This window comes from Chelonoidis abingdonii, chromosome 7 (genome assembly GCF_003597395.2).
Source record: "Chelonoidis abingdonii isolate Lonesome George chromosome 7, CheloAbing_2.0, whole genome shotgun sequence".
Lineage (NCBI taxonomy): Eukaryota > Metazoa > Chordata > Testudines > Testudinidae > Chelonoidis > Chelonoidis abingdonii.
The window spans coordinates 88582224-88647997 of record NC_133775.1 but is presented as its reverse complement, the minus strand read 5'-3'; the positions used below and the strand labels follow the sequence as shown (position 1 = coordinate 88647997).

The 65774-nt window shown below is 42.2% G+C and overlaps 2 protein-coding genes across 5 annotated transcripts in view; both read right to left on the bottom strand.

Annotated features, from left to right (window-relative positions):
* Nucleotides 1-9258: 9258 nt before the first annotated feature.
* Nucleotides 9259-44226, bottom strand: FBXO38 (F-box protein 38). 3 transcript variants are annotated; one of them, XM_032794381.2, is made up of 22 exons: nucleotides 44152-44226; nucleotides 39169-39357; nucleotides 37721-37854; nucleotides 36366-36529; nucleotides 35719-35884; nucleotides 33896-34033; nucleotides 33244-33381; nucleotides 32136-32229; nucleotides 31472-31602; nucleotides 30960-31130; nucleotides 29882-30024; nucleotides 28555-28777; nucleotides 27689-27808; nucleotides 26266-26445; nucleotides 23528-24244; nucleotides 18766-18866; nucleotides 16479-16581; nucleotides 15233-15399; nucleotides 13738-13883; nucleotides 12817-12920; nucleotides 12239-12352; nucleotides 9259-9916 (listed from the first exon to the last, which is right to left on the bottom strand). In XM_032794381.2, the coding sequence occupies exons 2-22, from the start codon at nucleotides 39294-39296 to the stop codon at nucleotides 9738-9740; spliced, it is 3561 nt and encodes a 1186-aa protein (XP_032650272.1). In that variant the 5' UTR covers nucleotides 39297-39357; nucleotides 44152-44226; the 3' UTR covers nucleotides 9259-9737. The 3 variants fall into 3 exon arrangements, with proteins under 3 accessions (XP_032650272.1, XP_032650273.1, XP_032650274.1); XM_032794382.2 differs by having other exon boundaries at nucleotides 23528-24241; XM_032794383.2 differs by lacking the exon at nucleotides 44152-44226 and having other exon boundaries at nucleotides 36366-36453; nucleotides 39169-39310.
* A 14898-nt stretch (nucleotides 44227-59124) lies between these two features.
* Nucleotides 59125-65774, bottom strand: part of LOC116833139 (ovomucoid-like) — a 9273-nt gene continuing 2623 nt past the window's right edge. The window contains exons 3-9 of one of the 2 annotated variants that reach the window (XM_032794439.2): nucleotides 64446-64573; nucleotides 63897-63945; nucleotides 63005-63132; nucleotides 61355-61403; nucleotides 60231-60358; nucleotides 59766-59817; nucleotides 59125-59246 (exon numbers count right to left, since the gene is read on the bottom strand). In XM_032794439.2, coding sequence (XP_032650330.1) covers nucleotides 59238-59246; nucleotides 59766-59817; nucleotides 60231-60358; nucleotides 61355-61403; nucleotides 63005-63132; nucleotides 63897-63945; nucleotides 64446-64573 — 543 coding nt within the window. In that variant the 3' untranslated portion in view covers nucleotides 59125-59237. Of the gene's footprint in view, nucleotides 59247-59765; nucleotides 59818-60230; nucleotides 60359-61354; nucleotides 61404-63004; nucleotides 63133-63896; nucleotides 63946-64445; nucleotides 64574-65402; nucleotides 65455-65774 lie in introns of both variants that reach the window. The other variant, XM_075068292.1, reaches the window with a different exon arrangement.

The following is a 65774-nucleotide window of genomic DNA, read 5'->3' as shown; positions in this document are numbered from 1 at the left end:
CTTGCTGGTGGATTCCCTGCAGCTTGAGGTCTTCAAATCTCAATTTTGAGGATTTCAATAACTCAGTCATGGGTTCGGGGTTGTTATAAATGTGTATGGGCAGGGTTTTGTGGCCTGCCTTGTGCAGGAGGTCAGACTAGATGATCATATTGGTCCCTTCTGACCTATGAGTCTATGAGTCTATGAGTGTTTGCTGAAGGACTTGAAGAATTGAGGGGTAAGATATATCTCACCCCACCTCCCCTGCAACACATCTGTACCCCTTATTTTTGGTCTGACAAGGCAAACAGAGTACAGATGATTAGAGGCCCAGGAGGAGCAAATGTCTGAAAGAACTCTCTCAAAGAGAAGGGAAAATGTCAGTCACAAGATACTGTCATAATTGACAACTGAAAAGAAACTTGTAACCCAAGGGGAAGTGCAAATAAAGTTAGGAATCACACCAGAATGCTCCCTCTTTAGTGAAGTCAGTGGGAGCCATAGGTGCTCAGGTCCTCTAAAAAAAAATTGGGCTGTTTATTTAGATACCTAACTTTAGGCACCCATGTTTTAAAATGTGAAGAGCCAGAGCAAAGAGCCCGATCATCCCCGTTTAAGGCCAGGCCCTCAACTGGTGTAAATCAGCATAGTGCCATCAACTTCAGTAGAGAGTTGGCAATATACATCTGGCCCAGAGATCTCAAAATGGCTCACCTGGCCCAGCCCTAGTGCAAATCGTTTTGAAGCACATGAAAAGTATTAACATTAAAAAACAAACCACCAACTGTCTACAGCAAGGCCTAAAAGGTGTTTAGATACCACTTTAATCTCTGTCTTGAAATTAGTACTGTTTACCTAGTCCTTGGCATGATGGAAATCTGAGACGTAACACATTGCAAGCGCAGATGTGTAAACACGCAACCTGGTCTGCTGTAGCTCTGTTGACCTCTCAGAATCAAATTGTTTAAACATCAGTACAGGGATGTGATCGATTTCCATGTCAGTTAACACAGGAGCTGTGCGGTGTGTTTTTCCTGGGAGGGTTTTTTTAATTTAAGTATGTATGTGTAATAGGTTGTTCTTTGCTGGTTGTCAGAGATCAGAAAGGGGCTAGGGACCCATCTGTACAAATGGAGTATGTTCCTGCTACTCCTTTCCACTTCCTTGAAAGGGCTTCTGTATGGAGAAAAAGCAACTGTTCTTTTTAGCATGAAACTCAGGCCATGTCTACACGGGCAAGTTTCTGTGCAAGTTTCTGTGGTACAAATCCCCAGGTGTGCACATCGTCAAGCCACTTAGTGCACAAAAACTGCGCAGTTGCAGCGCTGTAAAAAAAAAACAAAAAACACCTCGACGAGAGGGGTACAGCTTTCTGCAACAGTGCCGCAGTGCCAGTGTAGACGCTGGTCGATTACAGCACTGCAATTGGCCTCCGAGAGGTGTCCCACAATGCTTGTTTTTGCCTCTCTGGTCATCGGTTTGAACTCTATTGCCCTGCCCTCAGGTGAGCAACCACGAGCCCCACCCCATAAATTCCTTTGGAATTTTGAAAGTCCCCTTCCTGTTTGCTCGGTGATGCATGCAGTGGTCTCAGCACATCTTTCCAGGTGGCCAAGCCTGTTCCACGCACCAGGTGATCCTCCACTTGGAGCAGTGCCGACTGCTGGACCTTATCTGCATTTGGGGAGAGGAGGCTGTCCATTCCCAGCTGCACTCCAGCTGTAGGAATTATGATACCTATGGACAGATTTCACAATGTATGACAGAAAGGGACCATGACTGGAACACACACTGCAGTGCAGGGTCAAAGTGAAGGAGCTGCAAGACGCCTACCAGAAGGCGCCGGAGGCAAAGCGTCGCTCAGGTGCTGTGCCCACGAGCTGCTGGTTTCACAAAGAATTGGATGCAATACTCATTGGCGACCCCCACTTCCACTGTGAAGGCCACTGTGGATACTTTGGTAGCTACCGTGCCAGTCAAGAGTGGACCGAGCCAGGAGGAGGAAATCTTGAACGAGGATGTGGAGGGGGATTCAGAGGCAGAGAACAACTCAGAGGCCAGAGATACATGCAGCCAGGAGCTCTTCTCTACCCCAGAGGAGGCTAGCCAGTCACAGCTGTTGGAGTTTGGCAAAGTGCAAATAGGAGAGGAGGCCCCTGGTAAGTGGCTTTGATTTGGGGAATCGCTGAAACAAGTTGTTGGGGGCAGGAGGGTTGCAGAAATCAGGCTTGTGAGTGTCTGTATGATGCATGTACCAGCACATGCCTAGTCTGAGCAGTGGAACAAGCTGTTGATTGACTCCCTCACTTCACGGGAATCTGCCTCAGATCTCCAGGAAACACGCATGGAGATACTGGGCAATCCGCTGCTGCAGGTTCTTTGGCAAAGCTGCTTCGTTTCTTGCCCCACTAAGGGTAACTTTGCTGCACCACTCTGCCATCACTGGGCGGGGGGACACCAATGCTGCACACAGAAGAGCCGCATAAGGGCCAAGGCAGAAGCTACGGTCTTGGAGAAGACCCTCCCTTGATTCCCTGCTCACCCTTAGCAGAGAGATATCTTCCATAATGAACACAAGCAATCTTGTGTTGTAGCTACTACGCATGGCAAGATCAATGTTGAACTCCTCTTGCCTTTGTAGTTTAAGGAATAACTCCACTGCCACTCGTGACACGTTAGTGAGAGCAAGCAGCTTATTGGTCAACAGTGTGGGATCCGTTCTTGCAGACCGAAGAGGTAGGGCGCACAGTACACAAACCATTAAAAGATGCACCAAATGGGGACAGAACAGGGGCAGGCAAGATTTTTGGCCTGAGGGATGCATTGGGTTTCGTAAACTGTATGGAGGGTCTACTGGGGTGGAGGTTGTGGCCCAGCCCCCACCTCCTCTCTGCCCCCCTGGGACTCCTGCCCCATTCAACCCCCCTGTCCCCTGACCACTCCCGGACCCCCACCGCCCCATCCAACCCCTCCTCGTAGTCCTGATGGCCCCCCTGAGACTCCTGCCCCATCCAACCACCCCTTCTTCCTGTCCCCTGACTGCTCTGGAAACCCTGCCCCTGACTGCCCCCTGTGGCCCCATCCAACCCCCCTTCCTTTCTGACTGCCCCCCGGGGACACCTGCCCCCATTCAACCCCGTTCCCTGTCCTCTGACCACCCTGACCCCTAGCCACCCCCCCCCACTGCCCCAAACTCTCCTGCCCTCTATCCAACCCCCCCTACTCCCTGGTCCCTTACTGCGCTGCCTGGAGCACCAGTGACTGGCAGCGCTACAGCCACACTGCCCAGCTGGAGCCGGGCCATGCTGCCGTTGCCACCACACAGCACAGAGACTGGGTCAGGCCGGGCTCTGCAGTGGCACTGCCCCAGGAGCTCGACGCCCTGCCGTCCAGACCATTGTGCTGGCGGCATGTAAGCTGAGACTGTTGGAGAGGAGGAACAGCACGGGAGGGGCCAGGGATAGCATCCTGGGCCAGGAACTTGGGAGTTGAGCAGGATGGTCCTGTCGGCCAGATATAGTCCACTGGCTGTAGTTTGCCCACCTCTGGGACAGAAGCACAGGGATTGCTGGGATACGAAGCAATGCATCACTGGGCACTGGGACAGGACACAGGATGCCCCGCAACTCTCCACCTTCCCACAACTCTTAGCGGCAGAAGAGGAAGAGAGGCTGTGCGGGATAGCTGCCCAGAGTGCACCATTCTGAATATTGCCGCAAGTGTGAACACGCTATTGCGCTGGCAGCTGACAGCGTGAACACACAACAGCCGCTTCCCTTCAGCGCTCTCTGAGCACCGCTGTAACTGCCGGTGCTGTAACTCTTCCAGTGTAGACATACCCTAAGTTTTCACTGTGACTAGGTACCTTATGACGAGCTTCAGCTTGTCTGAGGGTGTCTTCACTACTGGATGGATTGGCCAGCAGTGATTGATCCCCGAGTGCTCTCCCATCAATTCCTGTACTCCAGTGCCGTGAGAGGCGCAGGTGGAGTCGATGGGGGAGCGGCAGCAGTTGACTCACCGCAGTGAAGACATCACGGTAAGTCAATACGAATATGTTGACTTCAGCTACATTATTCACATAGCTGAAGTTGCGTAACTTAGATCAATTCACCTCCCCCTCAGTGTAGACCAGGCCCAAGGCTGCCAACAAATTTGCCTCTGAATTCCAGGAAACTAAAGCATCTGAAATTTTGCAAGAAGTTTTGCTTTCTATATCAGGTGCTCCTGAAACAGCCTTTAGGAGGCTGAGTGAGCCAGTATTCCAAACCAATTGGCTGGAAGCTGGGGAAAGGTTCTGGGGATTGGGTGGGAAGACAAAGAAATTAGGATGAGGAGCCAAATTCTGCCCTTCATTAGATCCAGATGACTCCACTAAAGTCAACACTAAGTTTACACACCATTCAGATTTGGCCCAATTTAGTCATTTCACAGAAGCGGAAGGTACAAGTTGCACTAGCAGTAACTGTGCAACGGCCCGGCTAGGGCAGCTCTGTCCTGATCTCTCAGGAATGTGTGTCATGAACAGGCAGGAGAGGAGATGGTGGGATAAGAGAAAAGCAGCTTCTGTAGGAACTGCACTGCTTTTCTAGGACGTCATTGGGGTGATGTTAACAAAAGTATGTAAAAGAGTGAAGAGCTTAACAGGCAAGCTGGAATGTCTATGCAGAAAAGCGTTTTAAAGTTGTCTATAGATCACTTTATAGAGTAGCTACATCTAGTGTCTGAATTGGACATTGCACGAACCGGAGAGACAGGGTGGGTGAGGTCACAGAGGAGCTCTTCTTCAGCTCTGTGTGGCTCAAAAGCTTGTCTCTCTCACCAACAGAAGTTGGTACAATAAAAGATCACCTCACCCACCTTGTCTCTCTAATATCCTAGGACTGAGATGGCTAGAACTTACACTAACCATACAGTTGCTGATTAGTCAAGGTGATAAGGCCCAAGTGGTATGTTTGGTGGTTGTGTTTTGACAACTAACACCTGGAGGTGGGGTCCATTTTGCAACACAAGATCATATATTTTTATGTGAGGTACCTGAGACATAAGAGGCTGAACAAGGAGAGGCTTTGGGATGTTAAATTTCAGGCACCTCCTGGAAGTTTCATGTGCAATGCTTCTGTATCTGGAATGTAGAAGCATCCTCTCCTGATACAATTATGACGAGTTTTAATATAACTATCAGATTATTTTTTTAAAGCTGATTAAGCGGTGATGAGTTAGAGACCACTTGCCTAACCCATGGGAGAGTGAACGTGTTTAACCATTTGAGATGGACCAGATATACAGTCAGTCTCCAGAAATGTTCAATGTGAGGTCACTGGAGTGCTGAAATATGAATGGTAAGACAAGTTTTGCTGAAATCCTGAGATGGGGGAAAAAGCAGCTGGTAGACTAAAAATTTAGGCAAATTCAGCTTTAAAGCCCTAAAAATGAAGGGCTGAATACCACATTTATAAAGGAAATGGTTCAACTTCCATCTTAACACCAGGCTTCGCTTCTGTTAGGGCTTGTCTACACTACCCACCAGATTGGTGGGCAGCAATTGATCCAGTGGGGGTCGATTTATTGCATCTAGTATAGACACGAGGTTTACACACCCATACTAGATGCAATAAATCGACCCCCGCTGGATAAATCAACCGCTGAGCGTTCTCCTGTCGATTCCCGTACTCCACCAGAATGAGAAGCACAAGCGGAGTCGACAGGAGAGCATCAGCTGTGAACTTACCCGAAGTGAAGACTCCATGGTAAGTAGATCTAAGTACGTCGACTTCAGCTATGCTATTCATGTAGCTGAAGTTGCATATCTTAGATCGGTCCCACGTGGTGGTGTAGACAAGCCCTTAGGTTTTGCAGGCTGGTTTATTATATGATCAGTTGAACACTGTGACTGAGTCCGTTCCCCAATAATACTATCCATCCCTTCTCGATGTACTTGATCTAGTGTCAGAGAAACCTTCACAAATGCAAATCTTACCCCTCACTCTCCATGTAAGCAGCAAAGACCCTGAACAACATTCCATCTCTTTTCATTAGAAAAATGTTTGTAGCCATTTCAATTAACAAGAAAACCTCCTGATGGTGAATTGATGCAGTAGTGAATGGGTTAATTCATCATAGGTGTAATCCACTGAAGTCAAGGAGCGATGACAGGACTCAGCTTCACATTCAGCTAGTTGCTGAGAAAGGCAAACTGCTCCCATTCAGCTAGCTGCAGGGTTGATTCTGAAACTTAATGATGAATTAACTATTTCATTGCTGGGCAATTTTAGCAGAAACTGCTGGCAAATGTTTGTGTAGTGTGGTTTGCTCTCCTAAAATGTAGAGCTGGGAAAAAACATCCCTAATCATTTTATATTCATGTATTTTACAGGGACACTGTTCAGTTGCTTCCTACTCTATATTCTCTAGCAGTCTTAAATGACAAAAGCAACGAGGCTTCTGTGTCAAGTAGGAAAATATCCACAGTCTAAATATCCTTTGGCTCCATTTCAGATGATGAAATTCAAAATTATCAATTGTTATGGTCCAGCGTTTCTCAAACTGGGGTCCTTGTACACTCTGGGGGTCTGTGGGCCCCACTGATCAACTCCTCCCCTTCCCTTCCAGTGCCTCCTGCACGCTGGAGAATATCTGTTTAGCAGCATACAGGAGGTGCTGGGGGGGAGGAGGAGGAGGAGCAGGGATGGGGCATGCTCAGGGGAGGGAGTGGAAAGAGGTGGGGAAGAGAAGAGTGGGGTGGAGGGGGGGCAGGGCCTGGGGTTGAGAAGTGGCTTGGGGGATTCATGAAAAATTTTAAATCAAAAAGGGGTCGACAGGTTGCTAAAGTTTGAGAACCCCTGTTATAGTCCATAGCTGAACACAAGGATGGTACTAATACTTGCGGGTTCTATTTTATACTCTGGCATTGAATTACTGTGAGTTTGAGCAAGCCATTTAAACACCCCAGTACCTCAACTTATCCATGTGTAAAATGGGTATAAGCTACCTATTACAGTACTGTACAGTTTCATTAATAGTTTGCCAGGAGGAAAAGTTGACTGACTAAGAGCAAAGTAGTATACAAATTCCTCAGGTGGCCAAGATTTAACTGACAGAAAATAGTAGATGGTATCTGGCTGTCTAGAATGAGTTTCCAGAAATATATTGCAGTAGAAATGATTCTATTAAACATTGGCTCTGCCCCTCACCAAATTTGAACTGTGCATGCTAATGACCCAGAATTCTGGTAACCCAGCTAGTAAGGGTTATACTGAATCATTTTGTTTTGCCTGACCCTAGCCTCAACCTCACTGGAGTATGTTTGGTTAAACATGCATAACAGACTACAGAGACCAAGTTTGTGATTTAGCAAGAACTTATCGAGCTCTGACTAGAGATACAGTTAATGTGTAAAATATACTTACTGTTCATTGCTGGAAAAGCACAGGAATGCACTTCCTTACACCCATTGTGGAGAACATTAATTGATCAAAATCTTTTGCTGCTTCCACTTGTTGAACTGGAGACCTGTGGATATCCAATGACCACATATACTCACTTCAAGTGGTAGCGGGGATCCCTCAAATATTTTTGCAAACATGGTAATACAGATGTGAATAGTGTATCTACAATGGAAAGTTTTACTACTTCAACCTTGCTGGCATAGTTAAAATGGCAAAATGTCCCTAGCATAGGCACAGTTATATGGGTATAAAAATGCTTAATTTAGTTTAGTGAAGCAAAATCTTCTACACCAACATAAAGCACCTCACAGTAGTATAACCACATCTACACTCAAGCTTTTACTGGCATAACTGTATCAGAAAATCTCACCCTGTACTGACAGTCATTCCAATAAAACTTTAAATGTAGATCAGGCCTTAACTGATCTCCATTAACTTCTTAGCCTGCTATTGCCGTAGAGCAGGGGTTGGCAACCTTTCAGCAGTGCTGTGCCGAGGCTTCATTTATTCACTCTAAGTTAAGGTTTCACGTGCCAGTAATACATGTTAACATTTTCAGATGGTCTCTAAGTTTATAATATATAACTAAACTGTTACATGTAAAGTAAATAAGGTTTTCAAAATGTTTAAGAAGCTTCATTTAAAATTAAATTAAAATGCAGAGCCCCCTGGACGTGTGGCCAGGACCCGGACAGTGTGAGTAGTTGCCACTGAAATCAGCTTGTGTGCGTGCCTTTGGCACACATGCCCATAGGTCTTGCCCTACCCTGCTGTGAGGCTAGCTTATGTTATGTACCATAAGTGAACAAGATGGGTGAGGTCAATATCTTTACTGGACACAACTTCTGTTGGCGAAGAGACTGGGTCTTGGAGGGGTCCCCCAAGGAAAGGTTTGGGGAACCCGAGGGGGCCGAAAACCTGGAAAACTTCGGCTGGTGGCAGCGAGATAAGATCCGAGCATGATGAGCTTGGTGGGTTGTTTGAATGCCAGAAGAGATGTTCAGAACAATTCCTGTTTGGAAGAGGAGGTATATTTTTGCTGCACTGCAAAATAAGTATATGGGGCAGTTTCTGCTGAGGAAATGTTCAGATACCTTCTCTATTTAGTTCTATCTATTATGACAAACATCTAATGCAGTTCAAGCCCTATCCTGCCCTACTTCAGTAAGTGCATGTACTGTGTACAACAGAATCAAAAGTCTGGCTCTTATTGCTGGAACCATAGAGGGAACATGCAGATACAGTGGAAACTGACAGCATTCTGTTTATACAGTAAAAACCAGGATAGTCTCCATGGTTGTTAAGGGGAGCACACAACAGTACAACTTACTGCATCTGTAAAAAGGTGCAGCTGAAGGGCAAGCATGAAGCAGCCAGAGGGATGATTAGTTCAAAGTGATTCAAAAGGGGCTTCTGATTCCATAATTCAAGCCAGTTGAACCCTGTGCTGTCAGCCATTTACCAGTAATTACAGGGCCCTTTACCTTCTGGAATTACAGGAACATTATAGATTTCAGTTAGATATCTCAGATGCAGCTTTATATTTAAAGCAAGTGGGCCCAATGTTTAATAAAGGTTTATTTTCCTATTCCAAGAGGCACCACATACATTATTGAATGAGGAAATAACTAATGCTAAAAAATGTTTTAGAATTTATCACTCAAACATGAAATTTGGTTCACAGCTTTTTTTTTTTTAAAAAAAAAGGAAATGAATAATTACAACTTCCTATGGATCGGTGACACGGCTTCTCCCATTCAGCTTTTGCCCTTCTTTGCAGCCCCTTTGTTAGTTCCCCCTAAGCTCCCAAAAATGCACACAAGACACAGACTGTGTTCAACAGATTTACTCGGACTGGACTCTTAGATGCTCAAGAAGAAAAAGGCACAGATTAAGAGAGACTCCAATGACTCTTTTGAACACAGCAAATGGGGTTATGTTTGTAACAAACAAAAAAAATGTACTGCTATGAATTGTATGGGCTAAGAAATTCAAACTTTTTCACCTTGTCCCAATTGTTTGCCTTAATTAAAATGGAATTTAAATTAAATTGTATAAACATATGAAATAAAGTCTCAGCTTTAGGAATATTTTTGTTTCCTCTATGTACAAATCTTAGTATACAATTTTTATATTTCATTATACATTTACTACATATTCTATATCAAACTGAGTCAGGTCAACTGCGAAGTACACAATTTCCAAGACACCTTTAGTGTACTAAGGCAGTAGGAATGGCTCCATCTGCTTTCTTTGCTGGCAGAGCCAACTGGAAGTTAGGGAGGCCCAGGGATTCACTGTGGGATCCAATCAAATGTAATCATCCTCTACTGGTTCGCCATTGACATCACAATAATGAATGAAGATCGCCACCACCCGCTGGAAAACACCTTTTTTCATCTGACGCAGTTCTGAGATCTCCTCGCCTATTGTTTCCATGCAGATGTCTGCAGATAGCTGTCCTTTCCTCCGGGGAGCATAGATAGTTGCTATGAAGAAAGTCACAAATTGAGCAATCTCTGTGTTAGAACTAACAGTCAGAATGTAAAGAACCTTTACTTGGAAAGTAAAACATGCACAGAAAAAATGTTCCTTTGGGTATGAAAGTCTAAGAACCATTAGTCAGGCATAAGAAGAAATTTGTGTCTGAGGTTTTTCTTTTTGATTAAACCCCCCCAATGTCTCAATTGTTTTAAGATTGAACTTTTGTACAGGAACTCCTGTTTAGTAGAAAAACAATCACAAATGCAACTGCAGTTAAACTTTGGCCTAGCCTAATGACTAGAGCACTGGACTGGGACCTAGGAGACTGGGTTCAATATCCAGGTCTACCACTGGCCTACTTGGGCAAGTCACTTCCTCTTTCTGTGCCTCAGAGGGGATGGAGAAGTAAAATAGAAATAATACTGACCAAATTTGTAAAGCACTTTCAGATCTACTGATGAAAAGCACTATACAAGCTAGGTTTTATTAACAACTTACCCTAATGTGCCTAGATGTTGTAGATCAGGGGTCTGCAACCTGCAGCAAACATGGCACGCATGCCGATTTTGAGCAGCATGCAGCCGCCTGCTGCCATCCCAGCCCCCAGCCCCATTCAGCCCTCCCACCCACTGCTCTCCCCTGCGGGGGCAGGAGGCAGAAGCTTGGTTCTGCGGCAACCAAGCTTCTCTCTCCCCTGCTTCTTCCCCCAGAGTGGTGCTTTCCTGCCTCACCCCCTCTCCTTCCCTGCACCAGTCAGTTGATGGCTCTAGTGAGGGGGAGGGAGGAAAAGCAACAGCATGCAGGCAGTTTCCTAGAGGAGACAGAGAAGAGGTAGGGATGGGGCCTTGGGGAAGGGGGTGGAACAGGGCATATCCCTTCCAGCCCCCTGCCATGAGCCGCTCAGGGCAGGGGGTTGGGAGCACTCCTATGAGCCGAGCACCCCAGTCCTCTGCCCTGACCCCCTACACCCAGTCTTCTGTCCTACACTCCCCATGCCCCCCAGCCCTCTGCCCTGACCACCACACACACACAGCCTTCTGCCCTGCANCAGCTTTCTGCCCTGCAGCCCCCATACCCCCCAGCCCTGACCCTTGAACCCCTTCACACACACAGCCTTCTGCCCTGAACCCCCCCACCCCAACACACACCCAGCCTTCTGCTCTGCATCCCCACAGCCCCATACCTCTGCCTTGAACCCCCCTACACACCCAGCCTTCTGCCCTGCATCCCCACAGCCCCATCTGTCTGCCCTGAACCCTCCCCCACACACCTAGCCTTCTGCCCTGCACCCCCCCCCCGTCCCACACACAGCCCTCTGCCCTGACCCCTGAAACCCCCCACCCAGGTTTGGGGTCCCGGCCGCAGGCCCTGCTCAGCCCGTTGCCGGCCTCGGTGAACAGAACCCCAGGCTGGCAGCAAGCTGAGCAGGCTGGTGGCGTAAGATCAGCATTTTAATTTAAATGACGCTTCTTAAACATTTTGAAAACCTTGTTTACTTTACATACAATAGTTTAGTTATATAATATAGACTTATAGAAAGAGACCTTCAAAAATGTTAAAGTGTATTACCAGCACGCGAAACCTTAAATTAGAGTGAATAAATGAAGACTCGGGACACCACTTCTGAAAGGCTGCCGACCCCTGTTGTAGATCATGGTGTAAAATCATATATTTTGAAATGTCTAGACAACAGGGGCAAATTAGGGATGAAGTTACAGCCTCAATTTTGAATGTTTTGTAGATGTACAACCAGATGTTAAAAAGTGTCTTCTCATTGTTCAGTTAAAAACAATACAGATCAACTTTGATTCAGACTATTAAGACTTATCAGGTGAACCTGTTTTGCCAATGATATGGCACCAGAGAACTCAGGAACTTGCTGAAGACAGACCACAGATTATCTGGCTGTCAAAAAATGCCAAGTCATTTAACTATACATGTTTTATAGATGCCTTAAAATGCATTCCGTACAACTAAAACAGGGTGATCTTTTCCCATGTGTCCATGTTATAACGTAAAGTCATGCATCTACAAGTCACTCTATTTTGTTAAATGGTCTTCCTTATGGTTGGATTAACCTTCTTTCCATAACTGATGATAAACTCATTTCCAGATTAGAGGCCAGACTTTGTCCCCTTAACACCTATTGGGGGTATAGAAGGGGCGGAACCAGCTGTCTGGAAATACCTCTGGTGCAAGGAGTTCCCCATGTCTCTGAGGTGCAGAAACAGCTCTATGCCCAATACCTCTTGCAAAGTTTAGAAAAATATTTTTTTTAAAAGACACAGCCTGAATCCAAGCTACATGTTAAGGCAGCAATTACTCACTTCTCTCATCATCCTCAAAATCATATCTGGCATAGCTGTTTGGCTCTGCTGTTCTGAGCGACCTCAGCCAGGGGAAATCAGTAATCATAGAGTAAGGGGCTCCATCCACAACGCCTAAAAGAGACAAAGAAAGGGAAATAGCGAGATCTATTGAAGAAATACTGTTGTCCTTTTAATGCCAGTGCTTCTCATCTCATCGGGAACAATCCAATTTTATTAGGCAGGCATACCACGCTGGTACAGGCAAAGAACTTCCTCAGCCTGGGAATGCTCCATTCAACACCTGTCCAAGCCAGAACTCTGTCATCTCCTGAGATAGTTATTATCCATTTCCCCACCATCATCTCAAACACTTCCAAACTACGTTTTAATGCCACATCAACTACTGCAGTGCTTGAAGGCAGCAAGCCAAGGGCCAGTCTCAGTTCCTGGTGTGCAGGTGACCTCCAGTATTCAGTCAGAAGGCATATCTACCCCAGCCTTTTTTCCTCTCCCCAGCAACTTCTTGAGGAAACGAAAGAATTTGCTTTTGCAACAGATCAGCCTCCAACCCTCCCCCCCCCGCCCGTAATACTCACCTTCTAGAGTATAAATATCCCGCCCCCAAGGGTACTTGGTGTATTTCTTCAAGTCTTCGTCAGTTCGTGTGGCTTCAGGGAAGAACTCATATTTAATAAGCTCTCTGGAGACAGGAAGGAAGAAAATACAGGTGGCAGTAATGGGAAATGTTACAAAAAGGGACAGGAATCACACTGGAAACCCTGAAACAACATGACCTCTGATTTAATAGGGCTGAACCTACAGAAACACACTAATAAGACACACACTTGGGTGCAGTATGCAATCCCTTGGCTCTTGAGTGCAACTATATGTGACACGGGGTTAGATAGAAGATCACGTCTATGTCTGCTACATGGAAAACAACTGTTTGTGATGCCTCCTGTTTGTAGGGGACTGTCCTTCAGAACTAGAGCTAAATAAATTCCCTCTCTTTAATCTTGCCAAGGAAATGTAAGAAGAAAGGAAACCTGGCCTGAAATGGTAGACAGGTGCTGCTACATATAATTTCCTGTTGCTGGGGAAACCTTGCACATTATTTCTATTTCCCCCCAAAACTAAAGTTCTGTCTACTAGAGTCAGTCTGCGTGCATCTGTCTGTCTCTCTTTTTAAAAAAGACGAACTTAACAATGAGAAAGACAAGTTTAGAAGAAATTCCCCTGGTCTCCCTTAAAGAGAATGCTACAGCATTCTAAAGCAAAGATACAAAACGCTACAGTTTACAGTTGTGTTAGTGTAGCATTAGAGATGGATGCAGAATACTGTACCATTTTACATATGGAAAACAACCCAGTGGAGGAACCTTTAATATTTGAATTCTCCTCATCCCATCATTTACACATTAGCGATCCCACGTGTTAGGGTACCCCTTTATCTGGCCAATATAATATACTGAGTCTATATTAATCTATTGGCTCAGCACTGATAGATGGATACTCACTGGTTAATGTTTGCTATTGTGTCCATCCAGCTGCGAATGCGCACCTTGTTGCGGACATTAGGAGGATTGCTGAACTCATGAATTATGCAAATATGGTATGGGTAAGGACCGCTAAATATCTTTTGCTCTAGAGTCAATGTGTCGACCTGTGGAAAAAGTCAGACAGGGACTTACAACCAAGAGAAAGGAGAAGAGGTGATTTTAGAGTCAGCAGCATATATCTGACCAATACTCCCCACTTTAGGGGGAAGCAAAGTATAAAGAGGAAAAAAAATGAATGTTAGCAAAGAGTTAAAATATAGTGGGAAGATCCACTATACAACTTTCATAGCACAGCTTTGCTAATGCACCTTATGCCGCACTGCAGGATTTGTAGGGAATAAATCAGTAAAACTGTCTGATTTAGTAATTGCATGTTACTAGTTTAATTAACACAGTGGCCAAAGATGCCTTCATTCCTACGGAAAATGGCCCTGGTGTAAGATTTTTTTGTTTTTTTGTACACAGTGGTATCATGCACCACAGTGCAACCAAGAACTGGATTGCAAACAGTGATCTAGTTTTTCAGAATATAGTCTTCTGTACCAACAAATGTTCCACTATTCCAACACTACTGATAAGAGGAAACATTACTTCACATTCAGAGTGCTCCTGCTAAGCAAGCAGCATGATCACATCAACTAATCAAAGAACTAGTTCTGAGTTCTAGTCTTAGCTTTGCTATTTATTCACTTTGTGGCCTTGGGCAAGTCACTTAACTTCTCAGTGTCTGGTTTCCCCACATGTAAACACAGGTTATACTACGTTAACTACCTTGTAATATTGGCAGATTGATTAAAGTCTGCTTTGATGATGTAAAACAGTATATAAATGCTAAGCAGAGGTGTTGAACTTGAGAGGGCAGAATAGTCACCAAACTATTCCAGACACACACGGCCGATGGCATACTTCCGGTCATAAAGGAAAATGACTATGCAATTACACCTCTACCCCGATATAACACTGTCCTCAGGAGCCAAAAAAATCTATAGGTGAAACTGCGTTATATCGAACTTGCTTTGATCTGCCGGACTGGCAGGCCCACCCACCCGGAGCGCTGCTTTACCGCATTATATCCAAATTCGTGTTATATCGGGGTAGCGGTGTACATAAAGAGTAGCTGTTTTTGCAGTATATTATGTAACCTCTAGTTACTAGTACAGCATTAATTCAGCACCTTACTTAGTCGACATATAGTCTTCTAATGTAATGAACTTAGCATTGGAGACAGTACTTGACAGTAACAAATTCACTAATTTATGTTAGCAGTGATGCGCAAATCCTGCAATGAAAGCATTAAAAAGGAAAGAAGCTGATGGTGGTATGGTCTTAGGAGAATGATTTTCCTGTAATGCTCACACTTATTTATCTTGCAGTAAGTGGAAATAATAAAGCAAGCATAGGTGAAAGAATAAGAACACAGCTTCAAAGTTTGTCTTGGTTAAATGAAAACTACCTGCTGCATTGGACGAAGGTAAATGATCCGGTTTCTCTCTGGTGGCATCCTCAGTATCTGATCTAGTACCTGATCCATGTTTAATTTCTTGCACTGGGCATAGTCAAATCGATTGACAATCGGTGCATTCTCTACTTTTAAATGCTTTAGTACACGGCATCTCGTAGCTACAAATTACAAATGAATAAAACTATAAAAGCAGCAGCAAACAAGATACTACATAAAAGGCCTTTGAATTTTCCTAAGGGGATCTCCAAAAGCAGACTGTTTGGTACACAAGGCCAATGAGTCATATATATGTAAAGGGCAGTTACTGAAGGGTGTGCACAGCTAATCAGCTGAGGATGTGCTTATTTTAGAGCAATGTACCTCTAATCATGGCATCACATCGCCACCTGTAATATGGAGGAAAGCAAAGCACTATATACTGGGATAATATAGTTCTCTTCCTTGCTGTCATGTCAGGATCATCAGTACTTAGCTTATTAGTTAAAATAAAATGTGCGCTTTGATTAGCCTTCTGAGATAAACCTAATCTCTGCAATTAAACACCTTCCTGTTTTATATGACTTCATGGAGACTGGTGAGAGAATCATCAGTTCAGACAAGACAACTCTATTACTGATTGTCGATGTTGAAGGAAACAACAACTGACCTGATGATTTAGGGAGAACTAATCAGAGAAGACTGGAATGTGGCACGTAATATACTCCAAGTGCCATTAGTCAATACAGATTTTTATCATTTATCAGCACTTCAAGAAGGAAACACTATTGTGTAAGATAAATAACTGCAGAGAGAGCTATATGGAACCAGGAAGAAGTGACAGGGAAAACAGAACACTCTAATATTCATTTAGTTAACTTTCAGTTATCTGATTAACTTCAAGGAAAATTTGTCTACTGGACAGGTCTCTCCTTATGATTGTTATTTAATACTGTTTGTTTGAAGTGTTAACCTTTATTAAATCTATTACAACTAGAGAAATAAGGAACTCAGAAACTGAGAAGCCATGACATGTTTCATTATGCTTCCTACAGCTACTCAGTGTTCTGAGTAAAACTGGCATGTAGCTTAGCTGCTGATGAATACAGAGTAAGCAAAAGGCTGGTGGACAGCTCCTAAGAGAATATTTTAAAATGTTTCCAGTATTTTCACTGTGGATAGAAAAGGTGGCAAGCTCTTGGGGAAAAACAGAATGGAAGACTAGGCTTGGCCATGAGTACCAATGAAATTAACAACATACCATGGATGAACATCATTTTGGGGCAATCTTTCAGGATCAGGTCTGTTATTCCACAATTGGTCAACGTGATTCCAACAAGGTTTTTGGATTTCAAAGTCAGCACCTGGTGAAGATTTAAAAAATAATCCACAGGATAGGATTAATACAAAATTAATTGAAAGGATTAAGTCGGAATAGAAATAAAGAATCGTGCCAAAAGCAGCTCTGTTGTAAATATGCTAGGAGAAAATTCATTCTGGGACACTGTCCAATGTGATAATGGCCTCTGCCCAGAACAGACTGGCAAGGGAAAAGCAGGACTTGTGTTGCTGATCAGCACAGTTACAAAATGAGTTAAAAATAAGTGATTTTTCAGACCCACAAAGTGTCAATACAATTCCTACAAGCAGCATTGACTTGATAGAAAATACAAGTTCCCTACTACCCAAAATCTCATTGTATTATCTTTCACAAACAATCTAAAAACGTATTTATGCTTTAGAGCCATATTCTAAATACTGGGCTGACTTGGGACTCACAGTTATGGAGCCTTATTCTTCTGAATAAATACAAAAAGATATGGTACAGAGAATCAGTGTGACATTCCCATATACACTACCTTTCATCAAGGAGCCTCTAAGAGGAAAACTTCAGGTGGTAAGAAGAAAATTTAGTCTCTGAAGCTCATGCAATCCTGTACATCTGACATTAGTGTTAGGGAACTAAAGAAAAAACAAATGTAAACTCTGATATCTCAAGGGATATGAGCAGAGTCACTTTCAACACTGCAGGGACTGGGAGAAGGGCACTAACAATATAAAATTAAGGGAAGACAACTTAATTTAAAAAAGAAATCTAGCAAATTTTGTAATGACCTTTATAGCAAGGAAGAATCTGTTTGGCAGACAGATGACATACAAAGTGCTGTCAAATGCACAGAGTACGCATACTGAAACAAAAGAGAAAGTAGGTTTTTGGTAACTTTTCAGCTGTAGTGATCTAATGTATTAATTGTAACTGCAGAATGAACAAAAAATGACTTTCAGCGTAAAAGTGTTGTTTTAAAACAGAGCCTATTTTGAGAGGAACAACTCTCATACTCAGAAGTAACTTCTGTGCCCTTTACAGAACCTCTAGTTATAAAAGAGGAAATAAGAAATCACACTGAGGCTATGTCTACACAACACACCAGAGTCAGAGGAGTGTCGTGTACATGTCTGCGTCCATACTGCGACGTGTAACTATACGTGTGTTGAGATTCGGGCAACAGGGAAAACCGTCAGCAGCTCCCTACTGCTGGAACCTTTCACTGCAGCAGGGAAAGGCTCTGGCGGGGGGAGGCAATGGGTAACCCTACTGCCAGAGCCTTTCCCTGCTAAGGGGATAGGATCCAGCAACAGGGAGCTGCCTCAATCTTTCCCTGTGGCACGGAAGGGCTCCAGCAGTGGGGAGCTGCCCAAGGTTTTCCCATTGCTGCTGTCTTTTTCTGCAGCAGGGAAAGACTCCAGCTGAGGGGAGGCAGTGGGACACTACACTGCTAAAAATACAGTATAGATGGGGAGGTGTGGCTTGGGCGAGTAGAGAGCCATATAGGATATGTACTTGTATATATACCTGAACTCTTCAGGCATACCTTTACTTGCCTAAGTTGTGCCTCACTGGCTACCCTGCTATTTATGCCCGTGCTAAGGGGGCTGAGCATGTATACTACATGCTGCTGAAAGAAGTATGTAGTATAGATGTATCCTTAAGCTACATCTTCATGGCAGAATATTAACAAGTTTATCTACACTCAATTTATTCTTCAGGTTAGTCTAGGTTGAGTAACAGCATCACATTACAAAATAACACTTGAGCTACTGTGTGCACCCTGGCACTGCACCCACACATAGGCAGTACTATCCCATGGTTCTTAGCGCTGCAGTAAGCTGAACTGCTCTAAGAATGCTTTCCCAGTGAATTGTGGGAGAGCTTGTCTGTCCTTTCTGGGCATATGGGAGGAACTGTGGGAAGACACTGGAGGGATAGAAGCACTCTATCCTGAGTCCACACTACAAAGCAATTGTGTGGGCAGCTGATGAGTTGTGTTAACTTCAGCTTTAGTATTTACTCCCTCTCAGGCCAGCCAACTTGAGTTACAAACACCACTGCACTTGAGTTAAGGATGAGTGTGTGTTGATGGGACTTGAGCTAGACACCAAACTCAATTTATAATCTGAGCTCTGCACTGAAAACAAGCCTGTAGTGAGTCATATTTCATAAAGCCTCTTAGTTGGGAACGAGTGGCAGATGGTGAAAGAGGCCTCACCTGAACATGGTCATCCTCAATAACAGGATCACTAGTGCTTGTTGACTTGTCAGCGGTCCTTTTCCGCTTTATTGTTTGTCGAGGCTTCGGCTTGGCCACTTCTGGAAAAAAACAAAAAGGGAAAATTAAAGTGAAGTCTTTCCTCTGTACTAAGCTACAGCCAGGAGAAAAGCAGAAGCATTTCCTAATTGGACCTCCAATAGCCTCATATGCTCTAGCCCCACTAGTGCAGTCATTGGACCACTCTAGTCTAGCAACTGGGGTCATAACCCATCAACTGCAACACCACCACTTTCAGATGTAATGTCCAAGTCTGTTCAAATGAAAAAAGTAAATATAATTCCCCATTTCACAGGCAAGGATGCTGAAATCACCTGTCCAATGTCTCACAGGGAGCCAGGTTTAGAACCCTACCTCCCAGTCCTCTGCTGTAACAACTAGATAATGCATCACTCCCCACAGAGAACTGGAAATTTTTGGAAAAATAAGAAGAACTGTAATAGGCTTTTCAATAATTAACTGTACAAATCAACAAACTATTTGAAAGCTTGCTCCCACCTCATTTTCCTGGCCACATCTCTGATGCTGCAGATGACACTAACACATAAAGCAGAGTTTGGAGCCCAGCAGCTTCCTACACTGGTTTAGTAGTGACAACTATTTCAGAGGAAACACTGACCTCACACTCTGGCAGGTTTCTCTTTGCAATTTAAAATTCAAGGTTTTGCAGGGACACAATAATAACAAATGACCCTACCATCACTTGGCACTTCTATAGCACCTTCCATCCCAGAATTGAATACCTTATAAAGATTAACTGTTTTTCAACACCCCTGTGAGATAGTTAAGTAAAACAGATTAATATTTCACTGAGGATGAAATACCCTTTGATATTTTGAAATGGAGAGGAAGTTTAAAAGGGATGCTGTCAAGCCAAAGAGGCCAAATGTCTGAGTTTTTGTTCCCACATACTCTCAAGTTTAGTATTTTCCCAGGCCTGCACATCTCCAGGAAAGTGACATTTACAAGAATCCTCTCAAAAGGGATATTGCAGAATTAGAAAGACTTGGAGAAAGATGACTAGACAAGCAGGATTGTTTACTTGAAAAAGGAGACCAAGATGACGGAACATGATAAAAGTATATAACATAATGAACGGTCTAGAGAAGGTAGATCAGAAGCTTCTGTCTCAAAACACAAGAACGGGACACTGCATGAAATTAATAGGTAGCAAATTCAAAACCGATAAAAGCATTTTTCACAAAACACACAATAAAACTGTGTTATTCGTTGCAGTCAAGAACTTGGCAAGATTCGAAAAAGGATTGCACATTTATATCGATGACAAGAATATTGCAAGGGTTTTAACTGCTAAAGCTAACAAATTTCAAAATGGAGCTTATACTTTATGCTTCAGGGGCCTGGTCTACATGGGGCGGGGGTTGGGGGGGGAGAAACGGATCTAAGATACGCAACTTCAGCTACGAGAATAGCATAGCTGAAGATGACGTATCTTAGATCGAATTAAAATTACTTACTTCGCGTCCTCACGGCACTGGATTGACGGCCGCGGCTTCCCCGTCGACTTTGCTTCCGTCTCTTGCACTGCTGGAGTTCAGCAATCGACAGGAGAGTGATTGGGGATCGATTTATCACACTTACACTACCTGTGATAAATCGATCGCTACCTGCCGAGCCGGGTAGTGTAGATGTACCCAGGGTTTAAATCAATATCTAACTCACTATTAGATCAGGATGAGAACTAATATGGGGAGGAAGAAGGGCAGATTATCCCACATCTGCCTATTCCATGGTTCTTGTACCTTTCTCTGCAGTGTCTGTGCTGGCTACTAGTGAGACAGGACATTGGACTAAATGGACCCCAGGTCTGATCCATTCTGGCAAGTCCCATGTTTCTAAGTGTTCAGGAGAATGGGACATGTGTAAATTTTATTTTACTGAATGCCTACAAGAGTACAGCCAATAAGAACTGAAGGTGGCAGAATGTGGACAAATAGTTAATATGACTCCTGAAATCAGAGGAGGGAGGGAAAAACCTGGGCACCACTAATATTATGGGTCAATGTTAGTTAGATTTTCTTTAATCTAATAATATTCTGCTGCCTCCATTTATGAAAAACAATGAAGCTACTTTCAGGATACTATGAAGAGATGAATTTAACATTTACAGAGGCACTGATTTTTAGCTGACTAATCTTGAGAGTGTCCCCTAAAATTGGATAACCTGCTAATGAGGATGGCCTGTAATTACCCTTTTGTGACAAGGCTTTCTCTCTATTCACCGTGGCACTGTTACAAAGTTCTCAAGGTGATACCAATGCAAGTCTGTGGACATGATGTTATGACACTGAGACAATGTCAAGGAAAGTTATACTGCCGTTAAAAAACAAAAAAGGAAGTTGAACACAAAGGCCTGTTTGATAATGTTACAGCTGAGACAAACTCAAAGGCTAGGAGTCTGAGTTACAATTGCTACTCAAACTTTAACTGAGCCTGCAGCATTCAGGATCTTTTCTAGAGGTCTCGTAGTTGTGGGAGATGGAATATAACAATGAAAAAATGTATTCTACAATTGGAATAAACAATTCGTTGTAGATATGAACCATCATCCAGTGTGATTTAACGACAGTACATATAGCACATGTGATCAGGAATATATTCACTTATTGTAATATAAGAAAAACATCCCAAATATATGTTGAATTGTTCACAGTACAGCTCCAGGCAAAGATCTCTTCTTCAAAGGGCTTACCATGGATGTAATTCCAGAATGCTGCCTTCAGCTATAAATTAAACCTAAGACAAGCTTCAAATAAAATGCTTATTAAATGACAAAAACAGTTTTGCTTGATGCTTTTTACTGTAATTAGAATATCATACAAGTCAATAGGTTTTTTCCCTTTTGCCAACATATCTGCGGTATTAGTAATTATTTTTATGATTATTTCACTCTTTACCATATTAAGCAATAGAAAAAGTTAAAACTTGGATGTCTGAGAAAATGTTAAACAATTACTCAAGACAAACAATTATAGAAGATTCACTTTCATAAATAAAAGTTTGTTACAAAAATCAAAAACCACAATGTCACTTTGTTCTGGAACTCACAGGCAAAATAATAAAGAGCCATGAATCTCAATGCGTTTATTCAAACCAATTACAGAAAAATCTCTTGAGTTTTGTAACAAACCATTTTCAACTTTACCACTGAGTGTAAATGAATATTACATTCCCGCATGGGGGAAGAGGAGGGAAGTAGACTATAATGGCTAGACAGATGGAGCCTCACTGCTGTATATGTCCAGGCATACACAGCATGAATCTGGGCCTGGGCCACACCAGATTAGACTGGTACATCAAGACAGAGTCTGCCTCCAGCATTAGCCAACACCTAATGCTTCAGAGCAGGCAAATGCTGCACAAGGGAGGAGGCGGGGGGATAATTCCTGACTTCTGCAGGCAATCAGCTTATGCCATCAAATATAAAATGTGAAGATACTTAACATGCAGAAGAAACAGACCCTTTCCTTAACTGAGACAGGAGAGCAGCACTATTTTCAGGAAGACCTGTCCGGCATGCACACAATGCACTGTATACTTTAATGATTTCATTCCATTACTATTAATAATGGAGCAAGTTAGGAAACAGAAAATTCAAGATGAATATCAGGATAATGTTTTGAATCTGAGATATATTAGGCTAAGGAGGAGTCTCCTAAGGGAAGTGATTTAAGCTTCATCAGCACTTGGGACATTGAACTTGACTGGACAAACACTTGAAAACATACAGTGGAAATCAATTCTGCACTGGCAGAGATATGGATTTGATGACTAAATAAATCTTTTCCATCTCCATTGTCTATGATTCTATAATTAACATCTTTGTTTTCTGTCCCATTTTACTTGTTAGATGCTCCCAGATAGGAATTCTGGGTATGTGGAAAATATTTTTGAAAAGAGCTAGCCCAGACTGAGAAGTGGAATCAATAGCAGCTTGGACAGAGAAACCTTACTTAACGTACAGTGAAGAAATAGAAGATGCCAGCAAGTCCCCTCCCTCCATCCCAAATTTTAGTCTTTGTGCCATCTCTTTAGATGAGTTCTTTTAGCATTCTGGATATCATGCAAACAGTTTAATGAGAAATGCATTTTCAAAGTCTCTTATTCATGCCTCAGCAATTGGAAGTGGGATCCATTATGCAGGTGTGTGTTTGTATACTACTAAGGTTGGGTAATAATTACATTTTGCCTTACTGGCTGATAAATTATCACAATTATTTCATCAACTTTTTTCCTCTGGCAAAGAGTTGAGTGCCCCTGCTTCCTCTTTCACAGAAGAAATTCTTGAATGGGGGAGCAATTCTTATGTTTCAGTGAATAATAGCTTATAAAGACAGAAACACCAAGATGAGCTGTCAACAATTTTGTAAGTGTTTTTCAAAATAATAAATCAATCATTGTTCCAATCTTACCATATATGCATGACACACATGAAAACATATGAGAGAATATGGAGATCATGGTCACACTTGCAGAAATGTGTGTGTGACCACAAACAGCTATGAAACTTATAAATCAGTAATTTCAACTCTCTGGCTCTTCTGTCAATCAGTAAAACTTTTTATTTACAAGCATGCAGAATTATTGAGTTATTAAAATATGGGTGCTTCTTTTATTTGATAGTTGCTGCTTTAGTATGAAACAATAACTCTGAAGTAAAATATACAAGTGTAGGCCATACCTGATTCAGACAACAGAGGTACATGGGACAGTTTGCTTCTGGCTCTTGTTAGAGGCCGGCGGGGATAATCTTCATTATACTCCATTTCATAGTTCCTTGGCTGTGAGCCAGCGCTCTCCTCCTCACCAGCAATCCCACAGACATTCCCATTAGTCCTTTCGGTGTTTGCCTCTCCCGGAGACCCACAGTTTGGCAGCGTCCTAAGTGAAAAATCTGACCCAGTGCAATTTGGTCCATTTCTAGTGCAGGCACCACTAGTGGATGGGCACTCCCCATCAGAGCACCCATTTTGTGGCTCCTGCTGCCTATAGCAGGAGCACCTGGAGCAAATGGCACCCTCCTCACTGTCTCTCTCATTGGAGCCTTCGCTCTTACAAGGGGAGCAAACACACTGCCTGGATTCATCTGCAGTTGTTGGACTGGTGCCAGCAGAGTGGCTATTAGCTGTCCTTGCACAATCAGGACTTGAAGAAGCTGCACTGCAAGAGTTGGAGGTCCCTGTTGATCCAGCAGCATTAACGCAACCTGGGTAAGAATCTTTGATTTTATTCCTTTCAGGCATGTCACTGGCTGCTTTCATATCTGCTTTAATCTGCTCACTGGTCACTTGACAGCCTTTCTCACAGCTGCTCTCCTCAGCATGGAATTGCTTCACCTGGCCCACTTGGTTGGCACTGCACCTCTTCCGCAATGGAGTCTTGCCTTTGCCGCTCACTGCTGATACAGTACCATAAAGCATGAAAGAACAACAAAGCAAGTGAATGCAAGGTTTCAATAAACGCATATGGACAACATGCAGAATAGTACGTGGTAGGACACCACCTGAAAGTGTAGACAGTCAGGAGTTCAGCAGCAAAGGCTGTGGGGAGGCCAGTGACAACCAATATTTTGAATTAGAACTTATTCTGAAGTGGTGGGAAGTTAACACTTATCCCATCTGCAGCTGAATCTCTCTAATATCCTGGAGCTGCTCATCTGAACTGATGTACCAGGCACATCAAGAGGTACACATTTGCTGGATGTGCCCTAGGGCTTTCTGGAGGCAGCTCGCTGGTTAAAAAGCCTAGCGTGCAAGAACATGATATGAGAATGTATTTGTAGCAATTCTTAGTTCTCTTGAAAATAAGGGATTAAATGACAACTTAGAACGGATAGTGCTTCAGACTTTCAAAGCACTGTGCAATCACTAATTTACACACCTACATGTGAGGTATGGTAGATAAGCTGTATTCCCATTTTACAGAGGGATAGAGACAGAGTCAATGTCAAAACCAGCATTAAAGCTCAGAAATATCTAGCTCCCTGCTCAGTGTACTAGACCAGATAGCTCCCAACGGCACCGGTATCACTGGGAAAGCTTCTGCAAACAGCTCTCCAAACGTATCTTAATTCTGACTTGTAGCTATCCCCTGCTATTTCAACTCTGGGTCCCCAACCTCATTGCTACACTGTAGCTTGCCTGGGACTTCCTTTGAGTTGAAACTACTAGTCCTGTCAGAAAGTAGTAAATCACTAACAATTTTGAGATGCAGATAGGCACCAACTACTAGTGTGAAGCCACTAAATTCAATCTCACTTCTGAACTAAGGCTGATGTGTGCTCAGATCTGCAGAAATGAAAGGCTAGTAGAGTACATTAAGCCAACACACCACTCAGCTCTATCCAATATAGGATTATTATTATACTGTTCAGTTAGCTAAACCCTTTATAGGCTACAAGCCCCAGAAGAACCAGGCCATATGTACTTAATGTCAATTATCTGGCTTCCTGTATACAGAGTGTAATTCAAAGTTTACTTCCTCCTCTTGCGTAGACACGTGGACCAACGTCCTACTCAGAGTGAGCAGATGAAGACTTCAGAAATGTTATTCAAGTCATCTGTTTTTCTGGAGAGGTACCACAGACCCAGGATAAAGCACCTGGGTTTTAGTCCCATCTCTGCCACAACGCCACCATTTGACTTTTGTCAAATTACTTTACCTCTCTGTGCTTTAGTTTCCCTTTCTATCCATTGTCTGTCTTGCCTATTTAAACTATAAGCTCTTCAGAAAAGGGAGAGTCTCTTGCTGTATTTTTCCACATTGTACAACTTGGCCTCAACCTTTACTGGAGCCTGTGGGTGTTACTGTAATACAAACAATGACAGTAACAATAATGAGCCTTGTTCCAAAGCAGAGGAGCCTGACAGGTGAAAAAAGGGAGGATTCACTTCATTCCTAACCTATAACATTCTTTTTAAAGAGAAGACTGGATCTGGACTACTTTCTCTGGGACATTCCCAGGAAGCCTACATTATCCATTAGATGGCAGTAGCATTTCCTACTCCTCCCCTAAGCATTTGCTTGATAGCTTTTCAACCTGTGACTGTAGATACTTTGATAAAGAGCTCATATTAGCAACACAGTTGCGAATCTGGACATACAGATGTCTACTGTAAGCCACTGATGCAATGAGTACCTGCAAATATGTACATGCAGTCCTGTGCCTGCAAAAATCTGCAGCTATGCTTCTGGCATTTATGGTGTGTGTCCCCATTTTACACATGTGAATGCAGTATTATGGGGATGTATCCTACTGCTCCATTCTAGGCGGTAATGAATCTGTATGACTAGTCGTTGCCTGAGGCATGGAAAAGAAGCAAAATGGGCTCTTTTAAGCTTCAGTCTCCAAATTGGGAGACTTTGCCTAGTGTAATCCAGCCCTTACTAATAAGCCAACCCATACAAAATCTTTCAGACCTGATGGCTCTCTGGTTTCCACTGGATCTCTGACTTTTTCTTCTCCATTAGAGTAACTCTGTGCAATGCTGTTAGTAATGCAGCCTTTGGAGGACCCCATGTTGTCTTCTTCATCCTCACTGTCCGAGTCATGGACAGTAATAGGTGCAGCTTTTACGACAGGCTGAAGGCCACTGGGTCCTGAAACAGGAATAGAATGCTGACAGTTCATTTACGCAAGGCAAGCACTGATTGTAGAGTGTTATAATGCAATAGTTCCTGTCTGGTGAAGTTCTCCAACAGTTTGGGAATACCATAGAAAGCCCAGCTCTGCACTTTTTAATGTGGATCCTGCATAAAAACTCAAATGCTGCAAAAGTGATTTAAACATGCAGCATTAAAACATACTTAAAACAATAAAAGATGTTCTAATCTATCAGAAAAAGGGCTGACACAATAGGCCAGAATACTAGTTTTCTATGACATGCCTCACATTCAAAGTATCCCAGAAGCATCTTCCACAACAGTTGAGAAACTGATAATGCAGTAACTGAGGTGCTAATTTGAAAGGCATTTTGTGCTCATCCCTTAGAATCTGTATTTCTGGGAGCGCAAATGTTAGCCAGGACATTGGGATTATTCTCAAATCCTTTTGAAAGAGCATCAAGGGATGCCAAACTTCCACCGAGGCAACCCTCAAAGATGGGCAGAAAAGACCCCTAGTGGTGTCTTCCTCTTAGTAACATCCTAGAGTGTTCGCACTGAGTGCAAACCCATGCTCTCTGAAGGGCTCAACTCTCACGCTGTTGGGACAGAGTGCTGCTAGCTGTACCAAACTGGCACAGTATATGGTACCTGTGAATAGTTCAAGAAATGAACATCAGCATGAAAGTAAATTTCCTGAGGTTTTTTGGAAAAACACTCCAGTGAACAGACACCCTGGTTTTGTTTTAAGCTGTTGGCATATGTACAGTGCAACGTGCTGTAAAGCAAATGGCTGGCATCAGGAATTGAGACTGTCCGAAGCGACTCATTAATGCAACTTAAATTAGTGCTCATACAAGATACTCTGGCTAAAACACACCCAAAGGGGAGGAGTCCATAAACTGCAGTGGGAGGAGGGAGACCATAAATGCAAGGGCTGGAACAAGGCAAAGCAAGTAAGAATATTCATGCCTTCTGACGCTCTCATTACACTGCAGAATGAAAATTAGGCCTTAAAAGAATAATCCCTCACCAAATGAACTGCAGAAAAGTGGGAACTGTAGAGCAGACTATAAATCACAAGTTTCTTTGCAGCATCCCACCATACCAGAGCTATTAATTCAAATGTCTCACATGTCTAGCTGAAGAAAAGTCAAGTCAGAATAGAGTCAAACTGAACTAATGAATCTTGCAACCGAAGGATCTTGAAGTAATGAGTACTTTCCAGGATCAGAATTACCTGCTTGCTCCTCATCAACATCCATAGGAATAACTGCTGGATTATGAGCAGAGGCCTCATTCTGACCATCCCCTGCAGCCACTCCATCATCCTGTGCCACTTCCTCCATATCATTCAGTGCTGAAAAGATAGAGATAATAAAAATCAACCATCAAGAAAAAGAAACCAAAGCACATAGCTCAATATATGTAGAAGGACTTCAAGTGATAATCACACTGAAGTCACAGAAAGGCACTGTAGTGATGTGATATCACTAACAGTAGCTGCCTTATTCCCTCACTCAGTCATGCTGAAGCCTCTCAGAGATTACTGGTTCTGTAACTTCTAGGGGATTCGGGCCCAATTCTATACTTTTGGTTTTGCTGAAGGAAGTGGGTCCTTCAGGATCCTCCATTCTTTATCCTGAAAAGGTTCCTTGCATTACCATGACGAGTCCATCTGCTTGAGGTCTTTATGCTGCTTTCCCCAGAACATCTGTATAATTTCTGGGTAAACTGGATGGTATGCTACAAAGTAACGTGATGCAATCCCAACCCTGACCAAGTGAGCTCAAATCACAAATTAATATTTCTCTGTGGAGCAGTACAGTATGTAATCTTTGAACTGCTGGGCTAGTATCTAATTATTGTTTATCTTTAAATGACTTCTTGTTATGATAGCATAGATCAACCATTAGATTTAATATGCAGATCAAGTTTGGTCTTATGGATAGATACTAAATAGAGGAGATTAACTCCATAGTTTGAAGGCTACACAGTTTAAGAGTGTCTTTCAATACACATTCATTTTTTGCCTACAGTCTTGTGCAAATGGCAATGCAAAATGTGACCATTTCTTTCAGAGGCTCACAAAAGATCAGTGGTTACCCTCAGCTGCAATCTGCTGCTCTTCCACCTGCCCATCTTGCCGCAGTTCATTCTCCTCGTTCTGGTCATTCGGGTGTTGATGGTTGTTGTGATGGATGTTGGGGTTGTTGTTGTTCTGGTGGTTGTTGTTGTTATCATTATCATTGTTGGAGTTCTGATTACTGACTAGGGCAGATGAAACACCAATCCCTGTGCCAGCACTCAGGCCCACACGAGCACAGCCCTGAAATAAACAAAAACACAAAAAGATTCTAAATTACTGATGTCAAATCTCAACAATGTATCATAACATTGATACAAAACCATTGTATCAATACTGTCATATTTGTGGTTGGGCAGTATGTGTGTAGATATGCAGAAGAATCTGCTCACAAAACTTTCTGCACTTACATTGCACAGACTGCATATTTGGTTGCCAAATTTACACCTTTCCCTTTCCTCTTTTAAACTGGCATTAAAAATGTAAAGTTCAATAGCACATTCTTAGGTAAGAAGTTGTAATGCATAGGTCATAGCACCAGAGAAGCTAGAAATGAAAGAAAATCTAGTAGAAGAGTTTGTATTTCCTTTCCAGAGCAAGATGGCCCTAGACAGAGGACAGATATTAAGATGATGCTATTGTTGATTTTCTAGTAAAAACCAAAAACATATAAAGGTTTTTGGAATAATCTTATCATTAAGCAGTATTTAGTACGCTGCCACAGTTGTGAAAATTGTTATTAGAAGACATTTAACAGTTGGGGGGCAGGGAAGGGAATGAGGAAGGAAGACAAAAATCAGAGAATCTATATATGAAAGTATTCACATACACGAAGGAATAGTACCACATTTTTACCATGCTGCAAAATCATAAGAATACTTAGTAAAATGTGTAATTCTCTCAATACAAAAATAAGTCTCATGCAAAAAAAAAAATAAAACCAAATCAAACCAACCCCAAAATAGCAATGAAAACCCTAATAAAAATTTGGACAGTACATCTAAACTTTCTTTTCTGAGGACAATAAAATATTCAATCATTAGTACCACATTCCACCACTCCTGCTGTCTGCAAATGGATACAACTGTTCTTCATTCCATTTCACAGATTCATCGATCATAAGGCCAGCAGGGAAAACTGTGATACTCTAGTTTGACCTGCATAATATAGGCCATAGAACTTCAGAACATATCTTTTAGAGAAACATCTTTCATGGAAATCGTATTCCTAAGTCATTCACTGAACTATTTAATTAATTATAACTATAAAAAGCATGTACCTTAACAGAACTCTGGTATATTTCAGATGCCCTAGCAACAATTTCAAAAAACAAACCTCAAAACTTACCTTAGGAGGTTCCCGGAACATCTGGTCCAGAGAGATAAACTCCAAGCTTGGCAGTAATTCAATGAACTGACTAAAAGAATCTAGCTTTATTGCATGGCATCGCACCAGGGTGAGGTCAACTAGCCGGGTCCATCTTGAATGATCTGTGGAAGGAGATACATGCTTCTTGAAGGATTTCACGCCTCTTATCTCCCATTAGAATTTTTGCAGATTTGAGACTGTTAGCCTTCCATTACCACCACTCTGACAGTTGAAATTTATCAGCATCATTGGGGTTCCAAATGTCTGCATCTCCATATTTGTTTATCATGGGACAGAATAGTTAGCAGAATTATGGAAAACCTTTCATCATTATTAGGGCTCGCTCTCTGTTTGGGGTTTTCTTTGCCCTACCTGTTTTTTAAAATGTCACCGACTGGGGAAAGGGATAATTCAGGTGTCTGCTAACTATGTTACTTTCATCTTTCTGTAACCAGTCTGAATACAGCCAACACCTATAATGACTGATCACGACCTATATGAAAAGCATTTGTAGTCTCAGTCTAGCTCATAATAGACAAGCATCCGCTTCACAGAAATCACTATCGTAATTAGCACTAATTTGCACTCTCGTCAACTCTCAGGAAAGGGGACCAGAGTAGAATCGGCAATAGACACGAAAATACACTCATCTACAGTAGTAGTCCTGGAAAGTCAGAGTTCAAGCACAATGAAGCATCGTGAACACTTTTGAATTGAACTATCTGTATTAAATGGGTATGTTATTTTATATGATGCTCTATTCAACTATATTTCTCCCTTACTAATTTGCAAACATCAATAATTCCTAACTACTATCCCAATCTACAGTGCAAATTAACAATATTCTGCTTGTGTATATACATTATATACACACACAGAAGGCATGGCATTCAACTACCAAATCTTTAAAAAAAAATCTGACCATTTCTTGGTCTCAAATGTTTCCTTAAATTGCAGGATTATGATGTTCATTTACTGAAAGGAGTTTAACTACAAATCTTTATCCTGATGTGAGGCATTCACACTGTATCTCCAGCATTCCAAAAGCATTCAATACCTGTGATCCAATTGTTTGGGTTGTGCAGATGTGGGCAGTTGTACACGACCAGATACTTGATGCAAGAGAATACTTCATTTACAGCCTTCATTCCAATGTCTGTGATGATTCCTGGATTTTCAACCACATCAGCCAAGCCATACTTTACCAAGTCCCCATTAGTCATTTTGCCTATAGAAAGATAACAGAAGATTTCAGCAATCTGCTGCTTCAGAAGTTGCAGCCTTTTAGATAAGCCTTTTCTGAATTCCATACTGTAATCCCATTTGACACAAAGACCAGAATATTACTTTCATTAGAGAAAGCAAAATCTCTGTCCCAGTTACAATGGAAGTTTCAGGGGGTACAGAAAAAACATATTTGACTATACAACACAAGATACAAGAGCAATAATTATTTATATTCTCTTAAAAGCAAGTCTTAGAAAAATACACCAAAACCATCAATTTGCACTATCCTAACCCTAACCCTCAGCAGGTAATTTAAGAATTTTTTTTAAAAAATGTTCATACATTGTAGCAAAAACTCATCAACATATCCCAGATGAAGGGTTTCAAACTGTGGGAACTCCAGTTCTGCCATCTTCAGCGCTGAAAAGACACCATCTTTGGTCAGGGAAGGTTGAATTCGCACTTCATGCAACCTAAAAAGCAATCAAGTACAGTTCACATTCAAGGTGAGATGCAACAAAGCACTGTTTAGTACAGAAAACATCTGAGTGAATGTCTCTGTTTCACTCTAGGCAGTAAAATGAAAACATTTATTTGACAATGGTGAAATCCAGTGGATACCTGCATCCTTCAGTGACAGTATTCTGCAGTTATACAGCGAGGAACTTCAAGCAATTTATAAACACTAATTAAGCCTCATACACACCTGTGAGGAAAATACTAATATATTCATTTTACAGATGACAAAGTGCAGTGACTTGGCTCAGGCCACAGAACAAGTCAGTGACAAACCTAATAACAGAACCCAGGCATGGTAATTCCCAGTCCTTTCCTCCAGCCATTTGGTACTCTTGTTACAGATTGTAAAAGTTCACATGGGTTTTCTCTTAAACATTTAAAACTTCCTGTTCTTCAAACACTGAGAATTTATTAAGTTACCTAAACAACTGTGATTTGAAGAGAGCGAAACCAGAAAGGAAAGACAACGTCTGGGGAAGGCAAGTACCTTCGTGCAGCAGTTATAATGAGGTAGCCAAGATCCACTTCAAGAGCATTCTTGCAAGCTCCCAAAACTATAGTGTGCAAATTCCTAAAACCACCTGATAAGGAGAAAGAAAAGCAAAATTTCACTTTAGTCAGTGGGTTGTGGCATTAAAACATTATCCACTTTCCTGGTATTATTTTACCAATGCACTATTGCAATTAACAACAATACATGCCATTTTTAAGCAAATTAATATAAGCTTCCTTATGTTGACATCTACTGGTAGGAGCTAGCCCTGACTACCATAACAGAAGTTTCTCAAGAAGCTATTTTTAAAAAAATTAAAAGTGACCTTCCTCCAAATTATTTCTGCTAGTTCTATCCTCTAGAACAGGGGTGCACAACCTGAGCCTGAGAAGGAGCCAGAACTTACCAATGTACATTGCCAAAGAGCCACAGTAATACAGCCTCCTATCAGCTTCCCGATCACGGCTCCCAGTACCTCCCACCCACAGGCAGCTCCACGCGCCTCCCTGCACCTCCTGATCAGCTGTTTCGTGGTGTGCAGGAGGCTTTTGGGAGGAGGGAGAGGAGTGAGGGCATGGCAGGCTCAGGGGAGGGGACAGGAAAGGGTGGAGTGGGGGCAGGGCCTGTGGCAGAGCCAGGCGTTGAGCAGTGAGCACCCCTCAGCACATTGGAAAGTTGGTGCCTGTAGTTCCAGCCCCAGAGTCAGTGCCTATACAAGGAGTTGCATATTAACTTCTCCAGAGCCACAGGTTGCCCACCCTGCTCTAGAAAGTGAAATGACATTAAAGATTGACATTTAGTTACCATGTCAAAAGGTAGCAATTGTCTAATAGTTTCCATTGTTAAAGAACTATATAACTTCAATTTAACTTAGCTTTTATTTGTTTTCAATATTAGTATACAAAAATGTGTCACTAAAGCATATAGTTATACATATAAGATTAAAACAGTACCCAAAATAAAACAGAAGTCCATTATTAACACCCTTTGAACACAGCTAAAAGCACACTAGTGAAAGAACAAACTGTAGAATAAGAGCGTTACCCGTCAGGTACCCTAGGTAATTTTGTTCTATTCTTCCAGGCAGTAGGAAGTTGTATACCTGATCTCCAGCTATCTTCTACAACATGCTGGATAAGTCCTCCAAGAAAAGGAACTCGAACCAGTTCTAAATGCTCCAGGTTTCGGGCAGAAGCCAAACCCGTCACTAAAGGGACATATTTCAAAGAATTTGTGGGTCCTGCAGAGAAAAAAAATCTTCTGATAGGGAACATATACACAGAAAGTTGCTTATTTAATTATACTGAATACATCATTCAAATAATGCAGCCATCAGATACACTGACCTGCACGTGTTCAGTTCACCAAGTCATCAGAACTTAGAACTAGAGGTGTTCTCCTATTAATGTAACAACTCAATACAGCACAGGATATTTTTTTTCTCAGTATGAAACATGAAATAAAGCCTTTGATTGTTTCTGGAGTACTGCATGATGGGCAATCCCAAGGCCTTATCTGCATTAGAAAACTCAGTAAACTTACTACAGCAACTGCTAGCAATGGTGCAGCTGTACAGGTGTAAGTGCTATGGTAGACAGGGCTAAGGCATTTTTACCATCATGTTATGAAAACTGTTCTGAGCTAGTGTCCTTTGGTAGTCTAGCACTAACGCAGTTGCAATATCATTAATACAGGTACTAGTTTTTTCCTATATAGATACATCCTTTCCCCAGAAGGATTCTCTTGTCTCTTACCTGCACAGTTCCTCATGACAAAAGTGCGTAAGCTGATACAAAGAAAATCTTTAAAGGGCTGTGGTTTGGTGAGCCTCACCCACTTCAAATAAAGATGCCTCAGCATTGGGATACAAGGAATTTCAGGGACATTTACCCCTAAAATACAGAACAACAAAAAAATCAAATCAGGTCCCACATTAAACAAACTTTCAGATATCAACTGTAGAATGAATCTCTCAGGGCACATCAACACTACAAAATTAAGTCAATCTAAGTTAGGTCGGCATACAGCTGTCACAGTAATTACATCGCTTGTGCGTGTCTACAGTTTGCTCCTTGTGTTGGCTGTGCACATCCTCACTAGGAGTGTTTGCACTGTTTGAACTGTCAATGTGGGGCATTATAGGACAGCTTCTGAAAGCCAGGAACAGTCAATGTAAGCAATGCAGTGTCTACGCTGACATTGTGTCAACCTAATTACATCAATATTGATTCTATGCCTCTCATGGAGGTGGTTTTATTAAATCGGTGCAGTGGGAGAGTTATGTCAGCGGGAGCGAAATTTTAGTATAAACACTTACAGAGTTAGGTCAATAAAAGCTGCCTTGCATTCACCTAACTCTGTAGAGTAGACCAGGGCTCAGAAAAATTAGAGAAACCAGACGGGTGAGGTAATCTTTTACTGGACCAACTTCTGTTGCTGAGAGACAAGCTTACACAGAGCTCCTCTTCAGGTCTGAGAAACTTCCTCAGGCTGTGTCTGTCTACACAAGCAACGTATGTCGGTATAACTACATCACTCAGCAGTGCAGAATATCCACCTCCGGAGCAACGCAGTTATACTGACTTAACTCCTGGTGTAAGCAGCACTATGTTGACAGGAGGGCTTCTCTCGTCGATATAACTACTGCCTCTTGGGGAAGTGGATTACCTACACCAACAGGAGAAACTCTAGCATCAGCATAAGTAGCATCTTCACTGAAGTGTTACAGTGGCAATGCTACAGTCTTTTAAGTGTAGACACGCCCTCAGAGTAGTCACAGCTAAATTCAAGATGGAACAGATTGTTCAGCTTAAGTAGTTAACACATATTTCAAAGGACCATACAAGTGAAGTAGCCTGTTAACACCCTTCCAGTCATTAAGGGTGGGGGAGAAGCAGAAGGGTAGAGATTGTAAATGGGTTACAGATTGTTGTAATAAATCATTAATACAGTATCTCTAATCAGTCCATGATTTTTATTGTCTAATACCACATCTCTCACGGTAAATGATTTTGACTTTGATGGGGGGCACTTACACCCATCTCTGTAGACTGCGCCCCAAGAGCAAAATGGAACAATTCAAACACTATGGGCCCTTGAACTGGGAATTCACCACCATAGGTGCGAACTTTCTCCGGTGCAGGTGGGTACTCGCGTCCCCCCCACCCCTTTCCCTGCCTTAACTCTGCCTCCTCCCTGCCCCTATTGGATCCCTTCCCCAAATCCCTGCCCCAGCTCCACCTCCTCCCCCATCCCTCCCTGCCCCGCGAAACACCTGTTTCGCGGTGCAAGCGGGGGGGCGGCGGGGGCAGAACATGGCGGCGTGCTCACAGAGGAGGCGGAGGTAAGCTGGAGCAAAGGGCCAGGGGGGAATTTTTTTCCGTGGGTGCTCCAGTCCCGGAGAACCCACAGAGTCGGTGCCTATGTTCACCACCATCTGTGAACACAGTCGCGCCGGAGTTTGTGCTCTGGACCTCTGCTGGCCTAGAGTCAAACACAGGTTCCAAATTATGCAGCATTTCAAATCTTTTGAAGTTCATTTGTATCTAAGGCAACTACTTCACCAATAAACTCTTACCTACTAAGTGCAACGTCTGAATTTTAGCTCCTATAGGAATCTTCAGTTTGTTTTCAGGCGGGATTGGAAAAGCACCATTACGATTACGGAACTTCCCTAGAATATGAACTTGTGGCATGTATGTCCAAATGGCTTCCACCAGCTCCAAATGAGAGGTCTCAACACCCTGGATAAAAGTACAACAATAAGCAAAGGCAAGGCTTCAATTACCATATTAAGCAACAATAGTAATTCTCTTAACCAAGTAAACGTCTCGGTAATGCCCAGAGCTTGATGCAATGCACTAATTCACTTGAAATTTGCAGAGCCATTTGCCTTAAAAGCAGAAGTGGTCATAGGAAACTACTCCATCAGCTGCAATGCTGCTGTAATTCATGGCCTGATCTTGAGAGATACTGAGCATCTGTAACTCTGATTGAAGCAACTACAAAAAAACCACACCCATTTGTAAACTAGCAGCACATTTTGTAAACGTTTACTTCTGCTGCCATCACTGCAAGACAAGGATTAAATGCACAACACTACTGCATCCTAGCAAGACAATACAACATTGAGTTTTTTATCCCAACCATCTATTTCCTCTGCAGCCTTATCAAGTAGAATATCAACTGATGAAAGGCATTTATCTTTTGAACCTGCACACTTACCAGCAGATTTGGGCAGGCCTGCAAGGCCTCTAGCACTCCAGGAATGCTGAAAGCTTCATGACCACGGACTCTGCGCCTTTCAAGGTACCTGGGGTGAAGACCATAGAGTTGTTCAATGTCTGGCATCTTCCTCAGCAATGTTAGAAAACTGGAATCAGTGAAACCTATGAAGAGGACACAAGTTTTGAATTTCTTGTGACAGTAAACATCTAGCTGTACGGACAGAACTTATGCTGCAATTATCTGTGTACAGTAAAAAAAATAATTCTCAGCCCCCCAATGCCAGAAGACGTATTAGATGATATAACAGATGGGTTCCATCCCCAGCTTTTACGAACAAATATTCTATATGTTCTATTGCCTTTATATCCTTCAGGGCAGCTGTCAAAACTACAGGGCTAGCTGCATTTCTGTCCTCTCTCAGGTCTCTCTAGGTGCACCTCCATGAGTGTCAGGCCTCATCCATTTACCTTCCCCTGGGGGGAATCTCATTATTCTCCCACTCTTAGATGAGGCCCTGGTCTACAGGACCCCATATATCAATGGTGCTAATCCAGCAGGTCTGAGGGTTTTGGTACCTGTGGTTCTTCCCTTTGAGAACCTGTGAACAGCAGTGAATATAGTAATCAGACAGCCTTCTTAAACCAAAGTACTGATTAGTCATAACAATAGGAACAAAATACGAGAGAAAAAGGATTTAAAAACAATAAAGAGCCTGTATACATGTATATCTCATCTCAACATCCTCCTAACAGGAACCCCTGTAAGTCTAACTTTCCAGACACTGCAACCTCTAGAGTGTTGCTCACCATTGCTCTCCTTCTGCCCCCCCACGACCCCTGCCGCCAAGAGTGTATCTTTAAATCCAGTGCAGGTCTTGCTGTTCAGAAGCTTGCTCTTCCCACCCTTGACAAATTCAATGGGTGAGCTCAGCAGGGGGTTGGAGGTAGAACCTCCAAGTGAATGGCTCTTGCACTGACCTTGAAGTGTTGGCAGACGGGTGGCTAGATGAGGTCGTACTCTTTCTTATCTGCATGCAAACAGCCTCTTTTTGAATTAATCCACGTATTCATACAGTAAACCCCCTTACAACAAACATACATTATTTATAAGTTGTTACAGAGCAGCCCCATTTTCATCACTGTAGTATTCAACACACATACAGGCAGGATTTTCAAAAGTACCGAAGGGAGGAAGTCATCAACTACCACTGAAAGTCAGTGGGCGGTATGCACTCATCTTTCTTGGCTTTCGAAATGCAGATCCCATATGTCTGTGTATAAATTATATCATAGCTCAGCTAGGTCTCATCAATACCCCGTTAACATAATACCCACATGAAGTGTACTACTTACCAGTGGGCATGTATTCCCACCAGCGGCCTGCACAGAGGTCCACGACCTTCACCACTCTCAGGTACAGAGTCACTGCTTCCTTCAGCTTCCGGGAAAGGCATTCCATGCACATGATATCCTGCAGGGGAAGGTACCTTTGGGATGGAAAGAAACTCTGTTCATCAAAGACTTTAGTTCATTTTCTCTCACACCAAAGAACATCCAAAGAATTACTGTACAAACCCAGACGTTCCTAACATCCAGAAAAGAATGGATTCAAATGAGATTTTTCAGATAGTACTGTAGCAACCTACGTAATGTGGCTAGGCAGAAGGGGCAGCATTTTGTTCATGAGGCAGCCAATGCACTTAAGGTAAAAAACAGAACAGTAGCCTTGCCATGTCGATACAGGTCTGAGGTAGAGACGGGAGACTCTGTGATGTTTTAGAATGTGTAGGGACCTATTTCCTTTCTTGCAAAGTTGCCATACATGAAGATCTGGAAACTTTATAGCTTTAAAGTGCACATTTTAATTCTCTAGTTCATTGTAAACTGGGATCTGTTTAGTAGCAGCTGCCATTGCATTAGCCCCACAAACATACTTGCAATCTGTGTGACATTTTAAACTTGTCAGGAAGATATTGACATGCCAGTCACATTATTCAAAGTCAGAGAGTAACTGTAAAATTGTAGTTAGAGTATTCTATTTATTTTTTAAATGGAATGAAGCATTTGACTAAAACTCTCAGTGGCAGGGTCAATGCTGCTCCAATATACCCAGATATGTATCACTGCATCTCTTGTAATGTATGCACAGTAACTGAATTTATCAGAGACACTGTAGTGCATGGGTGCACACCTTGGAGCACGATCATGCCTAAAACCTGTAGGAAAGATTGAACAGCAAGACTGCAGTGCTAATAGTACAGGAATCTGTACGAGTGAAACAAAGTTATGCGACAAACTTTAGACATGCATCTACAAGGTATAAAAATTTACAATATTCATTCTAAGGCAAATTATTATGTGTCATCAGTGTACGCTTGCAGGCTTTTTTTTAGTCAATCTTAACTTAAAAAATAAAAAATAAAAGATATAATGTTTCTCCGCTCTTTTGCTTGCTTCTACATGATCCTAATAGCAATTTTCAGATAAGTTAGTTTTCAGGGTACATGACTATATTAAGGAATATGAAGCATGTTTCTCTGGAGAGGTAACTTATTTACATAGTGTCACCTATGTGCTTAGTTTTAACAAAACAAATAAAGGTAGAGTTCCACAAGAAAGAAATCTCATACATTTCCTTTGTATTGTCCAGCAAAACCTCATCCACAAATACTGAGGTCTAAATTTAATTCCCATCTAACTACTAGTGGTACAGCTAGCATTTTCTGAATGCCTGTCATCTGATTTTCATTCACAGATACCAAAGTGGAAGGGATGGGGAGACAAAAAATACAGCTTCTTACCTAAAGATATGGCAAAGTACTTCATGTGAGAGCTGGTTCATATAATCTTTTGGCTCATCTAGTTTGGTAGTTTCAGAGACTTCCCTACTCATGGAGCACGGTTTCACATTTTTCCGTCGAGGCCCCATTTTTGCAATGATTTCTGATTAAAAGGATCAATTTTTACAATGTTATACAAATTCAGTGCAACTGAAAGACAAAAGGCGGGAGAAAGGGTACAGAGTAATGAACATTAGTTTACAGAAGAACTCAACAAAATCTGCCACTAAAAATTAACTCCAGAATGTCATTATCCAAAAGAATCAACTAAAAAGTGAAGGATTGTTCTGGCAAGATATAAATCAATCTGCCTTGTGTATGAAGCTGGAAAAAAATTCCAGGCAAATGAATGAAGACTAACTTGAAAGTCTCTTTGAACCGAGTAAAATTAGTAAACAGAATGCCACCTGGATCTCTTATGTAAATATCCCAGTAATTTAATTATAAGTCGCTTCTGTAGTAGCCTTTTTCTAATTTAGAAAACAATAAAATGTCTCTGGAATTGCCACCCACATATCAATGAGCAAAGACATCTCATGGAAAAATAGATACAGACAATTACTAACCAAAGTGAACACATTTCAGTGTACTAGGTCCAATCCAAAAGGAAATTATTCTGTCCTAAAAAGGAAAAGCTCTTACAATCTTGCTTAAAGTTCTTAACTCAGCAATGCTGCATACATTTAATCTCTATTTTTATTGTTAAATTTGTACCTTATTATATTTCTGTAAATGTTGTTTCACCATAATTTTATATCTAATGTGCAATATGGCTGAGTTAATGATGATGTATTTTCTCTACTGAAATAATCCAAACCAAATGTTAGCGGTTTTTGCATTCATTTGTCTGGTTTTAAAGAAAGTGCCATGTTTAATAATTCTAATTAAGTTGACACCTGACAGATGAATGGCATGAGGTAGGAAGAATTCACATCCTTGCTATTGCTGCTGTTTAGTTCAAGACTGTTTTCGGGATAGTTATGTTGACAAAGCATTGTTAAACCAGTTAACTCTGTCATGGATTTAACTTTCAACAGAAAGAGATGAAAACGTTTTACTAACGATAGTTCAGAATTTCCAGACGGCAACAAAAATAGCGTAAAAACTCCAAAACTGTGATATACACAAGTTTTGGATGGCCTATATTTTCTCCTGATCATGATGGCAAATTATTATTTTTATGAAAGATTTTGTTCAATTTAATTCAAATAATACAAAACTATTTGTGGGGGTCTTTCCCACCACAAGAAAATGATTGTATAATAAATAATTGGCAGGAAGACTCAGAGCGGGTAGACACAAAAATACTTTGACTTAACTTTTTTAAGCTGACTAAATTTTAAGTGGACTGTGTCCTCTAATATGTCAAGTGTCAACTTTCATCATTTCTCTGTGATAAGTGTTTTGTAGAAAATGTGTTTCCTAGCTTCACAATATGCAACAACAGATTTTTCTTCAGTTTTCCACAAACTAAAATTCATCTTTCGGTTGAGACTAAACATGGAAAATTGCAACCAAGGAGTGTGTAAAAATACAAAATTATCATCAAAACCATCTGTTGCAAACATGGTGGTTAATGTTACGAAACACTATAAGTTGTCGATGTTAAAAGTTATCATTTAACTACATATTGTATTTCTACTGTGATTCTAGCAATAGACACAATACAAATAGTACATTACATGATTTCCCCTCATTCTTTATATTCCCAATACCCAGGGTCTTCAGCTGCTCACAACCAGTTCATTTAACTGATCTTGGTTCTCTTCCTTCTTTGATTAAGTAGCAGATGAAGGAAAAGAGATTTAAAAAGGACTGAAGGGTTTAGCACTGACAAATTGTCCTAACCCGAAGTCAGTATATTTCAAAGGCAGGTTGATGGGCATATGAAGAGCATTTTAGAACAGATTAGAGAAAAACTGTGTTCACCAAATGTAAATTTTGCATCAGACAGAAAACCTCAAAACATTATGAATGTCACTGAGATATAATGATGAAAAGGCTTTTATTTAATAGCTAATTTGTCAGCATGCTAAATTTTGAAATCATACCACACACACCAAGGTAATACCACCCTCCTTCCCCTCAAGAGATATTAAGTCATATTTTGCCCTACATATACTGTAGGTGTAACAAAACTTAGCTTTTACAAATCCCAATATCAACAGAAATGTTTATTTATATATCCATCCATTACAATATTTTCAATTGAAATATTGCAGCATTGTTCAAGTGTATGAGAGTGAAATTGACTAGAAATGGCCCATAAACAAATGAGAGATTCTATTTATTTTGCCCAGCCTGGTAGATTACTGCATGTAGTTGAATACATAACATAATCAAGGAAGATTAGGTTTATAAAACTGTCAGATTAATATTAAGGTTGTTTGTAACAAATCTACTTTAATTGTATGATTTTTAACGTGACAGGATCCTTTTTTAAAGCATCTAAATATAAGCATCTCTGTAACTATAAGATCACAGTACTCTTCACACCTCCATAAAAAGAGGAACACACAGGCCAACTAAATATTTTATCATCAACCAACAGGCAAGGATCAGGATCCCAACTGAGCCACCCAGAACATCTTTAAGACAAGATTTCCCAGATAGGATCCAGAGACACTGGAGGGCTTTGGTACAGGTTTTTATAAATGGGTATCCAAGTTTTGCTGTGTTATATGGATTCCAAGTGAATTTCACCATACTCCTCCAGTTGGAGGACAGACAGACAGCAGCAGAGAATGGAAAACATTTTAGTTTTATACAGAGTTTAATATATTTCAAGGTAAAAATTGTCTGATATAACCATGTTAGTCTGGATCTGTAAAAGCAGCAAACAGGCCTGTGGCATCTTACAGACTAACAGAGGTATTGGAGCATGAGCTTTCGTGGGTGCATACCCACTTCATCGGATGCAGATGAATGTGCATGCATCCGACGCAGTGGGTATTCACCCATGAAAGCTCAAGCTCCAATACATCTGTTAGTCTATAAGGTGACACAGGACTCTTTGCTGCTTTGATATAAGATAACGCATGAAAAGGAAGATTTAAGTTAAGTAGAAGGTAAGTCAGTGGTTTGAAGTGGAGGAGAAAAACAGGGAAGAGCTCCACAGAGAAGTAAAGGAGCCACCTCCACCTGTGGGAGTCCAGTACAGAAAATATAAAGGTATGAGTTAGTCTACATGAGCAGCTCCTGACTTTTCTGGTGATGACTGTGCTTTGAATTAGATCTCATCACAGAGACACAAAATACCTGGTCACCCAGAACTATGTAATCTTCACAGAGCAGTGTGTGGGCCATTAGGCAATGATTGTAGGGAATACGTCTCTACATACAAGTTTTAAAAACTAACACATTCTCACTATTTTAATTCTGCTGTTTTAGAACAAATGACTCTTCTAAACAATCCATACATATTCCTTTGATATTTAAACAAAGCAGGAAGAAAATGCAGAGAATTTTATTCTTCTTGATTTTAATATAGTTAAGGTAAAAAACGTGATAATACATGAACAACGGTTTGATGCGTTATATTCTCAATTAGTGACTTCTGTGTTCAACTTGAGAAGTTTAGAAAACTCCTGTTTTGATTTGTAACAACCAGAACTATCAGCTTAGCCTCCTTTCAGAAAACAAACTGAGCCATTTCAAACACAACAGCAATTGTGGAATCAGTGAGCTGTTAATTCTGTTGACAGTTTGAAAAGAATACAACCCAGATCAAACCGTTGGTCTAAGTATTGTAAAACTTGGTTTTATCAGTTGACATAGTAGCACTGACCTGGAAGACAAGGGGAGCAAATATATGCTAACACCAGGGACTACTTAAGGAGTACCACTTAAGACAATAACCACATGCTATCTACTATGATATTCCTGTTATGGGGTAAGCTGATCCTAAAGAATGTCTATAATTTTTTTTAGTGTAGTAGGCAAAAGGCAATGTAAGATAGATAATCACCAATCCCCATCTCCTAGTGTATCTTTGATATTCACATTAAATATGTCTGCTGCTTGGGGACTTTTTGGGGGGGGGGGGAGAATGAGTAAACATCATTTTTAATCTATTCCTGTATTTACTAAAATAGGGAATTTTGTGATCTGCATTATTTCGTTTAACTTGTGAAATGCTAGTGACTCTCAGAAGGGATGGTAACTTTTTTTTTTTTTTTTTTTTGGGGGGGGGGGGGAGAATGAGTAAACATCCTCCTATAAGTTATTTTGTGTGAGCTTAGTTTTCTACTGCATCCTGTCTCTAAGTTGATTTTTCCACCTTTTCCAGGTGGTACTTTAGAAGACATCACTATTTTTCAGGTCTGTTTGATGTTGTGATACTACATTAGTCAAATTTAATCCGCTTTCTTTGAAGTAACTAGGAAGAAAAACAAGGAAAAGGGGAGAGTAACTAGAAAGCACCTCCACCTGCACCAGGTTTGGAATGATGAGGCAGAGCAGGGCACCAAGAGGGATGAAGCAGGGTCTCCCAGGGCAGCCTCATGAACTTACAGCGCAGTACGTGACGGTGGGGAGACGGGGAAGCAAATCCCAAAGGAAGGGGAGAGAGCGAGAGAAAGACACTCCCTCTAGTAGAGGGGACCCACTCCAGCAGGGAAAAGGTCACCCAGATCGCGGGTCTCCCTCAGGCCGCTGGGGATGGAGAGGGCCCCTCCCCCCATTCCCAGCGGCAGGCCCTGGCGAGAGGTCAGTGAGCCAACCCCCGCCCGCCCCAGCGCCCGCAACGGTCATCGCTGCCAGCGATCGCTGCCCCGGCCACCGCCCGCGGCGCCCACCAGGAAAGGGGGGCACGCGCCGCTCCCCCTTCCCTTCCACTGGGCCAGGCCCAGCGCCTCCCTCCTGCCCCCGGGGGCGCGTGTGCAGCGAGCCAGAGCAAATGCACGTAACCCTAAACCTCCCCTCCCCAGCCCCGCCACCCCTTACCTGGCCGCCAGTGCCGCCTGTTATTGTGACTGCGGAGGGGAGGGATAATCCCGACAGACACTTCCGGCCACCCAGCGCTTCCGCTTCCGCTAGCGTCAGCCGCGCTTCCGGTCCCTGAACCCACAACAGGGGAAATCAACCCTTTCTGTGGCCTTCCCTCGCCGCCATCTTGGATGTGGCACCTCGAGAATATTCTCATTGCAACCCACTCGCCGCCATCTTGGGTGTGGCCTCTCTGCCCTCGGGTGAATGGCGTCTCTGAGTGGGCGATGGGAGGGAGTTGGGGGAAATCCCAGCACCACCCCAGTCTGTTACTCCCTGGGGGAGGCCAGGTTTACTGCCCTCAGCTTCCATCCCGGGCACATCTCACGATCCATTGTCTACAGCCCAGCAGAGCTATCTGTCCACTGTACCATTCCTGCCAGGCTCAGCCTCCAGCCCCCACTCTGTACAGGGCAGGGCAGCTCCCCAGGGCCCAAGGCCAGCAGGGAGCAGGCAGGTGACCAGGTTGGAGCATGGCACAGAGCTGATGTGTCACAATTCTGTTGTACATCTATACCCCAGTGTCCGGGCCCAGGCTGGGTGGGGAGAGGGAAAGAGAAAGAGGCCCAGATCCTCAAAAGCAGCTGGGGGCTTACATACCTTGAAGATTTGGCTCTAATCCTCCTTGTGCATGATTTTCACCTGTGCATTGTGAAAGTCCAGTGGATGCAGAGATGCTGCCACTGAGCCCATGAAAGTGGACAGCTGGCAGCATTGTGCACAGTACCCTTACAGATTTTAATCCACCCATGCACAAGTCCTTTTCTGTTCATTTGCCACAAGAATTCAGCTGAGCAAGGTCTTATGCATATGATTATTCACAGCAGAGGAATTTGGGGCTTGTAGAGAGTCTTTTAACCAAGAACCAAAATTCAGTTTGTGACACAATACATTTGTTTGGAGGAGAAGCAGAAGTAGTTCCAAAGTGTTTGTTTAACTAGTATGGGACAGAAACAATAACATATGACTTAAGTGACCATTCTCACAAGTTCGCAGCAAATTTTGAATAACGAATAGCTAGAACTATAACATTTCTTCATATAAGCTATGTCTGAGAAAATTATAATGAACACATTTGTAAAAATCATTATCAAGCATACAATTTTGACTTGAAAAATGGTCATACGTTATCTTCAAAGATTTTAACACAGGAACAAGGTCAGTGACTGCAATCCTAATAGTTGTCTGTGCCAAAGTGTGTTGGTGGAATTCGTGTTTCTTCATTCAGGATATCCTATTTTAATCAATCCATGTGGACTGATCCCAGGGGCAACTTGCTGTTGACTCAAGATCTCCATTATGTGTGTTTCCTACAGATCTAGATAAATCCAACCACAAAGCCTATTCATTATTGAACATAAATAAACCACAGATAATAAAGTATGTTATGAAGGCTGATACGTAAAATCAGTTGTTGACTTAATGATTTCCCACCCCCAAGCATATACTGCTTTGTGTTGAAAAATAAAATAAGAAGAAAAACCTTTTTAGTTTACTTTATTGAACAAACATAAGGAGACACAGGGAAGCCAATAGGAACCCCTGGTGCACAGAATGATTTGAGACTGTCTTTGCTCAGAGGTCTTCCAACACCTCCTATTTGTGCTTTACACCAATTCATCCATTATTCATCCTAGAGGGGGAGAAGAGACAGTTATAAAACAGACAAAATGAACTCAATGCCTTAGTCCAGAGCATGGAAATGTTCCAAATAGTCCTCTATTCCACACATTAAACAAAGGAAACTGACACCGAATTAATCAATAACAGCCCTGGATTTACCATTGTGCTAACATTCTCCTTTGTGCTTTATGCCAATGGGGACTCCAGTTTCCCTGGAAAAGAGGAAGAAAGATTAGCCATTATGAGTAAGTACCTGGTTGTCACCCTGAAGAGTAAAAACTGTTATAAGGATGCTGTTAAATTAGCAGAGAATCCTGTGGGACCTTATAGACTAACAGACGTTTTGGAGCGTGAGCTTTCGTGGGTGAATACCCACTTCGTCAGACGCAGGTAGTGGGAATTTCCAGGGGTAGGTATATATATGCTAGCAAGCAAGCTAGAGATAACGAGGTTAGTTCAATCAGGGAGGATGCAGGGAGTGGTTGGGGCCCTGTCTTGTCTAGCAGTAGAGGTGTGAAAAACCAAGGGCAGGAGAAATGGTTCTGTCATAATGGCAAGCCATTCACAGTCTTGTTTTCTTAGCTCGCATGCGCTGATGGTTCAACTTTGCAAATGAAACTGAAGCTCAGCAGTTTTTCTTTGAAGTCTGGTCTGAGTTTTTTTGCTGGCAAGGATGGCCACCTTAAGGTCTGCTATTAGTGTGGCCAGGGAGGTTGAAGTGTCTCCTCATTGACCATATTGCCTTCTGATATCTGATTTGATGTCCATTTATTCCTTTTCCGTAGTGGACTGTCCGTTTGGCCCGATGATTACATAGCAAGGGGCATTGCTGGCATATGCGATGCCACCTATCATGCCTCCATTGGTGGACATCCCCGGTGGCACATCACCCGATCCATTGTCTGCTCAGCCAAGCCACTGGGTTACAACCGCATCTGCTCTAACCTGTCAGACGAGGCCAACACCTACAAATCTCCCACCAAGCATTCTCAAAAACTACAATACCCCACACGAGGAAATAGGAAACAATCAACAGAGCCAGACGTGTACCCAGAAGCCTCCTACTGCAAGACAAACCCAAGAAAGAAAACCAACAGGACTCCACTGGCCATCACATACAGCCCCCAGCTAAAACCCTCCAACGCATCATCAGGATCTACAACCCATCCTGGACAATGATCCCAAACTTTCACAGGTCTTGGTGGCAGGCCAATCCTTGCCCACAGACAACCTGCAACCTGAAACGTATTCTCACCAGCAACTGCACACACCGTACCATAGTAACTCTAGCTCAGGAACCAATCCATGCAACAAACCTCGATGCCAACTCTGCCCACATATCTACACCAGCGACACCATCACAGGACCTAACCAGATCAGCCATACCATCACTGGTTCATTCACCTGCACGTCCACCAATGTAATATACGCCATCATATGCCAGCAATGCCCCTCTGCTATGTACATCGGCCAAACTGGACAGTCTTACGAAAAGGATAAATGGACACAAATCAGATATCAGGAATGGCAATATACAAAAACCTGTAGGAGAGCACTTCAACCTCCCTGGCCACACTATAGCAGACCTTAAGGTGGTTTCTCCTCCCTTGGTTTTCACACCTCTACTGCTAGAACAGGGCCCCATCCTCCCTGATTGAACTAACCTCGTTATCTCTAGCTTGCTTACTAGCATATATATACCTACCCCTGGAAATTCCCACTACCTGCATCTGACAAAGTGGGTATTCACCCACGAAAGCTCACGCTCCAAAACGTCTGTTAGTCTGTAAGGTGCCACAGGATTCTCTGCTGCTTTTACAGATCAAGACTAACACGGCTACCCCTCTGATGCTGTTAAATTAGTTAGATTAACATAAACTGTACAGTTTGAGAGAATAGAATGGGTCAGCCATGTTCATGTACATTTTTTATTATATGTTTTACCGTTTGTTCCAATATAAACCTATATCTTCCTTAGTCAGCCACATCCACAGGCTGCCCACTCGTGTCCTGGGATTTGTAGTCTGATTCTTCAGTAAGAAACCAAGTCAGAGTTAGGTTGACCAGCCAGCAAGTGTGGAAAATCGGGATGGGGGTGGGCAGCAATAGGAGCCTATATAAGAAAAAGACTCCAAAATCCGGACTGTCCCTGTAAAATCGGGACATCTGGTCACCCTAGTCAGAATCTATAAAAATACATTCCATGCCAACATTATTGGAAGTTACACATTCATACTAACTGAAGAATATACTCTGCTTCCAAGAATGATAACTTGGGAGCAATGAAAGAGAGTCTTGAGAGGCTCATGTAACTGCCGGTGTTTAAGTGTATGGAATGGCACTCACAGGTTTGCTCCACTATTTCTCTTGCTCATCCCAGTTGTAAAGTCAGCTGAGCTGCAAGGAATGGGCAAGATTTCTCCCCTTGGCTAGTAGGCACTACTCTCAGGGCTGCTAAGAAGACAACTAAAGTTGCCCCCTCCTTCAAGTCCCATTCTCACTGCTCCTGCTGACTTCCTCAACCCTACTGTGCCTCTCAATGCAGCCCAACAAGGCAGGCAGCGAGGAGAAGACATCTAGTTCTGGCAGCTTTACACTCCCTTACACACCTGTCTGCTGCCCCTGAGCAGCAGGAACAGCAACGGTAGCACATTCCATGCCCTGGAGGGAGATGTTCTGGAACAATGTGCATACGCGGGCAGGAGAGACAGGACATGATGAGAGGAATGTATGTGGGAGAGACAGGATTTGGGTTGGAGAAATGATGCCATTACTGGACATGACAGTGAACTGTAAACAGGAGCAGCGCCAGGGTTTTTGGCACCCTAGGCGGGGGTCCTTCCGCACTCCCGGTCTTCGGGGCACTTTAGCGGCGGGTCCCGGAGCGAGTGAAGGACCGGGGGGAATTCAGCAGTGGAAGACCCAGAGCGGGAGTACCCCCTGCCACCAAGGATGGCGCCGCCGAATTGCTGCCGAGAGCAGCAAAATGCCGCCCCCCAAATCCTGGTGCCCTAGGCGACCGCCTAGGTCACCTAAATGGAAGCGCCGGCCATGACTGTAAAAGCCCATATGGATCATGGGGAAAGGTCCTCAGCTGTTACAAATCAACATAGACATCAGTGGAGTGAAGCCAGTTTCCCAATGGTAGGATTTGATCCACTAAGAAGTACACGTTTGAGCTTTGTCTCACAGGAATGACATTAGTTCCTTGGACAAGGGGCAGTGTAGAATGATAAGTCTGATATCAGGAATTTAAGCCAGATACACTTAATCTGTTTGGAGAAAAGAAAATTCAGAGATGACAAAACAGAGGGTTTTAAAAAAGGAAGAGTAAAATCAGTAGAAATAAAGTCGGGCAGGAGTATTTTACTTAAAGGTGAATAAACAACAAAATATATTACTGGGTGAGCAGTTTGAAGCAGAGAGTATTAAAAAAAAAAGTACAGAAACACACATGCTGTTTTTCTGGCAAATGCCCAGTCGTTATTCATTTTCATTGCCTATCACGTAGGTTATCGAGCAGTAGTGCTCATTGGCCAGGTTTAAATTAGCCAGGTGGTCGCTATTCTTACTCTCACTCCTGCCACATTCAGGGATTTATAATTTGGGGGATTTATGAACATCTTCACTAGAGCCTAAAGCAGATCAAGACGACACTGGGGCCCAGATCCACAAAGGTACTTAGGTGCTTAAATGCCAGACTTAAGCACTGAACTATGGGATTTAGGTGCTTAAGTCCCAGTTTTAGGATCCACCGCGATCCACAAAATTCCCACAAAACCTTTCAGGCACTTAAACTCACTGGGTTCCTAAATTTTGAGGGATAAATATCCCTAGGTGCTTAAGTTTCTGTCTCTCAGCATACATACTGCTTCCTAAACCCACCTAACCCCCAGAGTGATTGACAAACCGGGGAAGACAGCCTTTCACCTGCCTGTATGGGGCCCAATACAATAAGCGTGTTCAGAGGCTGCCTTTGAGATTGGGTCCTGTTCAAAATCTAGAGGAGTGGTAGTGGTCCCCAATTTATAACTTTTAACCCTTTAGTTAGAGCACTCACCTGGGATGTGTGAGACCCATGTTCAAATCCCTCCTCTGCCTGAGGGGGGAGAAGGGATTTCAACTAGGGTCTCCCACACTTCTCAAGAGGTGCTCTAACTACAGAGAGGTGGGATATTCTGATGAGGGCTCCCTCAGTCCCCCCTGATGAAGCTGTTCCACTGTGGATAAAAAGTTAAAGAGTCATTGGAGAAGGGGTACTGAACACTCTGTCTCTCAGCTACGTGCCCTAACTACCAGTCTATAGGTTCATTCTCTTACTCACTCTGTCCCAGTGACTCTGACATTTTGAGTATTCATAAAAGTCCCTTTGGGGATCTGGGCTGGGCAATGTTGGGAAGTAAGTGGAAGAGGACAGACGGGTATTAAACACAATCAAAACAAAGGGCTGTTCACCTTGATCTGTGCATTAGAAAAACATCAATATTAAATAATAAGAGACAAGAGACCTTGGGAAATTGATGTTTCCATCTATGAAGAAAATACTTCAATAGAAAAGCTGTTATTAGTAGCTCACACCAGTGATTTCACTTTATCAAAGAAACAATAAAAGTACTTACCACATTTTTTCACACAGCAAACATTCATTGCTGTAAGTGATGTCGTCTGTTCCACAGACTGGTGCATAGTTCCTTGGACAGCCTCCTATCCAGGTTCCATCTGGATTTTTGTATTTACTGCAGTCAGGCTGCAAAAATAATAAGGTGACATTTGAGTGGGCATTTTTCACTCTTCACTTGTTCGTTTGAGAAGAGAAATCACACACAGGGGCAATGTTTTTCACAGTTTCCTAAATCTACAATGGGGTAAGGAAAAAGTAGTTCATTTGTGCTGGAAGAAAAGGAAAATACTGCAGATATTTCACAGGAGAAGGTCATTGTTGTTTTCTTCCACAGTTACAAGTCACTGCCATAATGAGACTAATGGCGATAATCCAGAAGACAAAGACCCAGAGCTAAAATCTAAGAAGAACCTCAATATGTGACAGTTTCAAGTCAGTTATGCAAATAATTTTAATTAACATATGGTACAGAAAGAAATCTCTCTCGCTGTTGCAACAGATAAATTTTAAAATCTTATATTTTAAAATATTTCCCCAATTCTTTCTCTGTATCTCAAACATTCTAACCAGAGATGGTGTCATTTAAAATAGTGTATGAAAGTAATCAGTCTGACTGTGTGGAGACCATCTATCTGAATCGCAGGTATACCCTCTAATTTTAATAGCAATGGGATAGTTTTAGTTTTTGATGCAACCGGCTTTTCCCATAGTTTTAGGGGAGAAGAGTTTCCCCAACACAGAGAATTTGGCCACAATATTGTCTGTAGACAGAGATCCCAGGAAATTTACTATTAATAAACACAAAGAACTGTACTGACCTGACTATCACCTTGAGTGGTGACTCCTGAAAAAAACATCAATAGACAAATATGAATACTGCCAATGATCTGAAATTGTCTGTAGATATTTGTTTGTATTAAATATGAACTTTACAAGAGGAAATATTTAAAATGGACTCTTGAAAATTAGCAGAATGTGTCCTAGAAGTTATTATAAAAAATTTAAATGATCCCAAAAGAGCAGGTGTGTAAATTTTAAAAAATAATTTCCATCATTTAAGTGTCTAACAAAGGTATTTTATTCCCGCTTTAGTTGCAAATTTCAATTAACCCTTAACTATGGAGCTGTAAGGATGCTTATAGGATAGGAAAGAAAGAATAAGACAAAATCTTTGAAGGAGATTAAATGCAATTGTCTATGTGTAGTAAAATAGAATGCACTTTCTAACTTAGCAAACATCACCTAATATTACTGGCATTTATGGGTTGTTTATTAATTTTATTAATAAGCAGTTTTTATCATTTCACGTAACTGATTATTTTAGGAGTTATGTTCTGCTAAGGAGAAGCACAGTGAAACTAAAACATTTAACAGAATGAAACTAAAAGACCTTTAAAACATGGCAAAAACTAGCTTAGCCATAGCGGAATGCAAATTGTTGATTTCTGTTATGTCTAAATTATTTAAGTCTATGTAAATTCCTGTCATTACATTTTCCTCCCATACAATCCCCAGAAGCATTACAAGCAATACCTAGTGCTGAAGTGCAGCCACAGGTAGGGTGGAAAGCAATAGTCAACTGCTGCACATCACACTGCACAAAGAAGGGGAGGGAAAATTTTGGCCAGGATCACTGGCACAAATTCTGAAAAAGTGCCACACCTCACATAGACGACAGGGCTGTAGGCCAAAAGTTTCAAACTTACTGGTCTAATTTTCAGAGGTGCTGACCATCTGTAATTCCCACTGACTTCAGTGAGATCTGGCCAGCACCTCTGAAAATCAGACCACTTATTTAGGGTCTATGGACCTGATCTTCAAAAATGCTCAATAGCTGCAGCTCCCATTGACTTCAATAGGAGTTTAGGCTGCGCAGCACTTCTGAAAATCAAGCACTAAGGGCCATGTTTTTTAAGTTATTTAGACACCTAAAGATGCAGATCTATCTAGTGAGATTTTCAAAAGCACGTAGCTGAATCTTTAGGGATCTAAAAACCTTTATAAATCTAGCACTGAGTGCCTAACTTTAGACACCCAATTTTCAAAATGTTTACCTTCATTTTCTCTTTAAGAAAATAAATGAAAGCAACATTATCATTTAATAGTGAAGATTTCTGATGCCAGAGGTGTCTGTCATAGGGTTAATACATGATGCAGAATAGGGAGAATTACTTACCTAAAATGAAGCAACAAAATGCTAGGGAAAGGAACACAAAGGCACCTTTTATCTTCATGGTGAAGACAGGTGTCTGGTCTGTGCTGATTCTGTTAGTACTTTGCTGAGTAGGTATCCTTGCAATTAACCCCCGACCGTGTTCACAGATATATATAGTTCTGCATATCTATATAAGCAATCAGGTTCATGACCTGAATTAGCAAATCACCTGCAAAAGATATTACTGACATGGGAATTTCTCTGCAGGCAGTTGCCAGCAGGGAGGAATGTTTATTTCAAAACATAATTTGCAGAAAATATGAGGAAAGTTTGTGTCATGGAGTGACCCTGCCTCTGATCAACAGCAGAGATTTACACTCAATTATCTCCAGTTTACTGCCACAAAACTGGAAAAATTCTGCTACTGTTCACATTTTTATCAGCGATTCCTTGGCATGGGCTGGTGAAGTACAGTAGCCAGTCTATGTAGACTATGATTTGGTCCTACATCAAAACATGACACTCAGCAGGATGAGTTTATATTTAAGACCCCTGTTTCTAAAGGACATTTTCAAAATGAATCACATTATGAGTGTGTCACGGCTTCTGAAACATTGTTATTTGGTGTGACCAGTGTTTGGACAGTAGGTGAAAATATGTTCAGTATTGACTGGCTGCCATGGGGATCTGTGGACTCAATGAATGTCACTTGTCTCATCATCCTTTGTACAGAACTCTACAGTCCATGTGAGGCATTCACAATATATAAGGATAAGGCGGAAGCAATAAATCGCTAATGGGGTAAGATCACTCAGAAACCAAGGGAAATGGATCAAGAGAATGAATTCAGAGAGCATGCCTGGGTAGCGCTGATACCTCAGGAACTCCCTGGAGGATCTAAGATGATATATGTGTCCATGGTGTAATCATTACTGTGTATAAAGTTAAGAAAATGTGCTGTAGAGCTCTAATCCTGCAAGATGCTGAACATCCTCAACTCCTGTTGATGTCAGGATCTGGCCCTCAGTTTAATGGGGAAAACACTTTGTGCAGGTAAAAAAAAAAAATAAAAAAAATCAGTTGTGAACATTTCCCCCTTGCCAGGATATAAGCTAGATAAGTGCCCAGCGAGCTCCAGATAGAAACAACATACTCAGACAATCAAAAAAATCACCCCCCGAGGGCTGATTTATAAACAAATGGGCAACTGCAAACTAATACCATAAGCACTTCCCCCACTCAAGCCTAAATCTACTCCTCAGGTTCACCAGCTTCTGCAATTCTTTCTATCTTTTTTATATTCTGTCTGCCCCTGAACACTTGGACTCTCTATTAGAAGCCTTCTCCCATCTCCTTTATATTAAAACTGGTGTCTAACAAGCCACACCTGAACCAATGAATCAGCAGTACAAGGGTAGGGCAATGAGAGAGTCCTGCCATATAAGGTGTTCTCCAAAACTCACAGAGGGTAGCCCCACCAGGTTTCAATTTTCTGTTCATATATTTCACTGCTCTGAAAGCCTCCTCTGTCTTTCAGTAACATCTAAGGCAAAACCAAAGTAAAATAATTTGTTGTATTTTTCAAAAGTTTGCAGCCCTCCCCCTTACACACTGGAAGATATTGATGATTATTTTCTCCAAATTTTCCTAAAATCCTCAGGGCTAGCCTAGCACTGTGAGATTCTATAAATAGATATTTCTTATTCCTGTTTACAAACATCAGTTTTTTTCTGCCCTACAAGAATTTCACAAACAATTTGAGTATTTATTTTACTTTAAATACCCATTAAATTAGGTAGCACACAATACAAAATAATCCACTGGAGAGCTTAAAAATCTACAGCCATATTTTGAAAAGCAGTCACTGATTTTGGATAGTGCCCTATATTTTGGGTGTGCAATTTGAGTCATATTGGGCCTACTCAATGGGAGCTGTGGGTGCTCCTCATCTCTGGAGATAAGACCCAATGTCTCAGGTTTGGGCACTCAAAAATGAGGGAGCCTAAATCACTGTCCGATTTTGAAAACTGTGACCTGGCTAGGTTGGGAGCTCTGCAAATGTTGCATGTATAATATGATGCTCCTGGGCGGGTTATCAGCAGTGGGACTTGACCTGGGATTGCTGGATTTAAAAAGCATGGGCTGTTATTACCAGAACTAAAGAGCTCACCACTCTTGGCCACAGATGTAGCAGGTTCATCAACCTCTATGTGTAGACCAGCCACCACAAGAGAAGCAGTGCTTAATTTGTAATGCAAGAGGTGCCAGGGCTCAAGTAACCTTTTTACTTTCATAAGTGACGTGGCAAGCCCAGAGGGGCCGGTGCTATGAACTGCCAAGCCTAGAAGTGCCGAGGCTCAGCTCTGGCACAAATTAAGCACTGTAGAGAGGATCAAAATAACCAGACTTAATGTATGTGCAGTAGGAAAGCCTGTGGCTATGTCTTTACTCAGACTAACCACAGGTTAAGCAATTGCAAGTTAGTCTATGCATAGTAGCCTCACTCACTAGAGCGCAACCACATTGTCTGCACTGAATGCTAGTGTCATGTCCCACATCAGCACTAGAGCGCTGTCTAGTTGTGAGAGATAATACAGATACAAAGGTACATATACAATATGTCACCAGGCCCTAATTCACTGTGTCACTCTATGCTTGCTTTCACAGGGTGTTGTGAGACAAATTAGCTGCCCACTCTGGGGATGGTGGGTGGAAATGATCTAGGCCTGGGAAATTCATTTCCTAGTGGGACCTGAGGTGGTGTGATAGTGCTGAAGGTATGAATTCTGCTTGGGAGGAACAGCTGCTGATTCTTATGAAGGCAGGGTTTCTTTGGTGGGCCTCTGCAAAAAGTGCTGCTAGGAAATGGTATTGAGCGTTTCAGAGGTGGCTGTTAGCCTGGAGAAGACAGAGGCAGTGACTTGCAGTAACGTGGAAGTATAGCAACAGATCGGAATCATGTGGACATGGAGATCTGGACTGAACCAATACTGTATTTCAGGGTGGATTCTCCCTAGCCATGCAGACCACTGCTTCTGGACCAGGACTGCAAGTGCAGAGTGGTGGACTACATTGTGCTAGAAACATGGGATGACCAGTAGGGGCCCAGGATTTTCCCATGAGGAACCCAAAAATGTGAGGAGCGTGCCCTGGTCCTGGAGTGGCAGGACATCCAGATGAAAGAGTTAGTAATGGTCCAGAAGCATGTTGTTATTGCCTTGCGGAAGCTGACAACTCCAGGCTGTTAACAGAACTGTTGGCAATCAGTACGGGCTTTGCAGGTCCATGGCTGGTTCAGTAGTCTTGGAAGTTCATGAGGCAATTAACGCTGTGCTGGAGGCCAGGTTTGTAAAATTTGGAAATATCCCTGAAATAATTGTGGTGTTTGCATGGATGTGTTCTTGAGCTGTGCAGGTGTGATTGGTGGCATGCGTAAATACACATCCTCTGAATGCCATTTGAAGCAAGTGACTATCTTAATGGGAAAGGATATGACACCATCATTACATAAGCTCTTGTGGACACCGTGGTACATTCATGGACACTTATACAGGATGCGCTGGCGAGGTGCTCTAGATGTCTGGCCTCTTTCCATCTAGGCAAGCTAGTCCATTGTTCTCCTTAATGACACATTGAGCAAGTGCAGGATGGTGGACTGTACCTTTAGCTGACTGCAAGCAGAATAGTGCTGGGTACAGACTCATTTAGACTGTAGCAGTACCTATCTGCTCCACCGATACTGACTTGGACTCCTTATTCATTCCATGGGTGGCGAACCCGAGCCTACTTATTCACTGACACTTTAAAAACCCTTGCACCCCAATCTGGGTCTATGCCGGTTATGCGATATGTATGTATTTTTTCATCCTTGCAAACGATATCTGTAACCCCCCATAAACCAAGCCTGACCCCAGATGTACAGTACCTTGCCTCTCAACCTGTGTATATTTCATTTCAAACATTTATTTTAATAAAATTTTTAAATCTGTTTAATTCCCTACATGTGATTACTGAGGGACAATCTCCACTCATTGATATATTTTGCTTTCCACAACCAAATCTCTATACAACTTTTCACGAGTGACATACCTGAGTGTTTGGATTCTAATATCTAAACTGTATTGTTAAATTTATTCACCTAAATTTGGGTTATTGCTGGTTATGTACTCTATGTATCATATGACTTCTAAAAACAAACTTTGTATTTGTGGATAATCTAAGCACTATACCCAGATGTACAGACACTCTTCTCTCAACCTATGTATTACATAATTTTTTAAACGTTAGCTGTAATAAAATGTTTAATTCCCTATATGTGATTGGGGTATGTTGTGTGTTTCACCATGTATATGAGGATAAGGAGGAGGTGCCAAGATGAATTGATGACAATGATGAGTTGGGGCCTGCTTACTGAGTGGGTTAAGAGGAAAACTTGTGGATGAACCTGCAGTCTCCCACGAAGACAAACAATCTCTCACTACTCACGATGCTCCCATGAACCCAGAAGTAGCACTGATATGTAAGGTCTGAACTGGAAGTATCTGCATCCTTGAACAGTGAAAACCAGCAGTGAGGAGCTGGTAGACTCTGCTGAAAAAAGAAATCTGTTCTTTGTTGCTGTTCTGTAGAAATTTAAATTCTAAAACCTGCTAACAGAACATCAGTTGCAGCACTAGATGGCACCAGCGTAGCATACATGCTAACTGTCTCCCAAGAGCAGATATAGCTAGTGTCTGGATATTAGGATATTGAGTATGTGGAAAGACATAGAACAAGAACCAAACTTTACTTGACAAACAAAATTTGCATGCCTCACTTCTTGGCAGAAATTCAGGGTGACTAATATGTGAGAGTGAGAGTCTACAGAGAAAACTCACCAGAAGCTCCCTTGCCTGTGAATGACATGTTCTGACTTCTCGTTTCTTGGAAGAATACATAGACTTAAAGAAGGGGAGAGCTCCTTTGCTAATGATAAATGGGAGTGTCCCATGAGGGGATTAGTATTAATTACTATGGAAGGAGAGAAGTGTCAGAACTTTGCATGGGGTAAAGTCTAGAATATTTTCTGCATATTTTGTAGACTCTTGAGTCTCTGAACATCTGTTACTCAGAATTCCATATCTCCTAATAGCTATTTAATTGCTAATGCTATAAAAAATTCACAACCTTGCTTATCAAAACTTACTCCAGGCCTCCTATAAGATTTGGAGAACTGAGGTTGCCTAGTACTGTATCTTCAACTAGTCCCACCTCTGTCTCCCATCACTGATGTTGTTTGTGTGCAGGAATCCCTCAGCTGTTATAAAGGCATAAGAGCATCATGGAACGAGGTGTCATTTCCAGGGGTGGAAGTAGGCTGGTACGGGTCTGTATGAGCCTATAGGCAGCACTTTAACGTCATTGCCCCTTTTGCCCCCCCGGCCACTGGCGGGAGGCGGGGGGAATGGGCGGCGCAAAAGCAGCAGCTGCCCTGGGTCAGAGATTTAAAAGGGTCCAGGGCTCCTGGCCACTGTTATCACGGCAGCAGCCAGAACCCTGGGCCCTTTTAAATCACCCCCGGCGCCCTGTGTGGCGGGGACCAGGCATCATGGATGGGCTGTTTGGGGGAGGTTGACACCCTAGCCCCGCCCCTTCCACCCGAGGCCTCACCCTTTCCGGGGGTGGGAGCCGACCCCCGTACCGATAAGAATTTAATATTACGTTCGTCCCTGGTCATTTCTTTTGATGTGTTCCTGTCACCATTCATTTCAGAATCAAACGAATCCATTCCCAAACCACCTCCACAGCAATTTAATACAAGAACTATATAAAGTAGATTCAAAACATTAAAAAAACTGAAATCTAAGACCATTATTTTGGAAATAAAAGATTTTTAACAAGTTCTATTGTGACAAAACAGAAAAGTATCTTGCTAAGATTTTAATCTTAGGTCTTTAGTTGTTTGCTTAGGACATCAACAATTTAACAGATCTAATTTCTCTTGGATTATGAAAATATACCCCTTAGCATATGCAATGTACACTTCACTTTTAAGGATGGTTGGCAAGTTAATTTGGATGAGTAGTGTTGCATGTATCTTGGAGGCACAGCTTTACATTACCAGAAATCTGTCCATACCTTCAAAGCATTTACCCAACATGAAGGGAATGATGAAAATCCTGATAGCTGCCCATGTAGCAACCTAAGGGGATGGTGGGGAGGGCAAGGTGAATGTATGGGTGCAGCCTGGATTACTATTTGATCAGCAGCTCCCTGGATTGATTCCAGGGGAAGATTGATATTAACTCAGGTCTTCCACTGCGTGTGTTTTCTGTGGATTCCCCCATAGAATCCAGTCGCAGAACTTGTTTATTATCAAATTGATTCTTTTAATTTTGGATTATTCATTTTATAGAGAACGAAGAGAAAAGTTTGTTTATTCAATGATTCCCTCAAGCAACCCCATAATGTTTTGTGCTGATAAAAGAACAAAGGCAAACATTTCTGCTAAGTTTGCTTTATTGAACCACCAATTCAAGATGGTAATGCCATCAGGAGTGCTGGATGGACAGGACAAATGATGACTATATCTTTACATAAAGGAATCAGAAGAATTTATCATTTATACTGAAGCAGAATATTTTCTATGTTATGCCAATTCTTCTGTTAGTTGATCTAGAGAGAGAGAGAGAAAGAGAAACAACATTTAGAGTTGTTAGGATGAGTGATGTAGAAAAGCTTAACTAGAACAGGGGGAAAATTGAGATAATGATCTCAATGCAACAGTCTTGTATGAGCAACTTCTCCAAAACGCCTTCTAATCTAAACATTATCTATCTGATTCAGATTTCACAAGATAAAATTCCACAGAGTCCTTCATTCTTGCATGGTAGATAAATTTAGTTCCCCCCACCATTTACTGTGTGTAGGTCTCTCAGAATCAGCAGATGGTCCTGTTTCCTCTGCATGAACATTTAAGCTTTTATTACAATTTTTGTTAGAGTAAGATTTTACATATCTCCTCAGTCAATATTTTCCACCCCCACTACTTGGTTAGTTTGCTGTGTGCAAATTCATTGCCGCTCTTCACTCAACTGATGACTGCATAACTGGGGTTATGTGTACATACTGTAGTTTGTTAAGTCTTTGGGAGGAAAAGCAAATATAGCGCTAATATAACACGTGTAGATTTACCTTGCGGTTACATCTTCCTTCATGCCTTATGCCAATGTTGACTCCAGTTTTCCTTGAGAAGAGAAAAATTAAGCATAATGTGTATTTCTTCAAAGTAAAACATCTCATTGTCACATGTAAAAAAATGAAGGAAAGAGACTGTATAGTACAAGACATTTGACTGAGACAGACATATTCATATTAATCCTCTCTAATATCTTGATCAGTTAACTGGCATGTTTTGCCAATTTTTCCAGTTTGAAACCATCATATTCTTACTCCTTGGCATCTGCAGGACAGGTTTGGCCTAGTCAGATCTTTCAGTGAAAACACTGCCCTGTGTTTATAGAGAAAGCATTAAAGAGCGCTTTGTCCCACTAACACCTGGTCTCCTGATAGCATCATAATTGGGAACTGCTTTCTCACATTATCTGCACCAAATGTGCAATGACTTTTACACAAGAAATTCTTTACAAGTTTACTCACCATCTTGCTGCACACAAGTTACATTTGTTGCTATATGTGATGCCATTTGTCCCACAGACAGGTCTGTAAATCATTGTGCAGGCAAACTGTTTACCCTTTTGTGGTTTTGGATACTCAGCACAGTCATCCTGCAAAAGTAGTTATATAACATTCTAACCACATTTATTGTTGGGAGTAATAAGTCATCTGTTGTAAGACTCTATTGAGCTAACATAGCCCCTTTCTTTAAGCAATGAGGCTTCTCTAGGAAATAGTTCATTTGATTGCCATTTTACATATTGGTAAAAAAAGTCAGAGTGGGTCAGATTCTCCATTCCTACTTTTCTGCACCCACAGTTACTACTATAGTATGATACTGTGCTGAGAAAACTTTGAGATGGGAGTAAAGAGGCTCTTTAAACCCCCTTATGGTGCCACTGTGGCATAAACGGACCATGTCATGAAGTATAATCAGGGCTACAGATATTATAAGACCTCCCAACAATGGAGAAGGGTGTGGAGAAAACGTTTAGACAGGAGTACTCTCTGGGGATCTTTAATCTCTATTATGCTGCCATTGTAGCATGAATAGGCCAATTCATGAAGCAGAATCAGGGCCAGAGAGATCAAAACCTTCCCAAGGTCACGCAGAAAGTCTGTGACATAAACAGGAATAGAACCCATGTTTCATATCTCCCCGGCTTTCCTTTTACCACACAGGACATATGTCCAACCCATCTCTTTGATGTATAATAAATAATTCAAATGCCCCAATCATCATGGTTTCCAAGCACCACCATATTCGCTGTCATAAGAAACACCATCTGCTTTACTGAAAAAAGCATAATCAGTTAGATCAGCCCTTCTTTCTTCCAAGGGTGATAAATCAGTTGCCTATAATTAATCTGTGTGCGGAAGGGTAGTGGGGGCAGAGAGGATGGAGAGGAGGTGAGATTTGTGTTGGGGGTCATGAGCTCTGGAAAATCAAGGTCCTGTCTCCTCTAAGTGACCATTACAGATCTCAAACCCTTTTTTGTAAGAGTAGCATTTTTTCATCTATCAAGTGTTATCAACATTTTTGTGACCATTATTTATTCTGGGAGACATGTCAATTTTAATGATAATTAATAAAAATGTGCCATTACCTTCACCATACATTTTCCTTTATGTGCCAGGCCTATGGTAGCCCCCTTTCTACAGGATGAAAAGTTGAAAGAGAGAAGACAATTATTGTCAGTGAATAACAAAATTGTCTACTTCGTGAGTAAAAATCTTCAAAATTCACCATGAAATTATAGAAGCGATTAGGAACATATGGAATATTTGAGAGGGATGATTTGTAATGATCAAATTCTCTCTTTGATATAATCTCACAAGTTACTGGGAATGTGGAGGCTCATCATCCCGATGGAAGTTAGCATGGATCTGATGTTATCCAACCATAGATTCCCATTGTGTTCTGGGATTTGTAGTTTGGTGCATACATAAAGATAAACCTATTAGCTAGAGTGGTGGTTATCAACCGGGGGTCTGGGGCCCCCTGGAGGGTCATCATCAGGTTTTAGGGGGTCCACCAAGCCTAACTGGCATTAGACTCACTAGGACCCTGGGTAGAAAGTCAAAGCTTCACCACATAGGACGCCTGCCACCTGGGGCTGAAGATGAACCCTGACCAACTTAGTTTCATAGGGCCCCCTGTGGTATGGGGCCCAGGGCAATTGACCTGCTTGCTACCCCCAAATGCCAGCCCTGGCTTTTGTATGCAGAAAACCAGTTCTGGCACAGCTGATCCATAGAGTTTTTACAGCATGTTGGGGGGAGAGGGGGACTCAGAAAGTAAAAGACTGAGAACCCCTGAGCTAGAGGATAGTGCAGGGGTGGGCAAACTCCTGCCCTGGCCCTGTGCTGCTCCCAGAAGCGGCCAGCACCACGTCCCTGCAGCCCCTGGGGGAGGAGGGGGCAGAGGGCTCTGCACGCTGCCCTCGCCTGCAGGCACCGCCCACCACAGCTCCCATTGGCCGGGAACAAGGAACTGCGGCCAATGGGAGCTATGGGGGAGGTACCTGCAGGCGAGGGCAGCATGCGTAGCCCTCTGCTCCTCCATCCCCCAGGGGTGGCAGGGACTTGGTGCTGGCTACTTCTGGGAGTGGCACGGTGCCAGGGCAGGCAGGGAGCCTGCCTTAGCCCTGCTGCATGCTGCTGCCACCCCAGAGCCACTCAACATAAGCAGCGTTGAGCCAGAGCCAAAGCCCACACCTCGAACCCCTCCTGCACCCTGCACCCCAACCCCTTGCCCTGAGTCCCCCAACATTCTGCCCTGAGCCCCCTGCCACAGCCCGCACTCCTCCTGCATCCCAACCCCCTGCCCTGAGTCCCCTGCTGTATCCCACACCCCTCCTGCATCCCAACTCTCTCCCTTGAGCCCCCACCACACCCCTCCTGCACTTCAACCCCCTGCCCTGAGTCCCCTCCCACACCACACACTCTCTCCTGCACCCTATCCCCCTGCCCTAGCCCTACATTCATGGCCCTGCATGCAGTTTCCCCAGCCAGATGTGGCCCTCGGGCCAAAAAGTTTGCTGACCCCTGCAATAATGGATTATTTTAGCTATGGCATCCTGGGGACATAAAGGTTAACCAGAAGAGGTCAAAAGAATATGGATGTGAGTCAGGGACTCAGCTACCTCAGGACATTGAAATATCCCCATATAAAGAAAATGTTTATACAAGAGAACTATTCTTAGGATCTCTTACCATTGATTCAGTTATTCCAAGAGTAATATTAAAGGACTTACAAGATTTCTGCACACAGCATACATTCATTGTCATAAGTGACACCATTAGTTCCACAGACAGGTGCATAGATCCGTGGGCAGGCTATCTTGCGTGGGTCTTTTGTTCGTTGGTATCTACTGCAATCAATCTGCCAAATGAAGAAGTTGTTATTTGAGTGGAGATTTAGAAGCATTGCAGGGCAGCGACAGCATCTCCTTATCTGGTGCCATAACACAGTGAAGCCTTGAACCTGGTTGGAGTTAGCTTTTATCAATGACTTCACAGTGTACTGATATTTCCAGCTGGGATATAAGAATGCTTATTCTGGCGGTGGATTAAAAAGTTCACTTACTGTTTATTTTATTCTCATTGGTACAAGAATAGGAAGAGAGACTACATGGATACTACTAACAAAGTTTTACAATTCCTTCTTATACATGTCTTGGTTTACTCCCTTTTAATGTGTTGGCAGCCTTGAGGTTGGAATATATTTTGCTTTCAGGTAGAAGGGATGGCTTTGTGTTCTAAAATGAAACTCTGAAATACATCTTTTTGCCTGCAGTCAGAGGCTGAAATACTATCAGTTAGATCAGCTGTTCTTTCTTCCAAAAGTGATAAATCAGTTGCCCATAGTTAATGTGTGTGTGGTGTGGTGTGGTGTGGTGTGGTGTGGCGTAGTGTGAAGGAGAGGGAGAGGAGGTGAGGTTTGTGTTGGGGGTGATGAGAGCTGGAAAAATCAAGGTCCAGTCTCCTCTAAGTGACAATTACAGATCCCAAGGCCTTTTTTGTAAGAGTAGGATTTTTCCATGTATCTTTGGCTCAAGTATTATCTCATTTTTGTAACTGACATTTAGATTGTGCTAAGTATACATTTTAATGATAACCAAAAAAAAGAGAGAAATGTGCCACTACCTTCTCCTTACATTTTCCTGTATGTGCCAGGTCTATGGTAGCCCCATTTCTACAGGATGAAAAGTTGAAAGAGAGAAGACAATTATTGTCAGTGAATTAATAAAATTGTATACCTGGTGAGTAACACTCTTCAAAATTCACTATGAAATTACAGAAATAGTTAAGAACATATGGAATATTTCAGAGGAATGATTTGCAATGATCAAATTCTCTCTTTGATACAATCTCAGAAGTTACTGGGGGTGTGAGGATCATCATCCTGATGGAAGTGAGCATGGATCTGATGTTAACCAACCATAGATTCCCATTGCATTCTTGGGATTTGTGATTTTGTGCATACATAAAGATAAACCCATAAGCTAGAGGATAGTAGATCATATTAGGTATGGTGTCCTGGGAATATGGGGGATAACTAGGAGAGGTCAAAAGAATATGGAGGTTACTCAGCTACCTCAGGACATTAATATATCCCTGTTTAAAGAAAATGCTTATACAAGAGAACTATTTTTAGCATCTCTTTCCATTGATTCCATTATTCCAAGAACTTACAAGATTGCTTCACACAGCACACATTCATTGGCATAAGTGACACCATTAGTTCCACAGACAGGTTCATAGATCCGTGGGCAGGCTATCTTGCGTGGGTCCTTTGTTCGTTGGTATCTGCTGCAATCAATCTGCCAAATGAAGAAGTTGTTATTTGAGTGGAGATTTAGAAGCATTGCAGGGCAGGGACAGCATCTCCTTATCTGGTGCCATAACACAGTGAAGCCCTGAACCTGGTTGGAGCCAACTGCTATCAATGACTTCACAGTGTAAAGATATTTCCAGCTGGAATATACGAATACTTATTCTGGCGGTGGATTAAAAAGTTCACTTACTGTTTACTTCATTGTCATTAGTACAAGAATATGAAGAGAGACTACATGGATACTACTAATAGAGTTTTACAATTCCTTCTTATAAACATCTTGGTTAACTCTCCTTTAATGTGTTGGCAGCCTTGGGATTTGGAATATATTTTGCTTTCAGGAAGAGGGGATGGCTTTGTGTTCTAAATTGAAACCCTGAAATATATCTTTTTTCCTGCGATCAGAGGCTGAAATACTATCAGTTAGATCAGCCAGATCAGCCCCTTTTTCTTCCAAAGGTGACAAATCACTTGCCTATAGTCAATATGTGTGTGGAGGAGAGGTGGGGGCAGGAAAGAGTGAGAGTAGTGGCGTTTATGTTGGGGGTGATGAGATCTGGCATACCAAGTTTCTGTCTCCTCTAAGTCAGCATTACAGATCCCATGACTTTTTGTAAGAGTAGGATTTTTCCATGTGTCTTTGCTGGTACTTCTCCCCTCCCTACATTTGGGGTACTGTGCTATGTAATTTGGAACTACTCTCTGTCCAAGTGAGAGCTGCATTTCCATGATGCTCTATGTATATCGTGTAGTTAGTAAAGCATTTGGAAGGAAAAACACTATGTAAATGAAAAATAGAATACACTTGGATTTACTTTTTTCATACAAACTTCCTCATGCTGTAGGCTAAGCCTGCCTCCAGTTTGCCTTGAAACACAAAAAGAGGTCCAAAATGAATGTCCCTGCACAGCTATACATCTTATAAGATCACTGTGGAATTACACAGAAGTACATGGGATATATAATATGTGATTGGGACAGATATATTCATATTAATGAGGGGCCGGCAAACTTTCAGAAGTGGTGTGCCAAGTCTTCATTTATTCACTATAATTTAAGGTTTCACATGCCAGTAATACATGTTAACATTTTTAGAAGGTCTCTTTCTATAAGTCTATAATATATAACTAAACTATTGTTGTATGTAAAGTAAATAAGGTTTTCAAAATGTTTAAAAAGCTTCATTT

Excerpts from the sequence above, each read along its gene's own strand:
- FBXO38 (XM_032794381.2), bottom strand. The coding sequence starts at position 39,296 with ATGGGGCCTCGACGGAAAAATGTGAAACCGTGCTCCATGAGTAGGGAA. Across the intron at positions 32,230-33,243 it reads AGAAGATAGCTGGAGATCAG|GTGGTTTTAGGAATTTGCAC; the intron begins GTATACAACTTC and ends TCTCCTTATCAG. Across the intron at positions 31,603-32,135 it reads ATTATAACTGCTGCACGAAG|GTTGCATGAAGTGCGAATTC; the intron begins GTACTTGCCTTC and ends ATTGCTTTTTAG.